Below are 67,793 nucleotides of genomic sequence, written 5' to 3' on the forward strand. Positions count from 1 at the left end.
TGCACTAGAGGAAGATAGTATTTCTAGTATATTTTTATCAAATAAATAATAAAAACAGAACCCACTTCCTTTTCAAATCATAATGCAAAGATATCAATAATAATAATAATAATAATGTAAAAAAATCAGGCATCAAGAGGCTAGAGCAAGCAAGCCATGTGTTTGTTTTAAAAGAGTGAGACAACCCAATGCGGTCGTAAACTCTGTACTCCACAAGCAACAAAGTCAAACCTCCCACAAAATGGAAGGAAGAATGAAGCCTAACTCTTGAAAAGAGAATGGACATTCAGCAATAAACCAAACAATTTGCAGAGTATGATCCCACCAGCAACACCATCGAAGCCTTCCCATCAAAACCCACAATACAAAAAAGGAATAAAAGAAAACGCATTTATACATACCCTTTTGCCCTTGGATATGGGTGTCGCATTAGCATGGCGCTCCAGAGTATTTTCTATTTTCCTTTCATTCGGTAGTAATGATAATATTTGTATAAAATTAAGTGAACTATTGATCAATGTATTCACTTCTTCCTTCAAGTATCTAGAAAGAAATACGCTTCTTTAAAATAATTATTAAAAATACCTAGTTACTTCATTTTACATTTTACATGTTTCTCATGTATCTCTACCTTTTCAAAAATGTATACTCCATATATATATAAATTTACATTCTTTCTATACGTATAGAAAAAAAAAAGTTGATTGTTGATCACTTTTAGGATGGATAATTAAGTGTGTAAAACAACATTTTTTTTTTAATTTTTAAAGAATAGAAAAATATAGTAAAATTTATTCACTATTCATCGATTTATTGCAAATATACTCCTATAAGAGATAAATCTAAATTTTGTTATATTTGTAAATTCTATTACTTCGAATTATATTTGCTAATATTTTCAGTTAAATTGAAATACTTTCAACCATCCAAAACTTTATAAATATGAATTATTTAGGTCTCATTCGATAACAATTTGATTTTTAATTTCTTAGTTTTTAAAAATTAACTAACTAAACTTATAAATAAGTTAAAATTTGAAACTAAAAAATAAGTTCATGTTCTTAAATTTTGACTTAAAAAAACCAAGTGATTTTTTAAGATAAGTAAAATCTTAATAACAAAATTGAAAAATAACCCAAAAAAAAATTCTAAGAATAAAAGCTTCCATTCTTGCTGAAATAATCTAAATTAAGAACACAAAATATCGAAATTTTTCATAAATATAACAAATCGTCTAATATTTACGGCTCATTGTAAAAAGTCCATAAATTAGCTATTTTTTAAATATTTCTTGTTTGTCAGTCCCTCTTTCTTCTCGTGCGATTTCTTTACATGGTCTTTTTCTCTTTTCCTCTTCTTTTCCTTTTCGCTATGATTTCTTTCCATCGTCTTTTTTCTTTTCTTTTCTCGGTTTAGATTTGGGTACGTTTATATGGTTTAGATTTGGATACGTTTATATTTGGGTAATCAAATTTAAACGATCGTATACAAAAAAATATGGATAATCAAATATAAACGATCGTATAAAAAAATATGGGTAGTCAAATTTAAATGATCGTATACAAAAAAAATCGTATATAGAGAATCTTGAAAAAAAAAATCTAAATGATTGTGTAAAATGTAGATAAATCTAAACGACCATGTAACGAATTAAAAAAAAATCATTTAGTCAAATTTAAACGATCGTGTACAAAAAAATAAACGATCGTATACCAAAGTAATCTTGAAAAAATTCGTTTAACCAAATTTAAACGATTATGTATCAAATTTAGAAAAAAAAAATTGTTTATATTTGGCTCGTGTAACCAAAATTAAACTATAGAATTGAAAAAATAAATCATTTAGATTTGGCTAGCCAAATTGAAATGATCGTGTTTACGGCATGATTGACGGGGTATTTTTGTTATTTTTTTTACTGTGGGTATGTGAACTTTTTTTCGTTTTCGAAATTATTCTGTACATGTAAATATTTTACCGCTTTACTGTATTTTTTAAAATATCCAAAGCATTTAACTCCATTAAAAGAATTTAACAAAATCTATTACACAATGTACACAACTTTGTCAAGAATGTAAATATTTTTATCAATTTTACTATTGTTGACCACTTCTAATTTTGTAAATAAATTGCATACTTAAAAAATTGTTGGTTATTTTGTTAATTTTAGAAGACTTATACAATTGACCTAAATTTAACTAATTTACTTTAGATTTATGAAAAAAGGAGTTTCAAATTTTATTGAGCAATTATATTCTCCCATTTCTGTCCCTTCTACTTTTCCACCAAATTTTAATATCATGGTTTGTCCCATCTTTTTGTTGTTTGTGAATTAATTTAGCTTCCAAATCTTTCATCTATAATTTTCTTCTCTCATTCTAATGGATACTTTGACAATATTAATTAATGCAATAACATTAGTGTTTTGTTTTTTATATTTTAAATTAAATGTTTTGGTATCGATTAGCTATTATTTGTCATATTGTTGAATTGTATAAACAAATTACACTATCTATTTATTTCGATGAATTATTTTGAACCAAACTTTTCTTTACACTACCGATTTTGCAATCTTTTTTTTTTTTCACATGTTTTAAATTATCTTTTAAAACTTCAATATATACTTTCAATACAAAATACAAATATCATAAACTTTCAAAATTATGTGAGGATAATAATATAATTACATATTCATAGTCATGTTTAAGAGTCTTTTTTTATTAGCATTATCATCAGGATGTGAAGTAATGTTTTTATCACTATGTTATATTCCAAATTTCCAATTACATGGTACTATAATATTTCTTATAAATGATTGTCCTAATACTTGGTTCTTCTAAACTCATAAACACACTTTTCTTGGTATTGAAGAATATTTGAGATAGATAATTTATGCATTACTCATTCTTTAAGAAATATCCATATTTTTTCCAAAAAAAAAAAAAAAAAAAAAAAAAAAAAGAATTGAAACGTCACTGTTAATTTTTAATAAATACTTCAAAAATTAAAGGGAGGTACATAGGGTTTAATTAAATTTTTTAACAATTAAGCCTAAATTAAACTAATTACATAATTTTTAAATTAAATAAAAAAAACTTTAGATAAATTATGTTAAATAACATGATAGATAAAAAGTATGTAATAGAGTATACAATCAAACTCAACCAACAAGAATATGCGTCTAAAATTAAATATAAAAATAATTAGAAAAGAGTTAGAGAAGAAGACACCATAATTTTATAGCGGTCCAGTCAAACTCGACCTACATCTACTTTTCTAAGCACCTCTCAAAATTTTGGATCGTTTGATGTAAAACAAAATTAAACCGTTGAGATTTAAACTCAATTATTAAACACAAACACAAGTAATAATATAATAAATTGTCGTTTTAAAGATAATTTGTTTAAAGCGCTGCAAAAGTTTACCGTCTTTCTAAAAAACTAGTAGTTAGATAAAAAATAAATAATAATATTTAATTCATTTTCTTTTTAAAAGTTATTAAAAATACAAAAATAAAAACAAAAGTCACATATCTTCTTCATTGCTTCTCTAATTGGTTCAAATTGATTACCTTACCGCCACATCACCATCTCTAGCATTTTTTCTTTAAACTTCTTTTAATAATTTTTTTTCCTTTGGGTGATTTAAGGGCATCAAAATCATTTTTCCAAGCTCCACGTTATGGATTATTCAAAATAATAAAATTTTCAATAAAAAATCATATTTGTTATCATCAAAACATTAATTAATTAATTTGAGATTAAGGATCAAAATGCCTACGATTTACTAAATAAGTTTTATGGTATAATTAGATATGAAATAAGTGTGTTGCGAGCTAGCATATTGTGATAGTGTGGTCTTGATCTAATTTCTACGAATTCTCGATCATATTTCAAAAGTAGTTTTTGTAATTCTTAATCGAGAATAGTAATATTGCTAAACTTTTTGAAACATTTGAAACAAAAGATTTCTTTAAAAAAACAAATACGACAAAATTCATGAGCTTCTTTTTCTTTTTTCTTTTTTCTAATTTAGCTTACATTTCTTTGTTCTTATTGCCCTTTCTCCATCCCCTATTTCCTAAAAAAAGAATTCATGCTTAGTAGGACATAAAAGTGATAGGTAGCTACTTTTTGATACACATAAAATACCTTCCCATCAATTTCTTCACAACAAGTTTTAATTAAAGTAATGAAAAATATTATGAATTTAATGTTAATTTTCTATTACTTATTTGTGAAAGCAATTTTTTCTATATTCAAAATATGCGATAGAGAAGTTTTAACTTCTAATCTCTAACTTTATGCAAATCGAACTGATTCATACGGACGAAAAGAAAGTATAGCATCTATTCTTAAAAAACTAACATTTCTTTAGAAGAAAAAAAAAAGTAAAGTAACATTTTTTAAAGCAAACTTTCATAAAACAACTAATATTACCACAATCTTCATGAAAAATAAAGAACAACAACTTAGAAAGCAAAATTCTTTGTCTACACTTCTCGAGTATAAAGAAGAAGACTGGACACCAAAATAATAAAAGAAAATAATGCAAATAAACGTATGAGTTAAAAAATTACAAGAACGAGATTTGTTGAATTGTCTTTTCTACTTCTAAGAGAATCGATAATGTCTCGTCAAATGCACAAATAATTACGATTGAATCAATGTCAACTTCAAATTAAAAGTAGGATCTTTAATTAGGTATATGTTGGTACATCAATGGTCATTATCTCATAGAGGAACCAATCCAAGTAAAGATGTATAGAAATGAATGAACAAAATTAGGACTACAGGTTGAATTAAATTAATTTTGAATTTGGACAAATGATCATTCTGTCATTTTCCCCTTCTCATATTTCAATGTTTGCTGACAGCTAATTTATCTTTACCCTAAATCCTCTTTTAGAAAAAAGAAATGCATTAATTTTCCAATGGTGACGGAATCAAAATTTGTCTTAAATAAAATTACAATTTTAATCATCACATTCCTATAATACTTTGAAAAATATTAGATTCATTATTTTAGGTAATTTCACTGTTCATCGCAACCTCACAATCGAACAGGAAGAAAGAAGATAAGAACTAAAAAAGATAGAACCGTGCAGATTTTCAGATAAAATTTTATTTTGATTCATCTACATATGTTACGATATTTTATCCTTATATTTTATAGATATTTTAATTCATTTTTATTTAAAAATATTTTTTCATTTATTTAAGTCATTTTGTATTCAACGTATTTAATTTTTTTTGAAAAATTACATTAAAAATAAAAAAAATTAGAAAAAACAGATCATAATACATCTTTTTTCATATTGTAAATATAAATATATCACAAACAATTAAATATATCAGAAGACTATTAAATGACTATTAGAGTTGTAAGAGAGTTATTCGATTTTAAATTTATTATTTTTACAACTTAGAAAATATAATGACATAAATTGTATTATATTTTGCAAACCATTTTGTTATTTTTTTAGAAATTTTTTTTTTTGTAAAAGTAAATTAAAAATTGAACGCGTCTTCCTAAAAAGAAAATAACAATTACAACATAACAAAATAAAGTGTATATATATATATATATATATATATATATATATATATATATATATATATATATATATATATATATATAATAAAAATAATTAATGTAAGGTTAGCTTTGTGATAATTTGACCACATTCTTCACTTGAATTTAAAGGTTAGATCTTCACCTACAATTCTTTCTTGCACTAGAAGAAGTATATTTCAAAACATAGAGATTGACAATTTTTTTTTTTTTTTTTAATTTTGAACTCTAAATTAATTCATAAATAATACCGAACAAAAATTCAATTTCTTATAATTTTTGTTTTGTAACTTTTTGGAGTATTACTAGAATATTATCATTCACCACTCAAATACTTTAATTTTGTGTCCCATTAGATCCCCTTTCCCCCCTATTTAAGTCCTTTCATATCTTATCTCTCTTTTCTATGCTCTCTTCTCTCTCTCTCTCTCTCAAAATTTCTTCCAACTTCAGAGCATGGGAAATCATGGAGAAGTGCAGCTACACTTTGGGAGTAAGTCTTTTCTTTTCTTTTCTTTTCTTTTCTTTTTCTCCTTTATTTTAATTGTATATTTATAAATTATTTTATTGACGGATATAACATATCGATTCATGAACTTGTTATCCATGCTCGGCGACTTGGCATTTTTTTTGCCCACATGAAAATCTAGTTGAAAGAATATTCCTCATAAGTCACTAACATAGACATAGTTAATTGTCCTAATTAACTTCATTTCTATCTTAATGTCTTCTTTTTGTGCTAAAGAAAATACTTTCTTTCATAAATATGTAGATTTCTGTTTGTAAGTTCCAGCTGGTTGTGTTGTCATGAATGTGTTTATCCTATGGTTTTATGTCTCCAATTTTCACTTTGGATCTCTCTCAATAAACAAAAACACAATTCAAATTTCTTTTTTTTTTTTTAATTATGAGGTGGAAATTTTGAATTTTTGACTAAGGGATACAAAGTCACACGTGAATTACAAATAGTAAATTCAATTTGGCCAAACTTTTCTCTTTTTCAATAAGACGAATTAGGAGTTTTTGTACAGACAACCTAATGCTTATAAAATATGATATGCATAACTTTTTACTTATGTCATAACTCACCATCTTAATTTGTAAACTTATAGGGACGACTATGTATACCATCCTAACACGATGTGACCTCCCTATCGTGATTTTTATTTTTAATGTTGGGTTTTCTTTTTTTCTCATCGTTAGTTACTTTTTCATTCAAAAAAAATGAATATGATCTCTTGATAAGGATGGTCATCGTGATGTGGCCTTCTTGGACATCCCTAACGCAATATCTAAAATTTTTGTTGTGGTTCCTTAATTATTTATCTCCCACTTTATTAGATTTTTATTTTTCCTGAAAAAAGTAGATCATAACAGGAATGGTCCTATGACTTTAGGATGATACACATAGTCGTCCCTAACGTGATAAGTTAACAAAATAAGAGAATGAGTAATGACTATAAATCATGCTTTTTTAAAATGCAAGTCATCAATCACATAAACACCCTCGCGAGAGGGTCATTCATACAAAAACCTCGAACAAATTATATATATAGAAGTATGCTTGAAATTTGGGATACTTTTCAATTACGCTCTCTTGTATTATAATCGAAATCGGCATCACAACTAACCTTTCAAATTAGGAGACATTCATAATTTACGATACCGCACTGAAGATTAAAATAGTTGCTATATATATACACTATTTCATCTTAAAAGGGTTTTCTTGCACACCTATGCATCTTCTATTTAACCAAAATCTTTCTTACTTTAATTAACTAAAAAGAACTTGCAAAAGGGTTTCTGTTTAGTTTGAAAGTTGGAGTCTAGAGACAATTAAAACCTACACTTCAATTAGTTCAGAGAAGTCCCTATACTTAATTTATATAATTTAACTCCTTTTAAATATTACATGTATACAAATATACTTAATCAACCAATTGTATGGTACTCTTTTATCATGTTAATTAATATTTCATAATTGTGTTTTGGTTATACATGAGACAGAAGACGAAGAGGAAAGCATGAAAGTTACCCCTAGAAGGCAAATAAGCTCCGTGAACCTAATCCAACAACAACCAAAAAGTAGCACAAAAACGAAAGGAACTTACCAAAGATGGCTAAGAATTGGTGTTTACATTTTCTTGCTCCTTGCTGGCCAATCAGTAGGAGTTATGCTTGGGAGGCTCTATTTTGACAAAGGTGGCAATAGCAAATGGTTGGCAACTTTAGTTTCACTAATAGGCTTTCCCCTTCTCCTTCCACTCTACATGATAAAATCACTCAATACTTCACCTTCTTCTAATATCACCCTCCAATCAAATCCACCCACATCACCTGCAAAACTTGCCTTTGTTTATGTCTCTCTTGGCCTTCTTATTGCTGTTGGTTGCTTTCTTTACTCTGTGGGATTAATGTACCTTCCTGTCTCAACTTACTCCCTTATTTGTGCTTCTCAGTTGGCCTTCAATGCCTTGTTTTCTTACTTCTTCAATGGCCTTGTGTTCACCCCTTTCATTGTTAACTCTCTTGTTCTTCTTACAATCTCATCCTCTCTCCTCATCTTTAATACCAACGATCACGTCTCCGATGGCACCGACCACCACCCTGTTTCTAGAGCTAAGTTTATTACAGGTAACCCTAACTCGATGATGTTCGTGAATGTCTTTCTTTTTGTTTTTCTCATTCTTTTTAGATTTCGAGTGCCATACATAGTGAAAAACTCGAACTACTTCTGATCACTTCGCTAATTAGTTAAGAGTGAAATAATATACATCAACAAGTTTTGCTGTGTTAGATTGATGAATGTCTTGTTGAATCACGAATTACCTAAAAGTATGGTAGATTTAGCTATATCAATACTTTTGTTCAAATATTATAGGTCAAACTATTAATTGACCCAAAAACTAAAGTTGATGAGTGGAAGTAAATTGAAGGCTTGTTTGGAATTATTAGAGAAAAAAATAAGTATTTTTTAAAAATGTATATTTTTACCATTTTGATTTGATTAAAAAATTGTTTAAAATAAATTTTGAAAGTGTTTCAAAAGTCACTTTGAGTGCGGTAAAGACTTTAAAAATTTTTCGAATTAACTTCTATCTATATATATATATATAGTATTGTTTCTTCCTCTTAGTTTGATGGTCTTAATATGGGTGAAAATGTCTCGGCAATTTTAACTTATACTTGATTAACTATAGGATTCATTTGCACGGTGTTGGCCTCGGCTGGGTACGGGTTGATGCTATCTTTGACCCAACTAGCCTTCAAGAAGGTGATAAAAAAGGAGAGTTTCAAGGCAGTAATGGACATGATAATTTACCAATCAATAGTTGCAAGTTCAGTCATATTCATAGGGTTATTTGCAAGTGGGGAATGGAAAACTTTGAAAGGAGAAATGGATGAATTCCATTTGGGCAAAGTTTCATACATAATGATTTTACTTTGGACTGCAATAAGTTGGCAACTTTTCACCATTGGTTGTGTGGGTCTCATCTTCGATGTCTCTTCTCTCTTTTCCAATGCCATTAGTGTCTTGGGTTTGCCTATTGTGCCTGTTTTTGCAGTCATTTTCTTTCATGACAAAATGAATGGAATCAAAATTGTGGCCATGATTTTGGCTGTGTGGGGTTTTGTTTCCTATGGTTATCAAAATTATCTCGATGATTTCAAGGACTCTTCTAAGGTCGAAAATCGAGATAACTCGAACGAGGTTTCAACGGAGATTGTTCATGTTCGACCATGATATATATATGAATCATAACAACGTACATTGCTCCACCTTCTTTAGTTCCCGGTTGAATAGGTAAGGACAATCAAAACAATGCCAACTTCAAGATCAATGATGACTCGTATTCTCCACTTCCATGTAGTTGGACTATAAAAGAAATTAGTTGTAGTGTTGTATTTATCGGGTGTTAGAAATGAAAATTACATTCTAATCCTTTTGGGTCTTTTTTTTCTTTTAAAACTAGAAATGATATTTGGTTTGTGATTGATTTGTTTGTGTTGTAATGAATTTCTATGGGGTAGATCAGGGTAGTCTAACTTATGATCATTATTTATGCTTTTGTTGTAAAATAAATTGAAGATTTATTTTTTTCCCCTCCATTTTATTAATTATTTGTGTCCCCACTTGTATTTAAATTTGAAAATTGTCCCATCAATGTAATGAATTTATAGGAGGGCCTAAGGGGGCGTTTGGGGGAAGGGTTGATTTAGGAAAGGGTTAGTGTTAAGATAAAACTAGTGTTAAGTTAAACCTAGTTTTATCATAACCCTTGTTTGGGGGAAGGGTTTAAAAAGGTAAGTTTATGATAATATGTGTTTGAGGGAAGGGTTAGGTGGGAAGAGTTAATGGGAATTTTATGATAAAATGTGTTTGGGAGAAGGGTCAGATGAGGAGGATTAATGAGGATTTTATGATAAGATGTGTTTGGGGGAAGGTTAGGTGGGTAGTTTAATGGGGATTTTATGATAAAATGTGTTTGGGGGAAGGGTTAGGTGGGTAGGTTTATGTGGATTTTGTGATAAATTTTATTTGGGAAAATTGTTAAATGGGTTGGGTTAATTAATTTTTTATGTGGTATAATATTTTTAAATTAAATTGTAAATATCATAAAAAAATTATTGCATACTTTTTTACGAACCCCTCGAATCCGTTTTATTGATCTCCTATTTTATTTGTTGTATGTGTAATGTTATTAAATTAGTACATATAGTTGCCCAAATTAAAATAAATTTGTGAACATATTGTGAGAAATTTATTACAATTAATTTTTTAGAAAGAGAAAAAAATTATTGAATATTTTTAATCGGCGATAGCGAAGTTATCCAATTTTAAACCTATATAAATAGCCGTTATAACGCTTTTGGAAAATTGTGACTATTTTCCTTAATTTAAAATAAACATTACCAAGGAGGAAAATAAGTTATTCACAATAGGAAATGCATAAATAGTCAACATCATGGACAAAAAATGTAACGAAATAATAAGCAACCTAGGTCAGTAGAAACATAAACTATCTCTCTATGTCTCGTAGGAGGACTCTACAAAATCCCTCCCTCTCATCCTCAGGCATGAGTACGAAACCCCGAAGGTCGTCCATAAGAGACAAAAGATGTATTTGCAATAACGCCCTATCCAAACTCGTAAGTTCTGGCATCTCACGCAATATGCGGAAAAATTTTGTGCGCACGTGGTTGTCATTTGCAAGGTTGCGTGTTGGCCACTCCACAATCTGCCTGAGTTGCTCGTTTGTTTGGTCGAGCGCCAGATGTATCGCTTCAAGCTCGAAGTCTCGCTGACTTCCCCTCTTCCTCTTCGATCCACTTGATCCGGTCCTACCCTCTGAAGCGCGAGAAGGTCGGGATGCACGTACATCGTCCTGCGAGAGGTCAATTCCCTGGCTGTACACGGGCAGGAAGTCCTCGTTTCCATCCCCCATATCAAATCTGTCATATCCACCACTAGGCTCGTTAGACCCCACGTCCGCGAATGTCTCAGCGAACCGACCGGTCGCCCTATCGCAACCGAATACATATGTAAGTTCGTCGTAATACGGGGATGGTTTGTTCATGAGTCCCTTCGCTGCAGGATGCGACTGCGGGCAAAAAAAAAATCACGTATCAGTACTGATAGAAAAATTGTTAACTAAATGTACATTGTGAACGTTGTGTGACGTTTAAATTATATTTCATACCCTAACCCAATTATCAAATAATTCCTTCTCCGCAATGATACATTTCTCTTCATCGTTCCACCCAAAGCCACTGCACGCTGGGCCCCGCATTTCGACAATGGCCTGGAACGTTCGTGTCAGTGTCTTGATCCTACAATCAATTACAGTTGTTGCTCGTACCTGACATCCAGGTAGTTTCTCCGCCATCATGCGTACCAACTGCGCAAGGTATCCTAGGCGGAACGTACCATTATCTGATTTCCATCCTCCATTGACACCAGCTCCATTAAACATTTCACAAGAGTCCCCTCCTCCTCCTTCGTCCAAACATGTCTCGGTGCACGATTTGAGGTTGACATACTGAGAATGAGAAATTAGAAAAAATACATGGAGTACGTAAGTAATTTCACCATTAAACTCCAAAACAAAATAGGCATGATACAAATTCATGGCACGCGTACATTTCATATGCAACAGGCCATATTACTTTTTACAGTACATGTTAGACATGATAGAATTGCAACCTTCCAATCGAAAACTTGTTATGTAAAATTGTCTTAGCTAAGCGTTACGCAACTGCCATTTGGTGAACATCGATTCGGCTAGGTCGTCACGCCACTGAGACCACTCGTTTGTTGTCTCAATGTACTGAATGTCTTCTGAAGCGGTGGTCGTCGCGTACGTGGAGTCCCCCTCGTCCTCGTCGTCAACGTCGTCGTAATATGTTATTTCCCTGTTGATCAAATTGTGAAGCAAGGCACATGCTAGAATGGTGCGACACTGGACTTGCAGGGGATAGTACGACTTTCCACGAAGAATGACCCAACGACCTTTGAGAACACCGAACGCGCGCTCAATAACATTCCTTGCCGAGGAGTGCTTCATGTTGAAGTACTCCTTTGCATTTGTTGGCGCATTTGCAGCACCACGCCACTCTTGCAAATGGTACCGCTGGCCTCTGTACGGGGCGAGAAACCCCTCCGCGTTTGGATATCCCGCATCGCACAGATAATAATATCCTGTTATTAAATGGTTTGTTTATGACCTTCAAATAGGTAAGTAGGAAGTGACGGTGTTTTATTATAAAGAAGTTATACCCTTTGGCACTTGTAGTCCATTTTCTCGTGAAATCGCATCACGTAGGATCCGCGAGTCTGCTGCGGATCCTTCCCAACCGGCGAGGACATAAACGAAATCCCCTTTCGTGTCACAGACCCCAAGAACGTTTGTGGCAATTTCCCCCTTACGCGTTCTGAATGTAGGCCGATCTCCTGCGAGGACGTTGACCTTTATGTACGTCCCATCTAACGCGCCAAGGCAGTTCTGCAAGTTGAAATAAACACGTTCAATTAAGTGTGATGTACGTAAAGGTGAAATATAGTGAGTTTCTATGATGCCCACCTCGAAACACTTCCAACGTTGATCATTGCAGTTACTTGTTACCGAAACAAGTCTCTTTATCAACTCCTCGTACAGTCGAAGAACGGCCAACAATACGATGTTGAAATGTCGAGATACTGTCTCACCGGACCGTACAAATTCCCGTTGGATGACGCGGTTCTTCACGTCATGAGCAAGGACGTGCAAGAACATTGCTACCATTTCCTCAACATCGACAATTTCAGTTGAAGAAAGACCAGCCACATTTCTAAGTAAATGGCATAGAATTGCGAATGTTCGCCTATCAATCCGCGTGCTTTGCCGACACATAAGATCTGACTCGTATATCATGCGAAAGTAAGCAAGCTCCCTAATTCTATGGCGTGTATCGGGCGGTTTATGTGGTAGACGCTTATTGTTGTTCATTAATAGCTCCAACGTTAGTAAAATCTGAATGAAGTAAATAAAGCAAATTCAAGTTAGCAAAAAAGGAAAATCGAATCAGCATCGACATCACTCATCATCGGATATTGAAAATGAATGAACAAAATACAACAACAACAATGTTACCTCCCTACCATGCTCCACCCACACAGATTGGCCAGACAACGGTGTATGTGTAGCATCCATCCCAAATGAAGACAGGGAAACAAATCAGCAAAGGCAACATCAATCGGCAAATCGGCAAGTGGAGCGGCAAGGGCAACACCAAGCGACAAATCCGTGTTACCAAACAAAGGAAAATCGAATGAGCAATGTCAGTACTCATCATCGGCTATTCAAATTGAATAAAGAAAATACAACAACAACAACAGTTACCTCCCTACCATGCTCCACCCGCACCCATTGGCCGGAAAACGGTGTGGGGTGTAGCATCCATCCCAAATCAGGACAGGAAAACGAATCGGCAAGGGCAACACCAAGCGGCATATCGGCAAGTGGAGCGGCAAAGGGTCCCCTTCAATTCGGACCAAACATGGATTACCACGGAGAAGTCCGATCGAAGATGTAAGTGGGGATTCCGGAGGCAAGGAATAGTCCCTGTCGGTCAACGAAACCCCAAAACCATAAAATCAAAAAGATATAAGTGGGGATTCCAGAGGCAAGGAATAGTCCCCGTCGGTCAACGAAACCCCAAAACCGTAAAATCGAAACGTTTTGGAGGCAAGACCTTTCGGCCAAGCCTTCAACAAAGCGTTCGATCTTCGGACAGTGAAACACAGAGACGGTGATGAGAGATGTTGAAAGGGGGTTTTCCGGAAAAGAAGAAGAACGAAGGCGAAGCAAGAACAACGAACAACAAATCGGTGATGGAAGGGAAAAGATGAATGGACATGCAAGATGGATTGAAGAGATTCGTGAAGACGGATTGAAGAGGGGCGTGAACACGGGTTGAAGAACACGGGTTGAGGGAGAGAAATCGACAGAGCACGAAACGACAGAATGGAGGGAGTAGAGATGGTGAAATCGGGTTAATGGAAACCCTAAAACTAGGGTTTCCATAACCCGAGTCCCAAACACGGGTTAGGGTTACTTAACCCTAACCCCACTATCCTAAAACGCCCCCTAATTGTTCAAAAGGGTAATAGTACGTTGAACTTCAATAATTTGTATGTATTATTTTTTTCTCCGTTGAGGGATTCAAAATCTTCATATATTATTTCTTCTTTGTTGTATTAAGATAAGAACAATCCACTCATAGCATTTTATATTTTGGGCTTGAGTTTGAACTACTTTCAATAAATAAAAAGCACCAAAGCATTTTTTAATGATTCATTATCTTCATGTCTTAACAAATGTTAATTGTTTGTAACCACAAATAACTAATTAAGATTTTTTAAATAAACAATTTCCAAACACTACTTAAATTTAAGGAACGAAATAACACAAATTAGAAAATAAATATAATTTATAACATAAGATCAAAACAATATTTACAAAAATGGTAATTTTTTACCGATCATGTGGTAGTTTTTTTAAAAATACCGATTTTTTCCTTGAATTTCCTTCCTCTCATGCTATCAATGAGGACTTGTATCAATGACATCAAGGGTAAAATGTCATTATGTTTTCATGAATTTATCACCAATCGATCACTTTAACTTTGAATTTCTAAATGATGTAAATATTGTTGATAGCATAACCTGAATTCAATAATTTATGTCAACAAGCAACTACATCAATTTCATTTATATTATAAGTGATAAAAGTTATCATATGAATAGTAGGTTATTAGTGATTTAGCTATTATCGATAGCAATACTAATCTGATATATTTTCTTTGTCCATTTATACTAAAAACAAACAATACCACAATATCAATTTATAGTAGCATTACCTTGATAACATGATATATATGTAGTAGCCTATTAGGAATATTACTTATAGATACTATCAATGATATTCTTTTGTTGCTATCACTGATAGATATTACTAGTGATAGCAATAGACAGTATATCATTGATAGTAGCTATCAAAAATATCAATTGATAGCAAAATTAAACCTCATTAATAGACAAAATTGATAAGTTTACCAAGGAGATATCACTTATAAAAAATATCCTTCTAATAATATATCGTCTATAGTTGTTATAAGTGATATCCTTCTAATGCAATCATTGATAGATAATGTTAGTGATATCGTTTTACATTGATAGCAACGTAGAAAAATTTACTTATAGTAGATATCAGAAATATCAATTGATAGTAACATTGTTGATAGAAGATATTAATGATAGCGACTAATACCACATTATTTCTCAAATTGAAAGTTACTCTACCATTCAGTGGCTATCATTGATAAAAGTCATCGTTGATAGCCGTTATCAATTATATCAACTGATAACATATTTCTCAAATTAAAATCTAGCTATAATTGATAGCATCTATCAGTGATAGCAGTGTATAACTGTTATCAATTGATATATCAATGATAGTTTCCAATTTAAGAAAAAAAAACTCACAATGGTGACAAATTATCACCGATAGTAGCTATCAATAATAACAATCGGTAACAGCTACCGGTGATATTCACTAATTGTAGCTATTAGTGATGGCTTTCAACGTGAAAAAATCGAGAAGAAGTGTGTGGAATAATCATTTCTGAAAATGAAAACTACTAGTGTAACATATATCACTAGTAGCAATTATTTAGTGATGCTAATTACAATGATATATACTATCAGTGATAGCTGTTATCCTTGATAGATGCTATCAGGGATGGTTTTTAATTTGAGAAATTTGGCAAGAAACATCCAAAATGATAGTTGGACGTTGATATTTTAGTCTTTTACTATTTTTTGTGTTATATACACAATTATTTTATCATTGTGCAATATATACTATTATTTTAGGCTTTTTTGCCATTTATGCCGCTAACCCTAAATTTAAACCTAAAATTAGGTATTAGACAACTATTTGATTTTTTTAAAAAAAAAATAGTTATGCTTATACTTTCAGTTTGAGATTCAACTACTTTTAATAAATGAAAAATGAGCATGGCCTAATACACAATACTGTAATTGATGACAAGGTTTACAATTTGAACCTACTTATACTCTTATTATATTAAAAAGACTACTTTTTTTTTTTTAACAAAATAGATATATAATTGAGGAACTAGATATTTCACCTTTAGATTGAAAAGTCATACCAATTATTGTTGAACTAAATTCTTTTTACTTAAAAGCCATTTTTAATAAAGAGAAAAGGTGCATGATAATTTCGTAGGATTTACCGAAATGAAATGTGTTATACTTTATTAGAGGCGAAGTAAATAAAAGATGGTTATCATGGGAAAATCAATGTCTATGATTTCATTGGTTGTGAATCTCCACATGGCAAGTTCTTATCTCCCACAAACCAAATCCCATATTATAGCTTTTAAATGGCAAAAAGACATAATGCTTTTTTTTCTCTTTTCTATTATTATTATTATTATTATTATTATTATTATTATTATTATTATTATTATTAGTATATATTTTTTTATCGCAATTATGTCCCACTTGTTATCCAATGCCTTTGATACTCCAAGGCATTCGATATTGAAATATCCGCAATAGGGAAATTTCTTGGTGTTGAAGATTTATTTAAGATATTGGATAAGATATCATAAGCTAAAGATCCTTATCCTAATTATCTTCATTTCTAAACTTAGATTAAAATGAAATATGTGTCAATAAGAATCCAAGTTTGAACATGATTGTTTAGGATAATTATTAAGGAGTTAATTCTTATAAACATTTGAGACTAAAAGTATACATTTTGATCATAAAGACACAAATTGATATATCATTAAAACTTTCATACTAAAAAGGTAATTTTTTCTAATTTTTTTATTAAGTTTAAAAGCATACTCACACCTATACATTGTTGTTATAACTTAAATTTATAAAGATAATATACTCACAAATATGTTTTATCAAAACACAATTCATCAAAAAGTCATGCAAGCTTTTTATGTATATTAGAAAAAAGCTTTCTCACGTAAGACACATTGTTCGTTGGGTTAAGTACCTATTTATATACATAGACATTTATCATATTGATAGGGGTTCGAGCTAGTCCGATACTCTATCATGCAACACCACTTATTAGCTTAGTTGAATTGGAATGAATCATGTGATAAACCTTTTTTGATTGATCACTTGAACCTCTAGAAGAAATAATAAGGCCTATCTTGATCTCGATTATTGAACTTCAGTTAAACAAACTTGTGTTCGATAGGATTGTACTTGATAGAAGTGGAACAACATGGAAATTATATGAGAGTTGGAAACATCCTTGAATGAATCAATTTTCTTGAAATAAGTTAATCAACCGTTGGACTCAATGAGTAAAGTACGTGAAATCTCATCTAGTAAAGTACGTGAATTGATTAGTAATTTAACCTAACATATGAAACAAATAAGAAAGTTTGATCAAGTCACTGTAAAGTCGATTATTTCTCATATTAATTTCATATAAAAATGTACATATGTATCTTCTTACAAGTTTTTTCTTTATTTATTTATTTTTATTTGAAGAATCTTTTAGAAGATGGAGAGTCCTTCCACGTGTCACCACACCATTGGCAAAGAGGATGATCATTATAGATTTTAAGATATCATCAATGAAGCGCCACTTGGCGACATCATGACGGAAATGAAGATAACCAATCTCATGGGAAAAAAAAAGCATATAAAGTCCCCCAAAACGCCACCATTTATCAAATACAAAGAACATTTTCTTTTCTTCATTAAGATTAGCTTATTCTTAATTGCAATGGCAGCCTCAACCATGGCTCTATCCTCGCCCTCTCTCGCCGGAAAAGCGGTGAAACTTACGCCTTCTTCCCCCGAGCTTTTCGGCAACAGCAGAGTCAACATGAGGAAATCTGCCGCCAAGTCGGTTTCTTCTGGAAGCCCGTGGTACGGACCTGACCGTGTTAAGTATTTGGGCCCATTCTCCGGTGAGCCTCCATCCTATCTTACTGGAGAATTCCCCGGTGACTATGGTTGGGATACTGCTGGACTTTCTGCTGATCCTGAGACTTTTGCCAAGAACCGTGAACTTGAAGTCATCCACTCTAGGTAACTAATTAAAAGCAAAGCCTACCATATTCTTTAACGTGACTTTTTATACATGTAAACTCGTCAAGTATTTTGCTTTTGTATTTTCTTAGAAAATTAAGTTTATAAATATTTATCTTTTTTATGTTGTTCTCTTTTTCAAATATAATAAATGTGTCCAAAATTTGGATCTTTTTTTAACTTGAAAATCAAGTTTATATAGAATGATTTCTTCCTTTAAGAGTTTTTAGTTCTGTTATCTCTACTCTCTAAACAATACTGTTTTCTAAGTTTCTTAAACTAAATATTTATATATTCTTTTTTATTTTCAAAAAACTTATTTTTTGCTTTTCTGAATTGGACTTGTAAATACAAAATTTGTAAGAAAATATGCATAAATTTTAAATTCTAAAACTATCAAAACGGAGTCTTTAGTATCTATAAACTCAAATTGAGTTTTGATTTTAACTTAATTCTTAGTTTCAAAGAAATAAATTAGATATTGTTTCATTATATCGTTAACTTGGTGGTTTGGTTCAGGTGGGCTATGCTTGGAGCATTGGGTTGCGTGTTCCCAGAGCTTCTTTCCCGTAATGGTGTGAAGTTCGGAGAAGCAGTATGGTTCAAAGCCGGTTCTCAGATTTTCAGCGAAGGTGGACTCGACTACTTAGGAAACCCAAGTTTGATCCACGCCCAAAGCATTCTAGCCATTTGGGCCTCCCAAGTTGTTCTCATGGGGGCCGTCGAGGGATACCGTATTGCCGGTGGTCCACTAGGGGAGGTGACCGATCCCATCTACCCAGGCGGTAGCTTTGACCCATTGGGACTTGCAGATGACCCGGAAGCCTTTGCAGAGCTCAAAGTGAAGGAGCTGAAGAATGGACGATTGGCTATGTTCTCCATGTTTGGATTCTTCGTTCAAGCTATCGTCACCGGAAAGGGTCCACTAGAGAATCTTGCTGACCATCTTGCTGACCCAGTCAACAACAATGCTTGGGCTTACGCTACCAACTTTGTTCCTGGAAAATGAGTCAAATAATGTATAGCTTCATGCGCTTCAATCACTTCCCCTTTCAACTAATTTGAGTTTGAAATGGAATGACGAAAGAAATCATCCATTGTAACATTTCAATTCAAATTAAATGAGATCAAAATTGTGTTTATATTGAATATCATTTTTCTTATTATGGAAAGCATATGATTCCGCCATATAGTTAACGAGTCTATTTGTCTCTTACTCATTGGAAACATTGCCGCAGCCTCATGGGTGAAAAAATGCAGCCGCCACCGCCACCGCCACCGTGTTTATCTCTTCACTCCCATTTCTTTTCCTCTCTAAAGCAGGTAAATCCCGATTTCAATTCCATTTCCCCTGTTTTTCTCCCTCATTTTCCTTCAATTGATTCACAACACAGGTCGAAAAGCGCCTCAAATTAGATCATTCATCGCAACGAGACGTTCTTCATCCACCACCTCCAGTGCCAGTACAAACCAATGCTTCTTCATCAACTGAAGAAGACTTACTGAGCACTCCCATGTACCTTCATTTCCCCCAAACCAACACAAGCTCCACCTTACAAGAAAGCAGCCAACCGCCACTCGAATTCCTCTCAAATTACTCCCATTCTCCACCATCTCATCCGAAACCAGTATCGAATCCTCCAAATCTCATCGATCGTGGCCAAAATCGAGATTTAGACGACATTCAACGGCTAATTCAACTCCTAGGGTTAGAAGATTCGTGTGACGAAAAGGAATTAGGAGCTAAGATTGGCTGTAATGGCTGTGAGGGATGTGAAAGCGGGTTTTACAGTAAGATCGTTGGCTTAAAAGGCCCCAAATGTAGAAAGGAGGTAGAGAGGCTAAATGGATGGATCGAGTTCTTTAGTAATGGTGGTGGTGAAGAAGACAGATTAGAGCCTCTTAGATTAGCGTATTTGCTGTTGGGAAAAGCTGTTTTTGCTTCTAATGGCGATGATGGATGTTTGGAAGGATTGGAATTCCCTTCAACTGTAGAGGATTTCTTGCTGAATGATCCTCCTGCATTATAGGTAATAATTCCGCTTCAGTTATCTCTTTTGTTTTGTACATACTTATTCTTTATTTCATAAGCATGAGCAGTTGAATTGAAGCTTTAATTTCCTTTCTGGGTCAATAATGGCCACGATTAGTTCTATTCTCAAACGAGTTTCAAGAGCTGTTTGTAGTGATTTCTTTAAAATGGTTGGTTTATCTCTCTCTGGTCACAGGGTTTGTAGTGATATAATCCTGGAGTTGCTCCTCCACTCACCCTTTCATGAGAATGGTCATTTTTTCTGGCTTGTGGGGTGCGTGTTGTTTTGTGAGATCGTTGAGGCGAGCAGAATAATCCAAGTGTTAAAAGGGTTGGAAAGGAATGTTACGTAATATTTGTTCACCTACTGTATTTCATTTTTGCATTTGAAGGATTTTTTAATAACTCTCTTTTAAGTTTGTTAGATATTATTTTAAATTTTTCTTCACTCATCGATTTATGCTTTTGTATTAGTTTGTAATTTAAATGGTATTTTATATTTTATATTAAATATGTCTCTCCCATAAACTTAATCGGTTAGTGATTTAGGATGGTATCACGACAGGTGGTCTAGGAAGGTCTTGTGTTCAAACTCCTCCACTGTTGTTTCTTTTCCTAATGTTAAATTTTACTTGTTAGACCTTTCTTTATATTCCAAACCTACCAGAGGAGTATTGAGCTTTTGGATCGACTGATTTAGAAAGGTTCTATCTTGGAATCCTGGTTCTATCTTGGAATCCTCTTTGAATGCTCAACTGAATCTCTGCTTCCTTCATCATTGATTTACACCTACTTTTACTCTACGTACTACCATTTAATCAGAGCAAGTAACTATAGTTCGTGGAATCGTGCTACGATGATGGAAAATTCTAGAAAGATCAAGTCAGGACCAAATGCAGAAGGTAATCTTCTTTTGGCTTGCTTGTAACAATGATATCATTGTGTTGTGGATTTTGAATTCATTTTCAAAAGAGGTTAGCCACAACCCTCTCTAATTCAATGATTGTCGTCAATCTATTGGCTTTTATAAGTCACCTTTGGAGAAAGGTTCATGAACTCTGGAAGACGGTTTTGCGGATGGAAGAAAGGTGTAGGTTGGATGGAAATATGATTTTGGACGTACTTTTGAGAAAGAATAAACTGATTGTGAAGAAGATGTCGTTGGATATTGGGCATAAAGATTTGCTGGAAAGACATTCTTTGTTTTTGTTTTTTCTTTTTTTTGCAATGATCCATATATGTTGAAACTGCATAGATATTCAAATTGTTCCTACTATGATCATCCAGCTGAATTGAACTGATTGGTAAGCTGAATTTAGATGTATAAATGTTCTTGGTACCCAATTTTCTTAATCCTGTGTCTTTGTAGGCTGCTGTTTACTTTGGTTTGGTTTCTTTCTTCTTTTTTTAATTTTTGGTATAGTTTTTTGTTTGATTCAATTGATAGTAATACAAACACATGCTTAATGAGATGCTCAATGACACACCCTTGCCTGGCAAGAATTGAGAATGAATAAAGATTTTTTATGAAAAGAATAAAAAAAAAAAAGTGACAGCTGTGGGATTTGAACCCACGCCCTTTCGGACCAGAGCCTAAATCTGGCGCCTTAGACCACTCGGCCAAACTGTCTTGTTTTGAAAAATCATTTACATTATCTTTAATTAATTGTTTTCTAATATTTTTGTCTATCTTTGGAATATTTGCAACATTCAAAATATTTACATATATAAATGCAAATATAACAAATTCGGTTAAAGTTTATCAATGATAGAATATCATACACTGTTGAAAATATTGGTCTATAATTTATCAGTAACATAAGTTTATACCGTTAAACTTCATTATATTTATAATTTTGTAAATGTTGTTATATACTTCATTGTTATTTCTAAAATAGCAATCTCTTTATTTTTTAATTTTGTGTTGCCTTTTGGTTATCCATTTTGTTTCAACAATGGTAATGTAAAATGTACTCAATTGTTTTTAGTGTTGAATCATAAAAAGTTATTCCAATGTTTAAAAAAAAATTATTTTAACCCTTAAATTTTTAAATTGTTTTAAATAAACGAAAATTTAAGATTTATTTAAAATAAAGTATGCATTAATTTAAGATTTATTTAAAAGTGTAGAAATGGATAAAGTTTAAGATTAATATAGTTTTTCAAGGTAATGACAAAAATATCCTATAGAATTTGATTTTTTTTGTAACAATGTTGTTTAAATATTTATCAAGAAAGATAGGGACGAGGAGAAAAAATCGACAAAAATAGGACGGCAAAGTCATACCCGCTACACAATCACTTAAAGTTGTATATCGGATTTATATTTTAAACAACTTTACTCCACATTTTCACCCTCACACAATTGTATACTAGAAACACGACTTCTATATCATCAATTCTTTCACCCTAGACCTCTAGTGCATTATGCAAACCGTAAATGTAGCATTTCTAGAAATAATTTAACCATTTGATCTAATAATAGAGACAAATTGCTTAGCCTAAGAAGTCGTTTAGATTGATTTTTGAAGTGTTTAATGTTTAAAATAATTTATTTTTAAGATAAAGTGAGATGTTTGACGTTTGTTTAAAATAACTTTAAAAAAATGAGATTATGAAATAAACCATTTTAGAGAATACCAAATTTTAGAAAAAATGTTTATTTGGTGTTTTAATCAAGAATCCCTCCTAAATATCTATTTTTCTTCCTCTATTATTTCTATTCCTTTTTCCTATATATTTTTTACTCCTTCTTTCTTTTTGTTTCTTTAATTTTTAAATACTTTGAAATGTGTTTTTATATATATATATTTAAATATATGGGTTTGCAAATGTTCCACTCTCAGCCAAATCTATTCCGCTTTAACATTTGTGAAAGAAGTCATAGAACATCAACAAATAACATGATAGTTTTGTTCGTGAAATGAAAATGAATTATGAACATGATCGAATTGCTAACCTTTCTGTCTAGTTGATATTATATTTTTTTCAAAAAAATTAGTGATCTTATTTATATTTTATCGTTGGAAATCAATTATATCTTTCTTATAGTTATGTATTTACATTTTAAGATATTTTTGCTTCTAAAATTGAAATGTCCAAAAAAAAAGAATACAAAAAATCGAAAAAATGTTTAGTTTAAACTTCAATAATTTCAAGTAACAAAGAAGTTAATAATTTCAAGATAACGTGCAATTAATTTCAAAATATATTTTTTTAAAAAAATATTCAAAACAAAACGTGCATTTATTTATGAAATTAGTTCATAATGTTTGATAGTCTTTTATGGTAATTCGACCTCAGTATAAAACATCATTAGTATAGGATAAACCAAACACAGTTTTCGCATATAAACTTTTATAAAGAGATCGAACCAAATATATAAATGTTTAGATTTTAAACTAATTTTATAAAAAATGTTTTTTAAAAAATATATTTTAAAAAAACATTTTTTTTCTCAAGTTAAAACTTGAGAAATAATTAATTGATGAATGAGACTATGGGTTGAAACTTAAGAGTTCAAAATTTTAAACAAAAATAAAAGTTATTGATATTCTAGTACCCTTAAGAGATAATAATTAAGTATATAGCAACTTTTTTAAAAAGTGGTAAATATACTGAAATTTTTAGATGGACGACTCCTCTGCCGATAGACTCTACTAACGAGATAGTTTATCGTTAATAGATAGCTACCAATGATATGATCTATTATCAATAGACTTCAAAAACTTGAACGTACATATACAAATTCTTTGCAAATACTTCAAAGTTTGATTCTTATATTTACAAATGTCCCAAAATTTATTACTTAGAAGATGAAACTAGTGAAAGAGAAAATTAAACAGGTAACAGCTACCATTTGAACAGGATAATAGAGGGAAAGAAAGGAACAATTTTTAGAAACACAGTTTAAAACTTTTAAGTTTCCAACAGCTGAGAAGTGGAGTTTTGGCTTCCATGGAAAGTTGTGATTAAAGATGTGTGCTGACGAATTTGTGAGTTTCTTCCTCCAAGATGTTCAAAAACGGAAACATTGTGTTGGCATTTGATCCATAATAACACCTGAAAATTTTACTCGATCGCTTAATGCAGTCCGCAGCATTGTGGTCACCCACAGATATCAGAATAGAAGAAAGCTTCAAGAGTTCATTGCCAATGGCTATATGATTTCCACCATACAACTTCTCAAGAATCTGCAAAAGCAGGAATGTAAAGCTCAGATTTTATGTGCTCCAAACAAAATTGAAGAAAGTTGCCTCAAATCCAAAACAGAAAAGGAGAAAGAAACGTTCAAAAAGAACATGGACAAGCGATTCAGATGAAAATGATGTATTTCCAAACGAAACATATGCAGGAGGTTCGGATTGATTTAGTTTCATTTTGTAGCATGTGAATTCAGTTTTGATTCAGTTCCTAGGGTAACCCCTGGTAGCGGCTCGTCACTGTTATGTAGCACAACACTGCACACCTCATAAATTTACTTCAATCTCAAAATTGTTTATAATAAAGAAAAATTCTAATGAGAAAAAATTAATTGATGGATGAAATAATCCAATGAGTACAAAAGGGATAACATCGAAAATTACAAATGAGGCTTGAACAATAGGGGGAGATAACAACAGAAAAAGATGAAGCAAATTAAAGAGAGAAAAAAGATGAAAAGATGTACAACCGAAAGAGATAGCAGAGGATCCCCCATCATGTGCAATAAGGAAATACAATGATGCAGCATGCCTCGACATGTTTCACAAGCGTGGAAAGATGGCCCAATATGTTATTTTTAAGATTATAAATGGAATCGCGCATCTTTAGGATGATTATCACAGAAAAGTGGAGCATGTTGGAACAAGTTTACTTGCTATAAATACAATTATAAAACACCATAGAGAAAGTATACCCGAATTGATGCTTTACAATGTTCTGCTGCAAGCTCTAGTTTTCCAAGCAAACAGAAGGCCTGCGACAGGTTGTCTTCAGCCTACACGAATTAAATTACATACCATCATTTGTATCCAACTTAACCGGAACTAGCATCACTCGGGTAAGATTGTGACAAGCATTGTCCACACTACAATCATTTTGACATTGGTATCTCTAATTCTCTATCATTCGAGCAGTAGATAAAAGGAAAATGATACCACGTAGTATTTGATATTGAAACAAGAACTCACTTCCGCTATACGCCTATTATATTCATGTAATGTCGACTTCAGTGAGATTAGAGCTCCCAAAGCATCTGAGACTGTAGTCTCTGACACCCTATTTAAATTTATCTCCTGCTGCAATCTGTGTAGTTTTTCAGCCAGCTATCAAACCCGGGGAGAAAATAAATTCATGATAGCTTATTAGATCTAGACATGTTCTGTAAAGATCATAATCCGAAACAGCAAAACTCCAGGCAAGAAAAAAGAAAGAATTCTCTTGTTATGAGCAATTATAGAACAAATTGTGACCAACACTAACGGACTTGGGCAATACTGCATCAGGATATTACCTTGTAAAGTGAATCCCAGCCTTATCCACTGTCAAACGAGATGATTTTATATCACAATAAGATCCACATTTTAAGCAATGGCTAGGACCAGCATGAAGGAAGCTGTCAGTCTATGGAAATCCAATATCACCATTTAGTCCGTTGCTCAAATCATTATTAAACTTGGCAAAAGCATAAAATTTTTATCCATCTCAAACCAGTGTGAAAGATATTGTATGAAAGCAATAATTTAGTGTTCGAGAAAATGAATAAACTTAGCTTCTCTTTGGGTTTCTTTAGATAAAGAGTTCGAGGGTTATTGTTGTTTGAATAGTATTAGTGGTAGTAGTTGGAGTTTTTTCTTCTCATGGGTTAGAGCGAGTGACTTGTAATTTGTAACTTGGTTTATAGTATGATTCTCTTTCTTTTTCTTTTCTTTTTATTTAAATAGGAAACAGAGTATAGTCAACAAAAGAGCAAGAAAAACAGCGTAAGGTCCGGGGTTGAGGAAACCCTCTCCCACAAAACTAATCAAGAAGAGCCCTCTAATTGTTAATAATCATAAGAAGGCTATAATTACAAAAGAATTTGGTGTAATTGGTGCACCACCAAGAGGCGCTATTCTGCACAAAAGCCGAAAAGGAATAAAAAAAATTGAACTTATCTTCAATGGTCCTACTATTCCTCTCATTCCAAAGACACCACAAGAGCACATGGGTAGTACTTGGTAGCACATCGCCAAAGGATTTTGCCTTTCTCGCCTATCCAACCACCCACCATCAAGATCTTCCATCATCCAATCATCAATCTTCATGGGGAGACCACCAACCATCCCAAACTTGCAAAAAAGAATACTCTACCCTTTTGAAGCAAAATCACGATGAAGAAACAGGTGATCCAAACTCTCAATATCCTTAAGACAAAGGCAGCACATGGATGGAGAGAGGAACCACTGTGGAGACTTCCTTTGAAGCTTCTTATGCATATTAAGGTGTAACGCAGCACAGAGATATATTAGTAGAATATTAGTATGGTAATGGTTATTAGAAGGGGCATATTAGTAATTAATTAGTAAGATGGTTAGGATTTCAGTTATAAATAGAGGGAATGGGTTAAGAGAAAGGTGTGAAGTACTTTGTGGGATTTTCTTGAGGGAATTTGGAGAGTCTAGCTCTCTCGAAAGGCTAGGAGTAGCATTGTTACTTGTTCTTGTGGTATTGTATACTTTCCATATTTGACTCTCCTTGTGCGTTCTTTGTGTTATTGTATGTTTTGGTGTTCTTGAGTATTTTCTTGTTATGTGGGATCCTAAAATAAGGCTTCTAAAAGCAAGGGACCATAGAAAAATTTTCACTTTCTTGGGAATCTTAACCCTCCAAGTAGGTAGTACCATTGCTCTTACGGCTGCTGAATTCTCAGGTGGTGAACAGGAATAGAGATCGCTTACGGTGGAAAGCAAATATTCTACCAAGTCTACATTTCCTAAATTTGACAGAGGGGGTCACAAAAACTAATTTCTCTTTGGTGTTTTTATTTTATTTTTATAGGACACAAAAACCATTTCATTGGTAAGGTGGAGACAAGGGACAAAAATCCTATCAACAAAGTAATGACAACAGATATATCCAACGAGTAATGAGAGTAGATAAGTTATAATTTCAAAATGGGGAGTTAATTTGTTCCAAGATAATGGTATAGTTCTCGTGAGAGAGTTGATTTTTGCTTCATTTTATTTGGTTGAAGTTTTCTAACTTTTCAACTTCTCAAAGGGAATTTCCAATTCAGTTTCAAAGATATTAGAATACCTGCATGATAGGCTCCAGAATAATTTGGTCGTCGACAGTAAGAAAGTCCTTAGTTTTCGTGTTTTCACAGTTGAAGATGGATCTATCCAAGACTACACCACGACAATTTGGATTTATACAACAAAATGCATTGATCACAAGGTCGGATATATGCACAATTGAGCAACCACTACACTGACAATTAAAAGAGTACTCATCCTTTAGCAACTTAAGACGGTCTTTACAGTCCAACTGACCAACCTGTCAGGGCAGAGGAAGTACATTTGGTTAGGAAGAGCATCTAGCTTTCTATTGTGACTGATCAGAAAATAAGGCATGACATTTATGTTTTAGAAGGAAAAGTTAAAAGAACACTGAGTGCAAATGCTGTAATCAAAAAATGTAAACCCGAGCTTGGAGAGTAGGCAAACCTGTGGACCATACGACAACTCTAGGGGGCACCCCACTGCCGCAAACGAAGTTGCCCGAATAAAGAGGGTGCGTGAATTAAAATATGCATGGATGTTTGGTTTGCACGAATGGTTAAACAAGCTTCCAGTTGTATAAATAGCTTGACCTACTCTGACCTATCAGAAACCACAATGAGGAAGTACCAAATATAAAGATTTGCTATTTAGATCAAATGAAAAAATAAAAGCATAGAGAAATAGATGCAGATGAGCTTACTTGTTCCATATTACAAGTAAAAGGAATCACACTAGATAATCTTTCACCCTTATCTGGTGATCCTGGTGCATCAAAGGATTTCATACGAACAATAGATATAGAGTTTGTCCTAATTTGGGATATAAGTATGGCAATCTGCATTGATAGAGCAAATAATCCATCTCACAATCATGTGCCACATAAACTACACTGATGGAACTATTGACAATTTTAACATGGTATAGTTTGTCCTAAGTACTTAATTGATAAAAATATTTGAATCAGATTTTGGCTTTTATGACTGAAAAGATAAGGCCAACCATCAAAATGCAAGGGTCTGGAAATGTAGAATAATTAAACATCATCAAAAGGAAAGGGCGCTATTGTACAAGCATGCATTCAAGTAAATTGGGCCTTTTTCATTCTTTTTAGAACAAATGATGGAGTGAAAGTGAGTCAACAAACCTGCGAGGTGGTGTTCCCATTTATTTCAACTTGAGAAGGGAAGAATTGCTGAAGACAACTTAATAATATAATGGAATAGATGATACACTCCAGCTTGCTGTCAGTGTGCATTTCCGGAAAATGGTGTGAAAGGTTCTACAGCAACACAATGAAATAAGCTTTGGAGTAGTTGCCCTTTTAAAGGAAAAAACCCAATACAATTAGAAGGGATATATAGTCATCAGAAGTACCAACATATCCACAAGGTTAGAGGCATCTGCAAAGACACCTCTCTGCGCTATAAATTTTGCCACTATTCGCCCAGCCAAAACTATTTCAGATGGCAATATTGCAGGCCAGTGCACACCATCACATTCATGTTTATGTTCATGAACATTTTCAGTCCTTAACTCGGAAAAACTGCACAGAGTTATTTCTTGAATATACGTTCTGAGGTCATCAGATAGATTTTTAAAAATATCTTGAATATCTGAAACATTTCGTAACATAGGCCCCCCAGCTTGTATCTGGCAATGTTGTGAGCAGTACAGAGGAATTGAGCATGATGGACAAGGTACTTTATCCACTGGTAGTTCATTCAAGCAGTAATGGCAATGAGTTTCTCTACAATGCTTCAATATTACCTGCCAGTCAAAGTTGAAGTAAACGTTATATAACTTGAAATGGGAAAATGTGACAATAGAATGAGAATTGTTAAAATTTTAATACTTTGAGAGATTTAATTGGTTCATATTTCCAATTTATTTAGGAAAAATATGTCCAGACAGAAGTGGCAAATTAAATGACTTTAAAGCAGGAAAGAGTTGAAGATTATGTTGACTGCAATACCATTTGGGCTTTGTCAGACAGTACAAGAGTGGTGAGTCATTAGTCCAATGAGACAAGAACCAAACAAAATCTACTAAAATAAAGAGGAACTGACTAGATTGTTGTCAACCAGCTCCTGGTTGCAAAGCCTTTAAGAGAGCCCCTGAACAGAGAGAAAAAAGACACAGAAAACTCTAACCTGGCTACCAATTAACGGAGTAGGAGAAAGTATAAGACAGGTATAGGTGGACTTGTCCAATTCAAAACCAGATCCTTTTTGGCTATTTCCACTATATGACTTGTTTGCTTTGCCACTTAACAAAACTAAACACTAGATTTGGTTTTTCAATTTTGTGAAAAAGATGTTCAAATTGAATCTATGAACACTCCTAGTTTTAGCATTATAATGAATTTACCATCTATTTTCAAAGAGAAACAATGAAACTTGTAAGAGAAGTTATAAAAGATAAACTTAAAGATGGGTTTTTGCTATTAATCTTCTGGCAACATTTTACTTAGTTGGAACCTCTCCCTTCAGTAGAGTTTTTATGGGCTTTTTTACACCCTTGTGTTCTTTCATATATTCTTAAAAGTACTTGTTTCAATATATATAAAACTAAAACATCTAGAAAATATACAGGATAACTTCCTCGTGAAAATATAGTTTCTTAACAGTAAGGCCTAATGGGTTCGGGAAGGGGGAGGGGGGGGACTCTAGGCAGTCAAAGCATGTAAGTTGTAGACCTAGCGGTAGCCGACAGTGTAGGTGTCAAGTCGAGAGAAATTGTTGGATTAAGAAAAAGGAAGAAGAAGAAAAGGTGAAAAAATAGAATGGGCGATAAAATGCACTCCCCATGATTTAGAAGAGAAATATGTACTCACCACGGCATAAGGTTCTTCAACATGAATCAAGGATGATGGAGGTATCTCAGTGGGTGAAACCATTCCTCTTCCTTTATTCGATGTGGTGACATGTAATTTTACTTGGATCAGATCATCTGTAATACATATCATGCTACTTTTTAGCAAGTGACTGATAGTACCTATGTTCAACACACACAGGAAGCAGAAACCAAAATTTTGTTGAGCGGTCCATATAAGCAGATCATCTAAACTAGCTTGGAGGTTGTTTTAGAAGAGTATTTTAAAGACTATTTTGGCACCTTCCCGAAATCTTCAAGGCACCCCTTTATGCTGTTCAGCAAAGATCAGTCTCGGGATTCCTACTGTGGACTTTACTAATAGTGCAGATACCACCCAGGAAAACCTACTAGAAAGCCACAAACATTTTTAGGGAATTTGAACTACTACATAGCTCTTATCATCTCTTTGAAAGAATACTCAAATGACTGTCAAAATATTAAGAACAGACTTGAAGAGAAGAAACTTGATCCCTCTCCTACCAAACCCTTCTATCAATTGAAGATAAAAGAGGAAATCCTCTCAACCCAGAGAATAACACATGCAATTGTTTCACCTCCAAGTCCTAGAAAGTGTAATTTCAGTTTGATGATAGAATACCATGGTAACCGAGGTGATTACCTCCGTAAGGAGTTTTTGATACCCTAACCATAGCACTTGGAGCTGGAGTTCTCAAGGTTTTGGAGCTCGCTATGCAGAAAATGAGGATTGTGGACTCTTGTGATATCTATAGGTCATATATTCACAAGATCAAAAACATAGCCAGCTCCAGAAATACACAAAACCAAGCAATTGCACAAGAAAAGAAATGTTGATGGGACAAGAAAATAGGAATTGACCATAAAGAGGATGGTATCTTGTCCTATAAATAAATCAAAAAGTAAACACCAGGAAAAAATGTATTGCAGAAAAAATTACAGCACATAAATTTAAATCCATGAGGCCGCTGTCGTTTTTCCAAAACTTAAACATAAGAAGGAAATTCATTTTTCATGTCCACCTTTAAATATCTAATCGTATCACATCACTTAAAAGTTGAAGCTCAATAATTTAGTGCAAAGAAAAAATCTTGAGCTTTTATTCGATAAAATTAGCAGAAGGAATTAAACAGTAGATATAACTATCATTTACATAGCATACCATAATCATCCAATTTGTTCTTGCTATGTTCATTTACTGTATTTGACCTACTATGCTGATGTTGGATGACCTTCAGCTCATCATCTATCTGCTTTTTTCCATTGAATGATACCTCCACATGCTTAGAAATTTGAAAGTCACGGATAGCATCATCAAAAATTTCCATACTAACATTTGCTTTACCTCTTCTGTACCATGCCTTCAGAAGAAGGAAATAAAAACATTACATGGCAATAATAAGACAAGGGGAAGATCCAACAACTGGATTACAAGGAATTCTTTGTCCACGTAAAAATATCAAATGAAATCAGTTTCACCTTCGCATAGTTTGATGAAATTTGAAGTGCTCTATTGCAATCTCGTAACGACTCCAGCTGCAGATCCATTTTCTGAAGAGAGCATAAAGCAGATGGATTAGTGGCAATGGAGGAACCTACATCATTCAGCTCATACATATATTAGCAATGATTAATTACGTACTCTCTTTTATAAGTAACTTCAATCCTAGGACTCCGATACCACAATACCCACAAAGTGCACAAATATGGTCTTTGTTAGGAATTGTGGGGTACAAAACTCCAAAAAGGCCCAAATTCTTTTTATGTAACCCTTTAGCAACTAATTCTATTGGTTAAAAGTTTAAGGCCTTTTTAAAGAAGGAAGAATGAGAATGTGTGAAGAATCTTATTGGATTAATTTGGAGGCCATTTTTCTTGAAGAGAGAAATAGATAATGGCAGTGGAATTTATTACTTCAAGGGGTTAATGGGCTCTGGACCATTTTTTCTTGACACATTATATATATATATATTCACACAAGGAAGAAAATATTGATGTGTTGTAAGTTCCATTGCCGCTGAAGGAAAATTAATCTGAGAGCTTCACTAGTATTTTTTTTCTCTTCACCAAGGCATAGCTTGTGTGACAGTGGGATTACTGAAAAATTATAGTGTGTTTTTTCCTCTTGGGTTGGGAGTTTCTCTTATTTTATTCCAAGGTACCAAGTTGTGGTATCTAGATTCAAATAACTTTTGTTGGGCTATTTGAGGAAATAGATTAGTAAGCATGTGTTCTGGTTCTTTTCAATCTCCATCATAGTAGAACATGTTGTTGCAGAAGATTGGACGTAGTAACAAGTTTGAAACGAACCACTACAATGTCGTTCTCCTTTTTCCCTTTGCTTTATTAATTATAATTTAATGATTGATTGCTTATTTGGCTCTAACCAGTGAAGTGAGAGTTTGAGATATGATTTAGTTTGTTCCGCATTTATTTATATCTCGTGTAAATTCCCAGCAGTCTTGTCTTTAGGGATACCCATGTATTTTCAAAAGCATGTGATAGATGTCAAAAGTACTGGTGACATTTCTCAATGCCATGAGATGCCTTTAGAACACATAATAGAGAAGATAACTCCATATGTAGCGAGAAAGATTCTCCTCCAAAGGTTTTGGAAAGAAGGCTCGGGCTAACACTTAAGAAGAAGACTCCATACCAAGACTTGAAAATTAAGTAAGGTAGAGTAACTAGATATTCATATCCAATCATGGTATACTACATGAGAGACAAGTCTATAGATGGGAGAATATGACAACTCTAGAAAGTACCAAAAACTAACAGGATATTTGAAGATTCAAACTTTTCTTAGAGAATGATATTTAACCAAACCCCAAAACAAAAAAAATCAATACCAACCAAAGAAATTGACTTAACAATATTTTTTTTATAAAAACTACTTTCATTAAGTAAAGATGAAAGAATACAAGGGCTAACCAAACATCCTCTATAAACGTCCCACTAGAAGAAGGGACTCCAACTAAGAGAGATGTTCCCTGGCAAATAAGTACACAAAAGTTCGACACCAAAGCCCAAAGGGAGACATGAAATTTCATCAAGGACCACACCTCACTAGAGTCTCTTTCCTTACCTCTAAGAACTCTATCACTCCTCTCCCCCAAAATATCACATACAATAGAACACACTCTAGCAAGCCAGAAAAAAATGACCACTCTCTCTAAAAGGTGGATGCAGAAGGAACTTCTCGACCGTGGTTCAAATGTCTCTCTGACCAGCAATGCTGACATCGAACTCCTAAAAAGAAGAATACCACACTGTCCTCATATACTGGCAGTCCCAAAAAAGATTATTTATATCCTTGTTTGCTTTTCAATAAAGAATGCAACAAAAAGGTCCCACAAGATGAGTTCTTCTCCAAACCAACCTATTGCAAGTATTCACGTGACCAAGTAATACTTGCCAAATAAAAAACCTAACTTTCTCAATGATTTAAATCCTCCAAATAACATCAAATACAGAAAGCCCAAGAGGGGAAGGATCTAGAAGAAGGTTACCCCACCCCACCCCCCCACCCCCCCGGCCGCTTTGGACTCCAAATGCAAACATCCCCTCTTTCCTCCCTAAAGAAGTACCCCTCTACTAAAGAAAGCAAAGATGCAACTTCCATTGTTTCCCTATTGGACAAGTTACAACGGAAACCAAAGGAAAAGCAAATGGAGTTCTCTGACCAAACTAAAAAATCATAAATGGAACAATTTTTAAGGGAAGAAAGATGATACAAATGAGTGAAAATTGTAGAAAGTACCCTCCCCCACCCACTAATCCTCCCAAAAATATGTATCCCTCCCAGTTCCTCGTATATGGCTTTCTCTCAGAACAATTGGAACATTGTTAAGGGAGATTTAGAAGGGGGTTTTTAAAGATTTTTTCGAAAGAGGTATTCTTAATCGGTCCATGGTGGAGAAGTATGTCTTATACCTAAGAAGGAAAACGCCATTTCCTTCATCCAGACCAAGGTCTTGTTCCTATCACTGCTAAACACAGCCTTTCTAATTTCCTCCAGGGTGGAGCTACAAGCTCCTTGTCCTCTCTAGGAGAGATAGGGCTCCAAGCAATACCTTCAACAAAAGATCTCTTGAGTTATTGGACTATAAAGCTTTGAGAAAACCGAAGAATGTCCTCCTCTATCTCTCTATCATCACTTGTTCTCACCCCACTCAAGTAACAAAGAACCAATATGATTCTCATTCTTTCTACTACTAGCTACTCTATGGAAGAAACTAGTATTGCAGTCCCCTTCCTTGGCCCATTTAACTTTGGCCTTTTGACTCAAGCCAATTTGGATTACACTCACAGTTGAAACGAATACCCTTTTACAGTTTACTAAAAGGGTATAGATTGTCTAGCAAAATATGCATTTCATTCATCCAATTAATTACAAGCGTTAGAATCTCCATTTAACTTTGGCCTTTTGACTCCAGCCAATTTGAATTACACCCACAGTTGAAACCAGTACCCTTTTACAGTTTACTAAAAGGGTATAGATTATCTAGCAAAATATGCATTTTATTCATCCAATTAATTACAAGCATTAGAGTCTCCATGAGGGAGCATGCACACACAGGTGAGTAAGTGTGAACGAGAGAGTGTGTGTGTACAGACAAACTACAGGAAACAGCAACCACATTACCAATTAATTTTTCATTAAAAAAACAATGTAGTAATGTGATAGTTTTACATTAAATGTGAATCTAGGGTGAGCATGGAAGAAAGAAAGCAACTACCAAAACGCCTATTCATCACTCGTGAAATAAAAATTGTAGCACTATTATAGTTTACATTAAATATGAATCGGCTGAAGGAATGAACTCACATGCAAAACTGATGCTCGATTCACATATAAGGTTGCAACCAAATTCTTATCCATGTCAACAGCATTCATTGGAGCCACTAGCAGAGCCTGTGGACATCATAAGAAAAGGCAGAAAACATGGAATCCCAGTCAAAAATGATCGAAAACTAACGATGTGTATGATTGTAATGTAAAGCAATCCTGGAAGATAGAACCAGTTTCCAATCCTTCATTGTAAGTTAGAGTTGTAAGTCAATCCAGAAATTGCCCGACTGCCATCATACTATGATCTTAGTATGAATAGTTTTTTGCAATTGTCAATATAAATATAATGGACTAATATGATGCAATTCGAAGGACTTTTCTTTCTTTCATTATTCCATAAAAAAAAAAAAAATTACTTGTGATTTCTATTTATGAATCGTTCCTTCTAATCACCATTCCCCATATAATTCTAATAGAAATTCTTTTATTTAAAAGTGAATTGCATTTTTTTATTTATTTAATTCAAATAATATAAATAAATTTGCAAATTGGAATATATAGTTCTATTACCTACATTATAGAATATCAAATAAAAATAGTAATCAGTAGTGATTAGAAGAAACGTCTAAAAGAAACAAAAATAATAAATATTTCCACACTTTGTCATCAACCTTGGTTGGAAATGTTACTTATAAAATAACACTGACCCACTACTTTGACACAAGAAGAACCACTTATGCTCCTTTTTCACAAACTGGAAAATTCTTTCCATTGCAGCACGGCAGCAATTCGAGATAATCATCAAGTAAAATGAAATTTGATACCTTGGAATAATAAACCAAAGCATTAGCATAATCCCCGTTCAAGAAGCATTGATTTCCCTGGCGCTTCAACTCCAGAGCAGCGTCCTTCTTCTTACCACAGAGAGCATTTTCAGGATCCATTGTCAAATCCCCGATGACCTGAGGCATTAGAGGCAAAACCCAAAATCATAAATTGCACATAGTCCTCCCAAGTTACATTTTTAAGTGTAACCCAGATGCTAATTTTACCGACTCTTCCAGAGAGAAATGGAAGAGAAATACGAGGCCATTTACAACCAAGCTTACTTGGAAAAAGAGCTGCGATTGCTGAAAAAGGCGTAATAAGAAAGAAGACGATGAGGGAAGATCATCGGCGGTGGTTGAACCCACCATCTGCTTCAAGTTCTCCGGCACCAGTGACTTTAGCTTCTCCATAATGTTCAGAAATGAGTGCAACAAAGCTTGTAGCTAAATTCAAAGCTTCAAAAGTTTGAAAAACTATCACCGGGTCGAGCTTTTGTCTCGGCTTTTACCGCCGATCGATCATATTCACGCAATTTTAAGTCTTATTCCTCCTTCGAAATGAAAATAATTTGGGTGCAATACATGGCCATCTAATCACTACCTCTTAAAAATATCAATTTTTAACTTTTTACTGTCACTTCCATAAGATATCTATTTACTTGTTACTGACACTTCACTAAGGTATCTATTTTTCAATTTTTTTATTTTAGTTAAGATACATGTATTTTTTATATTGATTTAAAATTATATTTTGCTCATAAACCTTTGAATTTGGTTCTGTACAAGTCTATAAACTTTTTTAAAAAGCACTTCTATTGGTCCCTTTCGTTAGGATTTTGTCTAACTCTATGACAAAATAATTATGTTACTTGTTACGAACAATAAGTCAACTTTAATATCGTTGCATAATAGATCTTTTTTATAGTTCTTAACTAATCAATACTTTTAATTTCTAGAAGTGGGGGTCCAAAATTTTTTTATAACAAAAGGAATTCGGCGGGATGATATATGAATGTTAAATGGTTCCAATGAAATACAAACCAAAGAATTTGTTGTCGAAGTCCATTTCTAATTACGATGTACTGTTGCAGAATTGTCACAAATGAAAGTTATTGACTTCATTTGTTCTTGGAAAGTAGCTACAATTCATGGTGGTAATTCTCTCTTTCATCCATGGAACAAATGTTGAAAGTATTGATGACTATGGCATAACAATCCGGTTTATATCAAGATTCAAAGAAAATTACAGTTGTACTGTATCGGTGTCATTTTTCACATATATCACGAAACTTGGAATTTTTTAGTATTATATTTGAAGACGAACAATTTACAAATGAAATTAAAAAATAAACAAAAATAAAATCCCATAAACTTTACAACCCAAAAAAGTTTAATGTTTTAGAACTTGAGTTGAGTAAGACAATGCAACTTTATAGACATATAATTCATTGACATAGACATGTAATTCGTTGAATTTAAGAATTTTAACGTTATAGAGCAAAAATGTTAGAACTCTAGATGCAACCTTCTATAATTCATGTGATATGCAATCTTCTATAAATCATTGACAAGACATATAATTCATTTAAGAAGTAAGTGAGTTCAAGGAGATATGCTGATATATCTATCGAGTAATAGAACAACCCTTCTTTAGGGGAATGAAGAGTAGCAGATTAGAGGAATGAAGTTCCAGAAGTGGATGCAAGGGATCATAATGTTTATGCAAAGGTATAGTCTATACGAGTCGATTGCATTTGCATTTGTTAAGCGCTAATCACGGAGTGGGCTTTTCATCCTTTCTAAACTAGTTAATTCCCTTCCTTCAGAGCATCTTCATTCCCTTGTTGCAAGATTTGTACTCTTTCCACTCAATATGCCGTTGGAACTTTAATAAAAGATCAAACTAGTTTTGAGTGAACGTAATAAATGATCAAACTAGTTTTGACTATTCATTTGACTGATTTGACTTGTTTTCTTCCTTCTAGCACAATATCTCAAAACCGTTTCGTGGGTCTTTGTATATTCCTTCCTATATTTTGGATGGAAAACACTAAAAATAAGAGAAATGAATTTAATTGAGTGGAACGGTTGTTGAGTTTGAGCCAATCAGTCAATCGTGACACGTTTCAATGCTCTTAATTCTTCCTATTATTGCAATGGGCTTATTCTTCCCATTGTCTTAGAGTATGGGATTAATACTCTTCCAGCAAAGCTGTAATCTTGTCCAATTCCACACAATTCCTTTGATTGGTAGCTTCGCAGGAGCCCAAAACTACGTTTTATAGTAATAATCTCGTCCAATACTTATGCCCAAACTAAGGTATATGTAAAAGCTAGAATCGCTTGTCCATCCAAACAGTAGCTAGAGACAAATAGCTAGAATCATTTGTCAAACTAAGTAGCTAGAGACAAATAGCTAAGACGTAGCTAGAATCGCTTGAATTTCTGAATACCGAGCAGCAGCAGTGTTGGAGTTTGGAAAAAGCGGCTTTGACCCTATCTACCCATCTTAGTTCTTTGGGTAAGAAGGCATCTTGTAAACTAGAGACTAGACCAACCATTTACTTTATATTCATTGTATAAACCAACATTTACAATATTTTCGTTGATAGACTCCCTATAAACTCCTCCTATCATTCATTAATTTTAACAAATTCTACTACATATTTTAAAACCACTACATTTACAATTATACCTAAACTTGGTTTAGCCGGTTACTGCAAATAATTCCTTGAACTAAAAGTTGGAGGGGTGCGCCGGGCCCAAGCAGTAGTGCAACGCATGGGCGACACTTGAGAGCCCCAATAGCAAGCTATTGTGTTGGGCTCTCCCCCTAAAAAGATTAATTTAATATCATGTGGACCGATGGCCCACGTATCAGATATTAAACTGATAAGAACAGATACTACACTTGATCTTAGCCAAAAGGCCGAGAAAGGTATGCTTTTAAATGCCATATTCATGCCTATTTTATACCCACTGTCTTCCTACTGCATCTTAGCTTAAACGATGTGGGACAAGAAAAACGCCCCTTGCGAACTCTATTCATTTTCTCAAGCCCCATATTCATTGATATATTTGCTTTTAAAAAAAAAAAAAACGATTATAAAATACTACCCATCAATCAGAAGACGAGTTTACAAAAACTAGTCATTTTTCAACTTTAATTTGTAATTATTTTATTTTAAAAAATGATTTGAGTTTTTCTCATTGATAGATTTTATTTATAACTCACAAAAATTAAGTCTTTATAATAAAAGTTGATATTTATTTTCGATGGGATTATGATGAGGAAAAGAATTTAACAACTTTGAAAGTATTTAGACTAAATTGTTAACTTATTAAATTTCATTAACAACAAAATTGTAGGAACCTGAATGCTTTGGCTATTTGATTTGGTTTTCTACATTAAAAGAAGCATGCTCTTGTTTAATATTTGTTTGCCATGATGATATTTTAAAATTAGGGTAAAATATAATTTGATTTTTAGGTTATTGATTTAATATTTATTTTGGTTTTTAGGTTTCTTAAGGTTACATTTTCTATTAAAATTTGAGTTCTGAAATACAAATCGTTGAACACTCACTTTTAACTCTTTTGTGTTAATATCTATTAAATGTTTTTTAAAGGATATCTATTAATTAATTTGAAGGAATTGTAGTGTGGATGTTTCAAAATGAAACTTAATTCATTATGGTTTATCTTAAAATTTTAAAATTTAATTAATAAACATTTGCCACTAACACTGAACGTTGAGTAGGTTTAGTAAATCATGGCTAAATCTAAACAAAATTTAAATTTCAATGGTAAAATTGTACATTTTGAAACATAGAATATCAAATAAAAACTAAACGCAAAATTTAGAAACCAAAAAGGTATTTTCCTCCTTAAATTTAAATGCCATTAAACTACCATATTGAAAAAAATTTATGTAATGTTTTTTAATGCCCTAACCGACCAAGAACCCTAGCTTTTTTCCATATTGAACGTGAAAACTATACTTTCTTGTTTGTATGGAGCATGAGTATTTTGTCTACCACAAATACAATAGTTGAATGTAGAAAATTCTAGAATACATGTACAGTTTTCTCGAAAATTGAAAATTTAAAATGAAAAATGTCTAATTGAATGGTTGAACAAAAAGAAATAAACAAGGATGGTAGAAAAACCAAATCGAAAATACTTCCGACTTAATAACTCAACTCTTCACCTCCGAACACAGTCTTTCTAACTCAACAAACATACTTAACTTCATACTTCATAACTTAATTTAGTGCACCAAATGACACTTCTTTGAAAGAAGAACGAAACCAATCAATCAGCGGTTAGTTCGAGATACCGACTTATTCTATTAACATTTGATTGAAGCAATATGCAAGAGAAGTATATACACATGTTTACAAAATCATAGAACAGCACGGTACCCAACACAACCTTACGGATTTCTCGATACCGCTCATCAAACACATTTTGCAACAGTTTCGATCATTACTGCAATACAATCAACAATTCTGGCACGCTTCTAAAATTTGGCAGACTAAACTTGCATCATAAAAGCATTTATATGGGACTACCCCTTGATGGTACCTACAAACAAAGACATCAACAACCGTCATGGTCCCTTGGTAACGGTCCCTTGCATGTGCATTAAAAAAACGAAAAATGAAGGGTGGAAAGAACAGGCTCCCTAACATTATATGTCGTCAATGTCATCGTCTAAAAGAAATTCAGCAGAGAAAAGTGCAAGAAGATAAAAGAAAGTAAAAGGTAAACCCGACTTTTGTTACTGGGAATTTGGGGCCCCATTCCTACAAAACGAGAAAACCCAGGTGGAGGGCTTTCAAAAACACATATAGTATGTAGGGATGTTAGAGTTGATTTAGCATTCATTGTCTATACACTTTGAAGATGATGGAATCTTTAATTTTAGTGTACAAACAGACAACTGTACGTACCTGCTATATTACGGATTTCTGAAAGTTCTCAACTACTCAGATTTTTCCATTTTCAGGAATGGGCCCCCCAAATAAATGGTAACAAAAGGAATTCAGCAGGATGATATAAGAAAGTTAAATAGTTCTAATGAAATACAAACCGGAGAATTTGTTGTCAAAGTCCATTCCTGAGGACGATGTACGGTTGCAGAATCGTCACAAACAAAGGTTATTGTTCTCGTTTGTTCTTGGGAACTAGCTGCAATCCATGGTGGTAATTCTCTCATAATCCAGAGAACAAATGCTGAAGGAATTGTTGATCCTGGCATAACAATCTGCTTCATATCAAAATTCAAAGAAAATTGTATAAACCCGAAAAATCAGGTTCCTCCATCCCCTTCAAGTAGAGTGAGATGCCAGAGGCTTGTCCAGGTTGGCCAAGGGAGGGATGAAGGCGCGGAGCCTCCAATCTGATGACTAAAAACAAGTTCCAAATCGACTGGAACCAACCGTAAAAAGGTGGAGTCTTGCAAGGATGTAAGACTATTTTTGAGATATAAGATGTTTGAAGAGAGCAAAGAAAATGAATCTGAGGCAGGAATTTAAGTAGGTAGGTGACCTGATCAATTTCCCAAAACAAATGGTTCAATATATGAAAGGGAAATTTTAAGAGGCTAACAACAACTTAGACAGATCCAAAACTCAAGCGACAAGCACGATAAACTAACTTTAAAAGCTGATACCTATAAAATAATATGTAATCTGCAAAATAGAAGTATATGCACCATAAATGTGATATTGCCGTTGCCATTGAATCGATACCTGCAACCATAATGAGTAAAATTCATAATTTTATCAACTGATATAACATGTTTGTCACTCTTTCTTTGGCCTTTTTCTGAAGAAAACAAGAATTCATTAGTTAAGCCGGGGGTATACCGGGATATTTGTTAAAATAGCTACAAGTGCACTTGAAGTGAAACATACAACCGACACAGCAGCCAAACCTGCAACCTGGAACGCAAGAGAATGATTCCAAAGCAATAAGATGAATGCAGGTGATTAAATGCAACGCACAGGACCGCAATCCGTTAAAGAATGAGCAACTAAGAGGTTCTAAGTACTCTGAAGCCAAAACTGCTAAAACATCAACATCAACCAAGAAAGAGAAAGTGGTACCTTCGATATTTCAGATGATGCCCTCTCAGATCTGACCCTTCTCATTTTCAAGAACAACAGCAATCCTGAACGGAAAAAAGAAAGAGAGAGAGAGAGAGAAAAGATGTTCATAACATCAGCATAAACCCATCAAAGATAAAGTCCTACTACTTGGAATTATGTAGGTTTTTCAATACTTGATCAATCAAACTCTCCCAGAGAGCTGAAATTATATTTCGGATACTGATGCCCCTGCATTCCATGTTGGCCAACGTTTTTGTATGAACTTCGTTTAATTTCCATTATGAAAGAGGTTCTTTTTAGAGATGAAATTATCAGACATATTATGGAAGAGATCCTTGGTTATTATGCAATAAGGATAGCCCTAGGACGGAGAATTTCAATCAAACTAGAATTAATAATTATGAGTGAAGACATTAAAACAACCGAAAGCTAGTATGAAGAATAGTTGCTAACCATAGACAGCTAACGCGCCTCCTAATAAGAGTGTCACTACAGCAAAAAAATCTACATATACTACCTGCACAATGGTAAAATTGATCCCCACATTATTTCATAGCATATTAATAATAGTATTTAAAAAATTTTAAAAAGGAAAAAACTGGAAACTGATATTGAGCTAGACCATCATGACATGTTTTTTGGCCATAGCGAAGTCTCGACGGGCAGTAGATTTTTACCTAGATGTTGTGGTTTGAATCGGAAAAAGGTTTGTTGAATACAAATCGGTTTTAAGATTCTTCATACCTGAACAGCTACCAAGGAATCAATGGATATGTTTCCCATCTCAAACCACAGTATCACAGCAAATGCCAATGTTAAAACAAAGATAATTGTGACCACCTGTACATAAACAGCCACTGATCAGATTTGTCATTTGAGTACTCCAATTTCTTAGTTAGCAATTGGCATCTGCTCAAGTGACAAGAGAGGATATAAGACAATCAGAGTGGATGAGCTAGTTTAACACTGAACAAGAATACTCGAGAGCAATAAAGAAGATAAACAAACACAAAAGACAAAACTATATTACATTATCTTTCTTTTTTATATTCGTGAGTATCCAGGCCATCTTATGCATTTCTCGACTAATCTCACAGGACAACTCGTCTGTCCCTACAATATTTGGATGTCAAGAAATCTCATAGAAAAATTAATTCTTGGGTTGGTGACCACCATGGATTGAATTATATTACCTAATCAATAAAGAAACTATGATATCCTAGCCTTTCGACAAGGCTACACTCTACCAAAATTGCCATAGTGAAAAATCCTACAAAAATGATCTATACTTCTTGCTCCCAACTCACTCCCTCTATTTATAACTAAAAGCCCTAACAAACTTATTAGCTATTTACTAATATGCTCCTACTAATAACCACACTAATAATCTTAATATTTGCCTAACTAGGAGACTTACAGGATGCTAAAAAGAACATTATGTCATGTACCAGTATTACTAAATTTTGACGGCTTCCAACATGTGGCAGTCGTACGGGAAGCCACCATCTCCTGCTCCAATCTGTATTTGATGTACTTGGTTTACTAGAGATCTTCTCCAATAAGCCTTCCTCGAAACTCCTCTCTTCATCCTCGTCATCTTCATCCTCTGGCTGATGGCAAAGGTCAACCCTACAAAAGTTTTTGACAGATCCATAAGCAACATCTTTCAAATAATTCTAACGAAATGGAATAGAAAATTAAAAATAAAAAGAGGTACATTCAATTCTAACTTATCTACTTAATGCAATAGTTTGGCCGAGAGAATAAAGAAACGTCTCCATCATCTCACTAACATATCACTGAGGAATGTTTATTGATATCGATTCCACAATCTTTCAAGAATGAACATTAATATCATGTTACCTATGCTTCTATCAATATGTAAATAAAAGAAATAACTCAACAAATTTTTTTATGAAGATGATTTCATTTTTATATAAAGTAAAAGAGGGGTTGTGGCCCAAGACCAATGGAGTTACATAAGATTTCTCCAGTTGGTTAGAAGGGAGGAAAAATCATAAGAATGGAAAAGGGTATTGTGTTTACATCAGCTCATGGCATGATAAATAATAAGTTTAAAAGAACAGTCATAGGAGCTTTTCTTCTCTGAGAATAGACATTTGTTTCTTTCCTTCCAAATGTTCCAAAGAAAAGCTCGGATCAGATCAATCCACATGATCTTTTGTTTAATGAATGGGTGACCTGTGAGTGTGAATGTCAGGGTGCCGATGGATTCAAGGAAAGGTGACATTCCATACAAAAATATGTATGATTTCCTCCAAAATCTTTCGGCAAAGTGACATTGGAGGAAGATGTGGTCAGCAAGTCTGATCCATTTTTTGCAGATGTGACAACAATGTGGAGATAGCCATGTAGGGGATGCGTTTCTGCATTCTGTCACCAGTCAATAGCATTGTCTCTGACTTCCGAAATAAAAAATTTAATCTTTTTTGGGTAAAAGTCCTTCCATATTGCTTTGTATAGAGGGTGATCCCTGAAAACCACTCTAGTTCCCATAACATTTATGTAAACATCAACATGTACTTGCTTGCTAAAAGTGTAAGAGCAGTATAAGGGATCGAGAACACTTGTTTTAATTTTGCCTTTTCAATTACGAGTGCTGCTTTAAGCAGCTGCAAGTTCTTGATCCATTCAGGTGTTTCCACAAAGATTGGAAAAACAATATTACTCAGGTCTTGCGTGAGCATCAATTCAAACAATGGTCGAAACTCCTTTGAATGTAGCAAAAGCTATTTTTTGAGCCACATAGGTGAAACGAAATGGAAAATGTTTTGAAGAAAAGTGTAAGAATATCATATGATGACGAGATCTATGCTTGTGGATTTCTTTTTCTTAAATCACTGATTGACCCAAAAGCTTGATGAGTGAAGGTAAATTTAATTATAAATTATCTAAAATTGTTTAAAAGAACTACATATAAATCGCTATAGATAAACTAATATTAATGAGACTCCATGCAAAAGAAAGAAATAAAAGGAGAGAACTTTTCTTCAATGTATAAAAAACGAACTCATAAAAAGTTCAGGATGCTAATGATAAAAGAAAATTACACTTACCAGAATGACAAAAGAAGAAGAAACAAAGCGAGAACTAGAATTTTGGGGAAGGCTGCAGAAGAAAAAAAAGTTCCATATTTAAATAGTATTGTTCATGTCTTAAAATCAAGACTTACTGAATATTTGTCAATGGGAGATTACCCATAAAAACGAAACCACAAGAACCTGACCAACATAGCCACCCATTGCAAGCGGCAAAAAGAGCCAAGATAAAATAAGCGAAATAACCTGCCATGAAAAAACTTACTTAAGGAACCATGTTTGAGTCTAGTAAATAAATAATAAATACAGCTAAATTTAGAGACTGGGTAACAACAATAGAATGTAGAGGCAGAAAAGAGAGAAATTTTGAATATGATTATGAAAATGACAACGCCTTACCCAAGTTAGAAGAACCAATCAATAGATGAAACACCTGCAGTTTGCAAGTAGTATGAGACAAAAATCCACATACAACTAATAAATTTATACTTCAATATCAATAAGGTATATGTTTTTGCATATAATGTTAAAAAAAACAGAAGTCACAACTGCGCACATCATTAAACAACATCTTGGAGAATGTTGCGTTGGCATGCATTACGACCATTTTTTCTAATCCTTAGAGAAGTTGCCTTTGCCACTTTCCTCTTTGATCCCACCATGATCCATAGCTAGAAGAAGCACAATCAATGATAGCTTCAGACTCAATGTCATAACCCGAGTACAGACTTTAGTGTGTTCTATAGCATGAACCAGAAGAAATCCGGTAGAACACAAGTGAAGAAGGAAGTTGAAGAGTCATACGTCTCTCATCCCTATTTCACATTTGCACTATTCTACTTTATACAGATCCCAATATAAGCCGGTCTCCATGCAGACAAGAAGGATATACCCTTATAAAGTGCAACCCACTTGCTTCTAGTTCAATAAGAAATTCATTCAGGTTACCGAGGCAGTGGATCCTCAATGAGCTTGTGCTCCCCTAAGGGAAACTCTAGGAGAAAACAAGCATTTTAAGTTAAAAAAACTTTCAACATGGGAGTTTAAATCTAAGACTTTGGAGCTTGGAGATCAAACATCCAATGAAGTTTCCCAACAAGCAATTCTCAAACACATGGCAAGAGATTAAATTTATTTTCTAAGATGGGGTGTTAGTGATAACGCTATGTCACGAATCACACTGTAGCCCTCATATATTGGAAAGATAACTAGAAACAGAAACTACGGAATTGGCTGCCCAAATGAATAACAAAGAGCCATGATCCCTAAACTACCAGTAAAGTCAACAAATGTAACTGAAACTAAGATAAAAGTGGAAGCATCTATAAAAAATGATTTCATATTTCAACTATAGAGATGCATTGCAATACTCACTTTTTGACGAGTCCAACCACGTGAATCTCTTGATTGAATCCTCGCTAACTGGAATAGAAAATGTTTATAAATAGCCATTATTTTTCTTACACAAAAATAATCCATTTCGCAAACAGAACTAGGAAATAATAATAAAAATAATTAACATTACAGGAGAGTGTGGTGTGTTGATATTGAACTTGTAATACAACTAAGACTTGGAAATTCCCCAAGAATGCTTAAAGCAATACTATTGAATATTAAATAAGTGGTGAGCACAAAAGCAAAGCCATCTATTAACAGATGCTGCCAACTAATCAAGTTTAGCTAACAAATTAAAAAGAAAAAAAAAAGGAGGCTAGTAAAAGCAACAGTAATGAAGTGGGTAAAGTACAAATCTCAGTGAATGGAAGTCCAAAGACCAATTTGAAACCCCATTTTAGTCATCTACAGAAAATCAAACAGTTAACGAACTCAATAACCAACCGATCAACAAGATGCATCAATCATTAAGTGACCAGTAACAAAAACCCCAATTGTCCAAAATCTTCAAACAATCAGAAAATGGCAACCTCAACTTATATAAACCCACATTCCTATGCAAAGAAAACAACAATCTCAATCTGAAATTACAGCAATAGAATAATACATTGCAAACCCGCATTCCATAGTTTCTAAAAATGGAGAATAGAAAAGCAAAATCAATGGAAAATGGTGGTTTAGAAAACCTGATAAAAGGCAAGAACTGCAATAATGGCATCAAGAAGAGCAAGACCCACATGTACACCAAACAAAAAGGGTGGAAAACAAGAGTCTTCAATTAGTTCAAAAGTCATTTCCTCTCGCTATCTCTCTGTTCTTCAACCCCTTTTCTCTAATCTATAAAAGATGAGAAAAGGAGAGAGCGCGTGAAAGCAACGGCTTTGAAAAGGTCTTGGGAGATATATGTTTTTACAAATTGCTAAAAAACGTTGTTTGAAAAGTTAGTTTCGGCATTTCGAAAATCACTATTGAAACGTATCTGTTTCTATTCATTCTTAACATCAATGAAAAAAGTGATTTTTGGAATAGCTGTTTGGGAAAGGAATTTGTGGGCAGACAAGGTATTGTGTGTTGTCGAATATTTTAGAATCGAAGCTAAGAAAAATTCCTTAAATCCCTTTGAATTTTGTCCCATTGTCACTCCCCTCAACAGAGGAAGGAAGACTTTTCCCACTAAATTTGTAACTATTTTATTTTTCGTTGTCCACATAAATGTTAAGGTAATAGTTTTTTTTCTTTTGATTTGTGAATAGATGTCTCTAATAATTAGGTTTAAATAGTATTTTTTGTACATATATATTATCGTGTTAGGCTCATTTTAGTTGATGTAATTTTAAAATGTTTATTAAAATTATATACTTTTAATTCTAGTTTATTTTGATTCAGTATGCTTTCAATTTTTACAGTCTATGTATTGTATTAAAAGAATATTTCAAATTAATTCTCAATCACCTCCTCCATGACTCATGGTCTTCAATCATGCCTTAATTGTATATTTGATTTCATCACATACTTGCTATATTTATCCTCATGTAATGTGTATAAATATCAATATTCTTGATACAATAGCTTAGTCACTTTACCTCGAACTCTTAAAATGTGACAATTTTGATATCTTAAAATTTCCATAAGTATGAAAACAAATGAATCAAAATGGTCATTTTTTTTTAAATAAATATTTAAAAATACATGAACTAAAATTAACCAGAATTAACCGTATACGGACTAAAATGAATACATAAAGAATATAGAGACTAATATGAATTAAAACTAAAAATAGAGAGACATAAATAGTATTTAAATTACTAAAAAAATTATAAATATTGCTTTTGTGACTCATTCATTCAAAATAATAATGAAAGTATTAGTATATTCTTAAAGTTTCGACAAACATAATGTAAGGATGCATGATTTAATCACGATCAAGATTTAAACCTACTTGTGTTGCATATTAATTGCGAACAAAATGGATCACTATAAAAATATTTTTTTAATGAAATTTAGACAATTTCCTTTAATAATATTTGTTGGATGAGATTTGTAGATAAATTTAATTAGTTGAACTTGAACTTTGTATTTGTTTTAGTTTAAGAATAACGGGTATAAAATCCAATATTTGGTTTTTTGATTATTTCTTTCAAAAAGTAAAGTTTGTCTTGAGAGCTTACAGTTTACTCTCAAACACTGAATCATCTTAAGGGCTTTGTAACTTATTCTTGATATTGATTAGTCTTGCAACTTACTCTTGAATGTTGATTTATCTTAAAGGTCTTGCAACTTATTGTCGTTGTTGATCAATCTTTAGGGCTTTCCAACTTGTTCTCAAGAGTTTGGAGAGTATAATGATCTTTTGGAAGACTTCTAAACTTTAGTCTTTAGATCTTAGAAGATTAAAAACTAATATTTTGGAAACTTAGGTCTTCAGATATTTAGAATAATTACACTTTAATAAATAAAAGCTTCCAAAGTTAAGAGCTTGTGAACTTCAATCTTTATGACTTTTAAAGCTTCCAAACTTACGTGTTTAGTTCTCCAACCCTAATAAACAAATAAGACCTTAGGTTTTAATAAAAGGATAATGAGTAACAATTTTAGAAGTAATAATTAAATTTTATAGCAACATTTTAAAAGAAATACAAATATAACAAAATCTGTAAAAGTCTATCAATAATAGAAGTCCATCACTGATAAACCATGTTGCAAATATTGATATATCACTCTATCATCAATAGATTTTGCTATATTTGCACTTTTTTAAAAAATATTATTGTACATTTAATTATTTTAAATCTAATTGTTATATTTGCAAATATGTCTCCATTATATTTACAAGGGTTTGGGTCGTCGACCTTAAAATTGAGTTTGGACTTAGAGTTTAGTATCTTTCATGATGTCACAAACGTAGCAAAAGATAATAATTCATTCGTAAGAAAAAGGGTTGTCATTTAGAAATACCCCATTTTGGTATGTTCAAACTTTTGAGTTCTCAAGCTTCTCCAAATGTCGTCATCATTTTCGATGCCATTTATTATGAATGATTATGATCATTTATTTCACTGCAATTTCATTTCATCATTTCTATTTATATTTCCACGAGGTTTAGATTAAAGATAGATGAAATTCCTATTTTCATTTGTGTCTGTGTCGAAGAAGCAGTTTTCTTGATTCATTTCGTTTTCCTTTTCGTCAATCAAGGTTTGGAAGGTTTTCGAGAATTATACAAAAAAGAAACAAACCTTTGATCATTGATTCGGATTAAATTAGAGAAAGTATAGTTGCACGATTGATCTTAAATAATGCAAAATTTTACTGTTTTCTTTTAAATTTTGTACATTTTTTTTAAAAAAATTAGTTTAACCTCATTAATAAAATTTGATAGAAATTGTTGTTTCCTTTCTTTAGTAATAAAGGAAAATGAATTATAACCAAACTTGGAACTTTTGCAAGCAAGGGAAGATTTTCTATTTTCTTTTTTTTTTTTTCATCTTTACAATCTTGCTTAAAATGCTTTGAGGAAAAGCAAATATTTAAGTATGATGAGGTTGTAGTTTTGCATGTTCCATGTTATTTGGAAAATTTTCATTTTACAAAAAAGGCTTAAATTTTAAAAAATTTCAAATGCTCTTGTTTGAATGCCAAATATGATTGTTAGTGAATGCTTGATTGCTTGTATAAAAGAATAAATGCATGGATGCATTTTCTTAGTTAGTCTTCTTTGTTGCTTACCTACGACGTGCCTACGATTGTATAAGTAAATTTTGAAAATGATAGAAAAAATTTTACAAGTTGAAGACAGTAATAACTTTCTTGTCCACATAAACCATAGGTTAGGAGTCTCTTGTCTAGTCATAAAAAATCTAGAACTCTTATGTAAAGGGTACACATACAATCTAGAAGTCTTGTCACGTGAACTAAGTCAATAATCCTAGACAATGATAGCCCACTAGTTCTAGCCACGCCTAGTTATCGTTTGCATATCAAAGAAAGAAAAGAGTGGCTTGCTTCTTATATGTAAATCATTGAAAAAAGGGAGGTTAAGTAAAATGCATGGGGAACTCTTCACTTTTGGCCTAAGTAAAACCAAACTTGCTTAGTTTTTAGAGTTCAGCCGGTTAGTTCAACAAGAATGCATCGAGTTTCCTACGTATTAGAGCTTGTGTGGGAAACTCTTCACTTTCGGCCTAATCAAACTAGAGTTGCCTAGTCCTTAGAGTTTGGTCGGTTAGGTTAATGCGTTGGGTTCTCAAAAGACTTAAGTCTAGTTTTGCTTAGGCAAAAACTGAAGAGTTTCCCACGCATTCCACTTAACCTCACTTTTTTTAAATGCTTTGCATATAAGGGACAAGCTACTTTTTTTTCTTTGGTATGTAAATGGTAACTAAGCTTTCCTAGAATCGGTGTGCTATCCTTGTTTAGGGTTCTTGACTTAGTTCTAGTGTGATCGTTACCTTTGACGTGACAACAAGCGTAATTGAACGCCTACCCTTTACATAAAACTTCTAGTTTCTTTGTGGCTAGGTAAGTAACAAAGAAGACTAGCTAAGAAAAAACATCTATGCATTTGTTATTTGATAAAAACAATCAAGCATTCATTAGCAATCATATTTGACACGCAAACAATCATATACAAGTGGTTATGACCAAAAACTGGGTATTAATATAATAAAGAGACAGGAGCACATATTATTAAGTATGTACAGTATTCACAGTATTCAAAAAATGGATAGCACGTGTTATATTCGTTCCTTTAACTATCAAAGTATGCATTTTCAACATATTTAAAATATTTAAATAACAAACATATTCATAAATTGGAGCTCCATGCTCAAGGGTTAGGCAAACATGCTTTTCTAAGCTAGAAAGCTAATTACACATTATATTTATTCTAAAAATAGAGCATTTGAAAATTTTTAAAGATTTGGCTTTTTGGCAAAATGAAAATATCCTAAAAGACAATGGAACATGCAAGACTTCAACCCCACCCCGACTTAAAAGTTTGTTTTGTCCTCAAAGTATTTTAAGCTAGATTCTAAGGATGGAAAAAAGAGAAGGGGAATAGAAAACCTCTCATTGCTTGCAAAGGTTCAAGTTTGGTTATACTTAATTTTCCTTTGTACCTACAAAAAGGAAACAAGAATTTCTATCAAATTTTATTAAAGAGGCTAAATTAAAAGTTAAAAAAAATATGCAAAATTTAAAAGAAAGTAGTAAAATTTTGCATTGTTTAAGGTTGGTCGTGAATCATACTTTCCCTAATTTAATCCGAATTAATGATCAAGGGTTTTCTTTTTCTCTTTAGGTGATTTTTGAAGACCTTCCAAGCTTTGTTTGACTATCGATGGAGCAAGTTGATGCTAGGAGTGGGTGATTATCATTAAGAGAAAAGCAAGAAATCTTAGATGAAAAAGTTTTATTCATTGCTTGCGTTTGCCTTAAAATAATGTTAATAACATGCCTAAAGTTTGAAGCCTCAATGCAAAAATCAAAGTCAAATAAATTATTTTGTTTTAAGCTTACATTTTCATCTTCTAAATTATGCTATTGCTCATTATCAACTTTGAATCATGCACACTATAGGAAGAAGAATGACCAAAAGTTTATACAATGTAGTCATTAACACAATCATCAAATAGGTTTTTGAAAGAATCAACATTATTATTCAAACTTTCTAACCTTAAATTGTTCACATGTAAAGTTTCAACACTAGAGAGTTTGTTGAAAATTATATTTTTAATTCACTAGCATGGGTGGAAGCATTATGAGAGAGATTTTCGTGATCAAAATATTTCAGAGAAGTCTTTTTAATGTTTTCACCCATCAAACAATCATTTTTAAAAAAGGAGTCATTTTCAACTATCATGCCAACATGTTTCTAAGAGAAATTATTTTTAACATATAATTCAATATGCATGCTTTGTTTCAAAGAATTTTCTTTTTTAGCAAACAAAAAAGAATCTAGAACATGCTCAATCTTTTTGTCAATGTTCAAAGAATTATGATTAGGTGCACATAAATGTTTTAGAGCTAGTTTTAGATTCATTTTAAAATCAACTTGAATGAATTTATCAAGGTACATAAAAGACTATAAAGTTTGTTCCCATCTTCTCCTAAAACTATAGTTAAGTTTAAATAATGATTCATCTAAAACACAGTTTTCTTCAAAAGAAATATTTTCTTCATTAACGTATGCATAATCACATTCACAAAAAGAATGCTTACAAGAACCGTGTTCATTATACAAAAGATTATCAAAAGACTCAAATTCAACAACATGGTTCTCAAAATGGTTTCCAAACAAGCTTTCACATGCTGTTGGAATATATTTGAAAGAACCAAGGTAGTTGAGAGAAAAGTTTTCCATAGAATATTTCATAGATTCACTATGTTAAATGATATCCTATCTCCACCAAATTCTAACTACCCTTACCGACATCAATTATGGCCTTTGCGGTTTTCATGAATGACTTATCTCACAAGATATTAGGTATTTTAGGTGTGCATGTCTTATGGGTATCTAGGATGTAAAAATTAGTGGAAAAATAAGCTTTCTTACCTTGACATTCTCAACTACGTCTAAGAGGCTAACATAGGACCTATCCACTAACTGGATGCTTACATTGGTCTTTTGCAAATTATTTAACTCTAGCTCTCTAAAACCATGCATAGACATAACATTTATGGAGGCCCATAGGTCTAACATCAAACATGACATTGTTAATTTGTTTGTTACCTCCAAGCTTTTCTCTGGCATATCTTTATTGATTAATTCAGAATCGTTTTGACTTACAATGATGTTTTCTTTCTCGTAATGTTTTCTTTTATTCGTACAAAACTCCTTGAGGAACTTGACATACTTTGGAATTTGTTGCATCACACTAAGTAAAGGAAGGTTTCTGTCCACCTTCTTGAACATTTAAAGTTCTTCATCTTTGACTTTTTCTATCCTTGGTAGATTTAACCTAGATGAAAGAGGAGCATTAGCAACATTGTCCAAAGGTTTTTAGGAAGTACATTTTGAAGAAGAAGAAGTTGAATGTGAATCTACCTTATCCTTTTTAACAAGAAAGGAGTTGCTAGAATTATGCAAAGTAGTGTTTGAACTAGAAGTGGCTACAACTTTACCATTACGAAGAATATGGGCACTTACATTTTCAATATTGGGTTGTGAAGGAAGCTTAGCTTAGATTCAAGTTTACTTACCATTGAAGCAAGTTGAGATATTTAGCTAGTTAAACTAGAAATTCCAGCCCTTGTTTCTAGTTGGAAAGCTAAGGTATATTTTTGGAAATCTTGCATTGTTTGTTGAAAAATCAAATTGTTGTTTCCCATTTTGGTTAAAATGTCCTCTAAGTTCATGTTAGTCGAGGAAGATGGATTTGATGGATATGTTTGTCTAAGTTCTTGAGATCCCCACTTAAGGTTTGGGCGATCCTTCCATCAACGATTGTAAGAGTTGGAACTTGGTGGTTCATATCTTCTAAACTCATTAGCTAAGTTGACATCTTTTACTTGTGGACATTGATCATTAAAGTTTTTTGTTTTCCTGACATCTTTTACTTGTGGACATTGATCATTGAAGTTTTTGATTTTCCTGCATACCCCACAAATCATCAATTGATGATTATCTCCTCTAACAATGCTTGTAGCTCATTTAATTTTTAAGCTCACTTATCTCACTAGAGGAATAAATTGAGCTCTCTGTCCTACTTCCAAAGGTTTGAGTATTTTCCGCGATTCTAGCAATTAATGCCCTACCCTCAATTGGAGTTTTATCCCCAAGTGCACCTATCGCCGCCATAAGAATCAGGCTACAAAGGATTGGGAGGTATTGGTCAGCTGGAAAGGTCTACCCCCTCATGAAGCCACTTAGGAAGATTGTGAATACCTAAAGCACCGATTCCCTAAGTTCCACCTTGAGGACAAGGTGGATTTGGAGGAGGAGAGCGATGCTAGGTCCTCGATTTTATTCCCCTATAATAGAAGGAATAAGAAAAACAATGTGGGAAATGAGGAGGCTACACGTGGGAGTGAGGAGGAAAGCAAGGAAGTTGGATACCATCTTGGTGGGACCACGAGTTAGTAGTGAGAATTAAAAAGGTGGGAGGGATAAGTGTACGTCAATTTTGTTGTGGAGAAAGGTTGGGCTGATTTCCTCCTCGCGAGGTAGGAAGGCAGATGGTTTCAGGTTCCTTTGTTCTTTTTGTTTGTTCTTGAGATTTCGATATTGTCTCTTTGTTCACTGGATTTTAGTTCTTGTTATTTTTATGTTTTATCTTGAGTGTGAATGATCGTTTGGATCATTGTTTTTAAGTTCGGGCTTTAAGTTTTCTTTATATTTCATTGAAAGGCTTAATAGAAAGATTAGGTACTTGTTAGTACCTTAATGTTTTTCCTTTCTCTTAAATAGGTGTATTTTGTCTCTAAGCTTTCAAAATGCTATCTTCTTAGTTCCTATAATCTTAATAAAAGGTTCAAAAGATCCTTATTTTATATAATTATATGAAATTTTCAATTACAAAAATCTATTCAAAAACCAAATTTAGATAAAGATAAATTATTTCAAATGACAAAACTTCTTGAAATATTTATAAATACAATAAAATATCATAGTCTATTATGGTTTATTATAGATAGAAATTTAACACATTTCTCTAATCTATCTATAGTAGACCATGATAGACTATGATATTTTGCTATCTATAATATGTCACAATAAACTGTGAAATTTTACAATATTTTATAAATATTTTGGTTAATCAGATAAATGTGTTAAATTTAAAAATGCATATAATTATTTTAATTTAAAATAATAAAAAATTACTATAAAGATCATTTAAACCTATTTTATAAACTCACGAACTAAAAAAATACAATTCAAGAACCAAAACAACCCATTCTATAAAACTTGAAAACCGGTGAATTCAAACACGGATATTTTTTTTAATTCCTAAGACAAAAAGAAAAGACAAATTTTCTAAAATAAATTATTATCAAATAGCACAAAATTTACAACCAAAATAAATGTAAAATAAAAGAAATGTATATATATATATATATATATATATATACAAAACAATTAAGCACAAGCCATCAGCTAGCCCGATCCAACCATTGATCTGCCATTGAGAACAAAAGCAATAATCAATCATCATTTACAAACACATAACTCTACAAATCCGACGGTAAAGTCCAGCACGTCTCCATGGAGTGTCACACACTGGATCGTAATAAAAGCCCCTTAATTGGAAAAGCATAAAATGGGAATCTAAGGTGAGATTTGGTCGACAGTTATTTTATTTCCCTCTTCGAAAAATCTTATCCATAAAAAAAAAATGGATTGTACCAACCAAATCTGCCAAAGTTCCATAAACATAACTACTAAATAAATACTACTTTAAAAAAATTATATAAAAAAAAAAAAAAAAAAAAAAACTACTGAATCAAATAATATATTTAATTTCTTCCGTTTATTACTATACTTTCAAAACTTTTATTCTCATTTTCGAGGGTTGGGTTTGGCACCAACTAGAGTTTGGTAGGATGGGTTCTCACTTTATGTTTGAGTACCACCTATAATAGTATTACGTACAATTATTTATAACATAAAATTTAAAACATAGCAAATATTTTTTCAAAATCTTTAATTTTTTTCTACAATATTCACTATTTTTTTATTTGTTATAATATTTAATATTTTTTTATTAAAATAAAAGTAGTTTACACTTCAAACGTAAATAATTATAATCTAGACTAAAGTAGTATGCACCATAAACACTAACTATTATAACTTGTCGACTATAAATACCAACGAACTACAATAAACAATTTAGTACCTCAAACACTCCCTAAATGTTTTAGTTGATAGATGTTGTATGTTTTAGTTTACATACTCTCAAAAGTTCATCTTAGTTTACCTATTCTGGAAAGGTGACTATTTTGGTTCATTTATTTTACTTTGTTTATATTATTAAGAAAAAGAAAAAGAAATTCTAACATGATATTCTTCTCAACAATTATTTTAAACACAGTTACAATTTCTTTCTTTCCTTTTTCTTTTTTGTATAACAAATATACGTGGAAATTAGAACATCATGGAAAAGAAGTACATACCGCTCGTGTTAGTAACATATATACATAACTTTGTATTAAACTTTTCATTGTCTAGAGAACTCTTGTCAAAGTTATGAACTAACATATCATTTTTTTAAGAGTAGATTAACCAAAACATTCTTTTCTTAAACTATAATATAAGCACTGCGTAAAGATTGAAAATAGTAATTAAACCTAAACAAATTAAAAAGAAGGGATTGAAATGGGCATAAAAAAAATCCTTGCAAAACTAATAAAGTGTAAATGGAAAGAGTGGACATAGCTCAACAATAAATTGAAATATATGCACTCATTTTATTTATTTATTTATTTTTTTTTTTTGTTCTTTCATGCTAGAAAGATGTATTTATAATATAATAAACTTGTTTTCAAATGTTGAGTTTAAGTCTCATTGTTAATTACCGAAGTAAATTTTTCCAATGGTATGTATACACGCAAAAATTGATTCTCACACCCCACACTTGTGTAAAAAAGGTCACATTTTCATACCTCAAACATTCACATAAAAAATGATTAAAATAGGTCGAAAATAAAATTCTTTCGAATAAGGTTGAGAGGTTTGAACAACAAAATCTTTTCGTTCAAGCACGCAAATATATTAATTGATTTAATTTCGTGACGTGGTTTTGACATTCATATTTTAGACTAATTAAGACTTAAAACATATGAAAACATTAATTAATAATTGATCATATTTTTGTTAAATGAAAATATATTCAATCATATTTCTTACAAGAGAAACTGCAAAGAGATGAACCTCCTTGAACATAATGGGAATCTCAAATTTTCCAACAACAAGCCAAATTTAGAAAGAGATTTAAAAGCTTTCCATGTTAGTGAACAAATTGAACTAAATAATGTGTATAAAACAGACACCAAAATTCCGATATTAGAAACATTCAACAACAAATCACATATCTCCTCAGGAATCAATCAATCTATGATCGGCTAAATTTTTCAGTAGAAAATCGATTAAACTACGTTATCAATGGGAAGGCGAAAGATCGAGATGAAAATGGTGAAGGATAGAGGTTCTAGACAAGTTACCTTTTCGAAGCGTCGAAACGGTCTGTTCAAGAAAGCGACCGATCTCGCTACTCTGTGCGGTTTAGAGATCGCGATTGTCGTTTTCTCTCCCGGCGGTAAGGCATTCTCATTCGGCAATCCAAATGTGGAGGAGGTCGTAGATCGATACCTAAGTTGTGAATGGAAGGTGAATCGGAATACGGCGGTGAGGGAGAGGGGAATGTTGGAGAAGGAGAATGAAGAACTTTTAGATCTGGTTAAACAGTTGCAAATGGAGAAGAAGAAGGGAGAGGTTATGGAGAAAGAGATGAAATCGAGAGGGGAATTGATGAAAATTGAGGATCTGGATTTGAATGAGCTTTTGAAATTGAAGGAATCGTTGGAAAAACTAAGAAAGAATGTGAAGATTGAAGAGAGCGAGTTGGAGGCTTCGTTTTCATTGCTGCTGCTTGCTAATGAAAAACCTGTTCGTGGAGATGGATGAATCTAATTCCTAAAATTGAATTTGAGAAATGATTTTAGTATTAAAACTAAAAAAATAAAGAAATGGAACTCTATAAAAATTTAAATGATTATGATCGATAATGGACATGACATGATATTCTTTACTTCGAAGTTGAATGTTCGATCTTTCCTTTCTCGTTCTCTTAAAAGTGTATTAATTCTTAAATATATTTAGAAATTTCAATTTATAATTGACTTTAAATTAATTTTGTTGGCATAATGATTTTAAATCTGAAAATGATTTCAAATCTTATTTCTATTTATTAACTTTTTAAGAGGGAAATGCTCGAATTTGACATGATTTCATAAAATATTTAAATGGTCTCATCATTATTTTTTAAGTTTTAATTAACATATTAAAAGCTTATATTAATAAATTATTAACTTTCTTTCGAGTAAAATAATTAACTTAAAATCATTCATTAGATTTTAAATCACAAGACTTGGAATCACTTCTTCAATTTTCAATTTTCTTGATACAAACGGGTAAATGTCAGTTGTACAAATAAATAATTAAATTTAATCCATAGACTATTTTTAAAACATACATTACTATAATCAAACTAAAAGAATATGTAGATTTCAAATACAAACTATTAAAACCTACATTTATAGCTTACAAACTTAATAACCACTAACTACAATATCCAACTAATCACTCAAATGCTCACTCGGGTTTTAATTTAAACAATTGTAAGTTTGGTCCAAAATATAACTAATTGCGTAAATTAACACACTTACAAAACAAAAGCTTAGGGGCTGTTTGGGGTTAGGGTTATTACTGTGGGCTTGGGTTAGTCCAACCCTAACCCCCGTTTGGCCCACGGTTTATGGAAACCCTAGTTTTAGGGTTTTCATAAACCGGGTTTAATGCCATCTTCAAAATGAAACCCTATCCGCCGCATTTCGTTTTCAATCCGCGTTGCCCCTCCAATGAACCCGTGTTGCCTCCTCGTTGAACCCGTGTTTCCGCCGTGTTTACCCCAACGTTCGTTAATCTTCTTCCTTTGTTTACCCCAAGGTTCGTCAATCTTCTTCCTTCACTTCCGCCGAACAAACATTATTATGTGTATTTCTTTCGATTCAGGCCTCCTTCTTTTCTGGTTGAATTCGGTGTTTTTCTTCTACTTGTCTCATTCGCGAGTTTCATCGGCGCGTGTTGTCGCGTGAGATGGCTTCTCTGGATTTACCTTTTTCGTTATGTTCATTCTCATCCTTCTTCTCTTCGTCTTCACCATCTCTGCGTTCACCGTCACCAACAAAGCCGCCGGAAAAGTTCTCTCAAACAAAGGATATAAAGAGTACAGACTCGGTGATTACTCCAACTGGCTACAGAATCGCGTCAGGAACAAAGATTGGAACAGAATAAAAAACTGTCGACGACAAGGTGTGTGTCGAATTCAACTAGAAAATCGCTTCTGAAACCATTGCGCAATTCTACCAAGAACACTTATCTTCAATTCAGGTACGATTTAATTCCAATTTAAATTTTAAATAAACCACCCCATAAATAATTTCATAAGTAACGAGAGTTTGTGTGTGAATTTTTCTGTAGTTTGGGTGTTGCAAACCGGCAGATGAGTGTAATTTCACGTACAAGGCACCGACTCAGTGGGAAAAACCGGCGAATGTTTCAAGTTTTTCGAATCCGGATTGTGGTTCGTGGGATAATAGACCTGAAAAGTTGTGCTTTTGATTGAGAATCCTGCAAAGGTGGAGTGTTGGATAATTTGAAAAGGAACCGGAAGGTACTGGTTTAGCAGAGAAGGCGATGGTGGTTCTGAGTAGCCTGGCTAGGATTCAAGAGGGAAAGAATGCGATTGTGGAAGAGGGTGGAATTGTTGCGCTTGTAGAAGCAATTGAAGATGGGTCGGTGAAAGGGAAAGAATTTGCAATGTTGACACTCTTGCAATTGTGTGTTGAGAGGTGAGAAATTGAGGGTTGCTCGTGAGTGAAGGTGGAATTCCCCATTTAGTTGCACTTTCTCAGACTGGAAGCGTTCAAGCAAAGCATAAGGTGATTACCAGAAACTGATTAGTCCTTAATTATTACACGATTTGGTTAGCTGATTCTATGAAATGAACACCTTGATGAAAAATTGTTAATTTTTGCAGGCAGAAACACTTCTAGGTATATAAGATAACCAAGACAAGTTGCATCATCATCAAGTCCTTAACAATTGGCCTGATATGGTTTTTTTAGGAGGTAATTGTATTATTAAGTAGTGGTATCGTGTATAGGAAGTGGTTTTTTTGATGGTTTGTACAACATGGTTGAGAATGTTGGAAGAATGAAGTTTATAGAATGAAGTTAGTGCAGTTAGTAAAGCCAAAAAGCTGACGGTTAGAGAAAAAGTTGTATGATTTTTAACTAGGTTATGAGATATCCTTTTTAATGACATTCCAATTTACTAAATAGTGTAATATCACTTGGTTTGATTTTCTGGGTTTGGGGATTTGATGAAATTCTGATTGGTGGTTGTGTGTCTTGAACTTAAATTCTGTGGAACTCATCACCTTTCTTGTAGCTCTATGTGAAGTACATTGAAGTTCTGTAATTTACATAATTTATTTTTCATATTTTGGTTCATTTTGGTTGATTCTATTCTGCTTATTATCGATTGTTTAAAGTTTGAATGGTAGTTGATCTTGAAATAGGGAATTGCTGCTGCAAATCTTAATTAATTAAGAGAAAAAAATTGAATTGGTACGCCTAATTGAAGTCCGTTTATTCTTATTTTTGACCAGCCTGAAGTATATTTTTCTTTTTAGTTAATTAATAATGTTTTCATTATATATTTACAAAAAGAAAAAAAGATTTAGGGAGGACTAATAATCAAAATGAATACACATAAGAAAATCAATGAAAATGGTCAATATTTGACGAATTATAATGTAATTAGGATTATTAAAAATCAAAGAAGTATTAAAACATATGTGAAAATTGAATAGAACAAAAATGAGTAAATGATATCATAAAAAAAATGAAAATGATGCAAAATTGAGTTTAATTAAAATTGCATTAACAAAATTGGTGTAATATTGGACTCAAAACGGTTGATTCAAACATGAATTTTGAATTGCAATGCATTCCAATCTCGTTACAATGTCCAAACATCCTCTAAATTTTTGTCCAGAAAAAAAAAAAAAGAAATATTGCCAAGAAAGATATAATCATTATATGGAAGTCTAAGAAACTTTCCTCCAATGTTTGAATGAAGATGTTACCTATCTCGAAAAGATATATATTATTATCTTATCTAAAAAAGAAAAGAAATATACATCATTAGTTTCCATATAATCATGTACAATTTGTTAACAAATTATTTACAATAAGAGGGGTTTGACGCTTTCGTAAAAAAATATATAATAATAATTTTTTCTCATATTTACAATGTCATTTAAAAAAAATTATACTACATAAAACAAAATAATAATAATAATAATAATAATAATAATAATAATAACCCAACTCACATAACACTTTCCCCAAATAAATTTTATCATAAAATCTCCATAAAACTAACCAACTAACCCTTCCCCCAAACACATATTATCATAAAATCCTCATTAACCCTTCTTACCTAACCCTTCCCCCAAACACATCTTATCATAAAATCCTCATTAACTCTTCCCACCTAACCCTTCCCCCAAACATATATTATCATAAAACTACATTTCTAAACCTTTCCCCCAAACAAGGGTTATGATAACACTAGTTTTATCATAACACTAGTTTTATCATAACACTAACCCTTCCTTAAATCAACCCTTCCCCCAAACGCACCCTTGTTTAAGTTAATATAATTATTAGTTATTAATTCAGAGTTTAAATTGATACAACACTTATAAAGTTTAAATGATGAATTGGTATTTTTCTATTAAGAAAATATCAATCATATTATAATTCAAATATGTTATGACCGATATATTATTGAGTTAGTGGTTAAAGTTCACGTATTTCCTCAAACATTGTTTTTAAAAAAATTATTTTCAAATATAGTTTGAACCAAAATATTTATAAATAGCAAAATATCACAATCTATCTATGATAGATCGCTATAGATCAAGATAAACTACTATTTGTGTCTATCAAGTTTCTATCATAGATAGACACAAGTAGTGGTCTACCTATTACGTATAAATTGTGATATTTTGTTGGTAAATATATTTTTAGAAGTTTTGTTATTTAAAATATTTTTTTAAAAAATTACATGAAAGAAATATTATTGTACTAAATAAACCCAACGTGAATGATAGCTGAGTATTTACCAAAACATCATATGATAAATATATTAGAAAAGAGGATTTGTTAATACAAATTGATGGTGAATGAATTTGAACTCGAGATCTTTTGTTTCAGGTACATACAAGGGTAGATCGGCTATGGTATGATCGAAAAGAAAGAATGAAAGGGAATTGGATAGTACTATGTATTTTGTGATAAAATTATAATTAATAGGGTTTGAAATTGCTTCTAAAAATAAAATTTAAAAATAGTTGAAAAATGCAAAAGGCGTCCATGCATTTTTGAAGTTTTTATTTATCGTCATTCCTAAATAAAAGATTTAATTTATTGTCTAAATTTAGTAAGGTTTTGTCCACTGTTTTTATCACAATTTCAAAATATATATATATATATATATATATATATATATATATTGTTTTGGTCGGAATTTTATGGTCAATTTTTTTTTCTATTTTAGTTTATGTCTACGTTTGGTCCATTTTCCTTTAAAATGTTTTCATATGTGATTTTCCTTTTTAAAAAAATAGTTCTCTTTCTCTTTTTCAATCACAAACTCAATTAGGCTAAATTATAAAAATACAGGGCGACAATAAAAATAACAAAATATAAGGTTTATTTTTTATAAATGATAATTTTATTTCTAAATTATCAAAGTAGCAAAACAATTAATTTTCACATAATAAATGGGACGTTAAATGCCCCTACCCAATTGACAATATAGATTTCTAAATACAATAGTAAGAAAAACCACAAGTACCTTATAATTAATACATATTATGCACTCCCTTCAATCTTCTAATTCCCAAAAAAAAAAAAAGAAATCATCTTCTGTAAAACATCACATCTTTTGCATGCAACCATTCCATTTTTTCAAGAGAATCCTAATTTGTCCTTCCCTTTTCCTTCTTAAAATACAATCGCTTTCTCTTTCGTTTTTTAAACGCTTTCCACCGATGCTCCAGATACGCGCGACTTGCCTTTTTTAATTGGTTAGCACCACCGATTGCTTTTCATTGGAACCTCTCTTTCCACCGATCTTCAACCTTCTGATCATTTGTACCATTGTGTTTGTTCTTCAACCTTTCGTTGGATTTCTGCAGTTAAAATTTCGAAAACAATATCCTTTACTACGTTCTTCGTTCAAATTTACGTTTCTACGGCCGTTCCGGTTGATTGCCAATATGGTCTTCCGGTGAATCTTTTAATTTTGTTTCCCTTAATTTCGCATTTTTTTCCTAGATAATTAATATTTGCATTGTATTTGGCATGATTTTAGGGAGGGTTGAGATTTGAATCTAAACTTAACTATTTGTATTATATTTGTCATAATTTTAGGGAATGTTTGGTATTTACAGCTTTGAAATTTGAATCTTTTAAATGATTTTTCGTTACTTTTTTAATTTTTTTTTAATAATTAATTATTGCATTATTTTTGCCATTATTTAGGATGTATTCACTTTCGAATGTATTCCAAAATTTCAAAAATGAAGATTTAAATATCTATTTCGTTAATTTTTTATTTTTTTATGATAATAAATAATTACTGCATTATATAGTTTTGAATCTATAATTATTGCATTAAAAAATTAAATATTTGAGGTTATTTTTCATTAATTTGAATGTTAAAATCAAAATAATTAGGGGATATTGAAACAAATTGAATATGTTTAGGGATCTCTCAAACAATATAATAATTTTTTTGATTTAGTTAATAATTATCATAATTGGGTGTGTTTACAAATATACTCTATTTGTACCTAGACAGTTTTCATCCGTGGAAGGGTAATTTCGGCCCAAAAAAATGGAAAAATATTTAAGGCAATTAGTTTTGCTATTAAAAAAATAATAACAGTTTGTTATTTTTCTATTTTCTATTCTTATATTTGTCATTTCCACGGATTCCCCTAAAAATAATGCTTAAGAAATTTACCCTTTACCTAAATAATGTCCATAAAATTTCAAAAGATTAAAAAATATTTTAAATTTTCAAAACGAGTTTAAAAAAAATACTCTATTGTTAGTTTTAGGTGAAAATTGTTAAAATTTTGTTTAAAAAATACCACTAAACTTTCAAAAGTTTCAAAAATAATCTTAAATAAATGGTTAAAAAAAAAGAATATAACTTTTAGGAGGTGTTTGGAGCAAGAGTTATATAAATTTTATAATAGTTACATATTTGTTACCGTAAATATTATTTAAAATTCTTCAAGGGATCTTTTAAAAAATATAACAAAACGGCAAAATATTTACATTGTATAGAACAATTCCGAAAACGTAAAAAGCCCACAGGCCCACCGTGGAAAATATAAAAAATGTATCGCCAACAACACACGCCTAATATATTTGATACACAATTGTTTAGATTTGGCTATTGTTTGGTACACAATCGTTTAATTTGGTTACGTTTAATTTTGGTTACACGATCGTTTAGATTTGGCTCAAAATTTGGTACACGATCGTTTAGATTTAGCTAAACTATTTTTTTTTTAATTCTTTTAGTACACAATCGTTTAAATTTGTCTACACGATGATTTTTTTACACGATCGTTTACTTTTTTTACACGATTGTTTACATTTGGCTACTCCAATCTAAATGATTTTTTTCAATATTTTTTATACACGATCTTGTAGATTTTGCTGTTTTTTATACACGATCATTTAACCAAATCTAAACGACGTAAAAAAAAGAAGAGGAAAAGAATATTCTTTATACACGATCTTTTAGATTTTGCTATTTTTTGTACATGGTCGTTTAGATTTGGTTACCCAAATAATGGAAAAAAATTGCAATAGAAAAAAAAAAGAGGAAGACATGGAAAGAAATGAAAAAAAAATGAAAGAAATCGCAGCAAGGAAAAGAAGAAAGATGGAATGGCAAATTAGGAATATTTAAAAATAGCTAACTTTATGTGCTTTGATACACGAGCCATAAATAGTTTGGTGTTTTGTTACATTTATGAAAATTCTCCATTCTTCAATTGCTTGCAATAACATTATTTCAAAATCCTCTGTTCACTATCATATTTACTATTTTACCCCTCATCATTTTTTATTATTTCCTACAAGTGCTTATTATTTATTTCTCAAACTAAAATTGTTCACCCGTTGAATTCCTATTATTATTACTCAAACAAAAATAATCTACATTTAAACACAAACTATTGTAATTCAATTAAAATAACCTACTACTATAATAACTGGTTCATTGTTCCAAACACTTGTTTTAAAAGTTTAAAAATAAAAAATTTGAATGGTCATATCCAAATGTAAAGTATTAGAATCTAATTGATTTTATAAAGGTAAGTGATAATTTCCCCATCTTGTTTGTATTAATCTGTCAGCTGGTTGGAAAAGAAGAATTATTAATCAAAGATGCTAAATTTAATTTAGTTAAAAGACTTAGAATAGAATCAACACAAGGAATAGTAGGGGAATATGGTTAATGAAATGTTTGATTGAAAAGTACTTTTTTAGTTTCAGAAGTTCATACAAATAATAATTATTGTCTTTAAACTTTATATCATATTTTAAAGTCATTTGGTTTTTATATTTTAAATTTTCCAACAATTCAATTGATCTCTAAATCTTAGTATATAGGATAATAACTAGTCCATATATATACACCTTAAACCATATAACAAATTTTAGCCTTACATTTATTTTTCCAATGAAATTTAAGATGATTTCCAAATAGCTAACTATCGTATAAAATTACAAACACCAAATCGATATATAAATATTAAATTAGGGTGGAATAGTCAAAAGTGATAAAATTGACAAAATATTTACGTTTCATAACAAACCCATGTATGATGAATTTTTGTTATTTAGTGATTATTTATGATGAAGTGAAAGTAATTTGTTTATTTGTTTTATTATTTAAAAAAACCATGTTGACACTTATCCTAGAAGTATAGGATTTAAGTTTGATGCTGAGAAATTTCGACATAAATTTATTTTTTTTCGAAAAATTAAATTAGTGACTAAATTGTTGCAAGATTATTGTAAAGTATAGGGACCAAATTTGGAATTTAACCAAATTTATAATATATTATGTAGTAAATATTTAAATTTTCAAAAAATCGAACTGAGTTTATAACGTGACATAATATATTTCTAAATGTTTTATCATTTTTATTTAATGCAATTTAAAATTTAAAATTAAAATTTCCGATATAATGAAAACATTAAAAAAATTATTTTTAAAATTTACAACGTGTTTGGATCATTGAATCCAAAAACTGTTTTAAAAATAGAATTCTGGTTGTAGCCGTCAAATACATATTCACTAAACTAATCTAAAAACATAAAACATAATCTAAATTGCCGACCTAACAGACCCTTAGAAACTTGATTTCTCTCTACTTTCTCAAATCGATATAGAAACATAATTGCAAATAAATAAACCAACAACATAATGGGGTAATATTTATGGGTGAAATCTAGAATCAAGGATAAAACATTTAAAGGAGAGCAAAAGAAAATGAAAGAGTTGTGTTAAAGAAAAAAACTAGGTCTGGTTGGTCTCAACCCTTGTGTCGAGGTTGAGATCTATATGCGAGCATACAAGCCAAAAGTACCCGTCATAAGCTAGACCCGAAAAGGGATGAAACCCTAGGTCGTTATTTTTTTTTCCTTCCAAACCCATTGATTTGATTAATTTTTCTCGAAAGTTTTATACCAAATGCCCCTGAAATCCAACCCTTTAATATAATTCTAAACACCTCGTATATATATTTTATAAATATCAAACCTCATATTTCCATCTTTATTCATTTTTTACATCTATCATTTAACTTCATCTTTTCTTCTTAGTCTACTTTTTTTACAATTGTCGAGAAATTCGCTATCATGTGTACCTCTACACCCGAAACAAAAACTCAGTAACTCCGCTCAATGAATGGAATACTCCTAAAAGTACTAAAATGGTCTTTTTAACCAAATACTATTTTACATTGGGAAATTGAAAGAAACATAGATGGACATAACGTAAAGCTAAAAAAGATATGGTTATGGTTCTTCTCACATGGCGATAGTTTTAAGTGCAGAATATATTCTTTTCCCCTAAAATTCCCTTTGCTGTCTTTTCCTATATATTCAAATTCTACAGGTCAACAAAAGAATCCAATTTCAAGGATTCATAGTTATTAACTTAAAAGCAACCTATCCCCTCTCTATGAAAATAATAATGTTCTCTACACTTTTCTTCTTCTTCTTTTTTTCCCCTTTTTCTTATTGAAAATAAAAAAAAAAACCCTTTATAAAAAAGAATTCAATTGTTTTATGATGAAATTATAAACTCAAATATTAAGTTTAACTACGAGTCTTTTGATGTTGAGCATATAGTTTAACGGTGTAATACTTTTTCTTAAAGTGTAGAAG

General features: G+C 32.2%; 5 protein-coding genes, 2 long non-coding RNA genes and 2 other non-coding genes across 19 annotated transcripts; 4 read left to right on the top strand and 5 right to left on the bottom strand.

Annotated features, from left to right (window-relative positions):
* The first annotated feature begins 5,899 nt into the window (after positions 1–5,899).
* On the top strand, positions 5,900–9,681 carry LOC103487612 (probable purine permease 10). Its single transcript, XM_008445984.3, has 3 exons — positions 5,900–6,064; positions 7,579–8,205; positions 8,772–9,681. The coding sequence occupies exons 1-3, from the start codon at positions 6,028–6,030 to the stop codon at positions 9,314–9,316; spliced, it is 1,209 nt and encodes a 402-aa protein (XP_008444206.2). The 5' UTR covers positions 5,900–6,027; the 3' UTR covers positions 9,317–9,681.
* A 7,906-nt stretch (positions 9,682–17,587) lies between these two features.
* Positions 17,588–19,354, top strand: LOC103487605 (chlorophyll a-b binding protein of LHCII type 1-like). Its single transcript, XM_008445971.3, has 2 exons — positions 17,588–18,205; positions 18,725–19,354. Exons 1-2 carry the CDS (start codon positions 17,769–17,771, stop codon positions 19,212–19,214), a joined length of 927 nt encoding a protein of 308 aa, XP_008444193.2. The 5' UTR covers positions 17,588–17,768; the 3' UTR covers positions 19,215–19,354.
* A 24-nt stretch (positions 19,355–19,378) lies between these two features.
* On the top strand, positions 19,379–21,590 carry LOC103487596 (uncharacterized). 2 transcript variants are annotated; one of them, XM_008445959.3, is made up of 3 exons: positions 19,379–19,528; positions 19,600–20,235; positions 20,434–21,590. In XM_008445959.3, exons 1-2 carry the CDS (start codon positions 19,448–19,450, stop codon positions 20,233–20,235), a joined length of 717 nt encoding a protein of 238 aa, XP_008444181.2. In that variant the 5' UTR covers positions 19,379–19,447; the 3' UTR covers positions 20,434–21,590. The 2 variants fall into 2 exon arrangements, with proteins under 2 accessions (XP_008444181.2, XP_050936486.1); XM_051080529.1 differs by having other exon boundaries at positions 19,600–21,590.
* Positions 21,591–21,787: 197 nt separating this feature from the next.
* Positions 21,788–21,867, bottom strand: TRNAL-UAG (transfer RNA leucine (anticodon UAG)). Its single transcript has one exon. It is a non-coding gene; the product is annotated as a tRNA-Leu (tRNA).
* A 2,058-nt stretch (positions 21,868–23,925) lies between these two features.
* LOC103487580 (uncharacterized) lies at positions 23,926–36,530 on the bottom strand. Of its 4 annotated transcripts, XM_008445928.3 has the most exons (15): positions 36,236–36,530; positions 35,951–36,088; positions 35,163–35,249; positions 31,811–31,882; positions 31,494–31,692; positions 30,315–30,430; positions 28,856–29,248; positions 28,626–28,760; positions 28,182–28,316; positions 27,926–28,081; positions 27,516–27,755; positions 25,732–25,841; positions 25,409–25,523; positions 25,135–25,215; positions 23,926–24,430 (listed from the first exon to the last, which is right to left on the bottom strand). In XM_008445928.3, exons 1-15 carry the CDS (start codon positions 36,362–36,364, stop codon positions 24,209–24,211), a joined length of 2,328 nt encoding a protein of 775 aa, XP_008444150.2. In that variant the 5' UTR covers positions 36,365–36,530; the 3' UTR covers positions 23,926–24,208. The 4 variants fall into 4 exon arrangements, 3 of the variants coding, with proteins under 3 accessions (XP_008444150.2, XP_016899665.2, XP_008444158.2); XM_017044176.2 differs by lacking the exon at positions 27,516–27,755; XR_007816201.1 differs by lacking the exon at positions 23,926–24,430 and having other exon boundaries at positions 25,409–25,543; positions 36,236–36,516.
* Positions 36,531–38,699: 2,169 nt separating this feature from the next.
* On the bottom strand, positions 38,700–38,895 carry LOC127145029 (U2 spliceosomal RNA). Its single transcript, XR_007816809.1, has one exon. It is a non-coding gene; the product is annotated as a U2 spliceosomal RNA (small nuclear RNA).
* A 1,218-nt stretch (positions 38,896–40,113) lies between these two features.
* On the bottom strand, positions 40,114–47,593 carry LOC103487559 (tobamovirus multiplication protein 1-like). 7 transcript variants are annotated; one of them, XM_017045174.2, is made up of 13 exons: positions 47,210–47,589; positions 46,503–46,550; positions 45,528–45,561; positions 45,288–45,374; positions 45,147–45,198; positions 43,518–43,698; positions 42,814–42,909; positions 42,523–42,586; positions 42,067–42,131; positions 41,827–41,901; positions 41,673–41,709; positions 41,049–41,209; positions 40,114–40,540 (listed from the first exon to the last, which is right to left on the bottom strand). In XM_017045174.2, the coding sequence occupies exons 1-13, from the start codon at positions 47,315–47,317 to the stop codon at positions 40,514–40,516; spliced, it is 1,035 nt and encodes a 344-aa protein (XP_016900663.2). In that variant the 5' UTR covers positions 47,318–47,589; the 3' UTR covers positions 40,114–40,513. The 7 variants fall into 7 exon arrangements, with proteins under 7 accessions (XP_016900663.2, XP_008444123.2, XP_050936488.1 ...); XM_008445901.3 differs by having other exon boundaries at positions 41,631–41,709; positions 47,210–47,588; XM_051080531.1 differs by lacking the exon at positions 47,210–47,589 and adding an exon at positions 47,131–47,192 and having other exon boundaries at positions 41,631–41,709.
* Positions 47,594–55,487: 7,894 nt separating this feature from the next.
* LOC127144486 (uncharacterized) lies at positions 55,488–58,280 on the bottom strand. The gene is made up of 2 exons (XR_007816202.1): positions 57,681–58,280; positions 55,488–55,639 (listed from the first exon to the last, which is right to left on the bottom strand). It is a non-coding gene; the product is annotated as an uncharacterized LOC127144486 (long non-coding RNA).
* A 787-nt stretch (positions 58,281–59,067) lies between these two features.
* LOC127144487 (uncharacterized) lies at positions 59,068–60,740 on the top strand. The gene is made up of 3 exons (XR_007816203.1): positions 59,068–59,628; positions 59,719–60,179; positions 60,278–60,740. It is a non-coding gene; the product is annotated as an uncharacterized LOC127144487 (long non-coding RNA).
* The last annotated feature ends 7,053 nt before the right edge of the window (positions 60,741–67,793 follow it).

The sequence above is a fragment of the Cucumis melo genome, chromosome 12 (genome assembly GCF_025177605.1).
Source record: "Cucumis melo cultivar AY chromosome 12, USDA_Cmelo_AY_1.0, whole genome shotgun sequence".
NCBI classification, from domain to species: domain Eukaryota; kingdom Viridiplantae; phylum Streptophyta; class Magnoliopsida; order Cucurbitales; family Cucurbitaceae; genus Cucumis; species Cucumis melo.

Bases quoted from the DNA above. Each gene is read 5' to 3' on its own strand.
- LOC103487612 (XM_008445984.3), top strand. From the start codon at position 6,028: ATGGGAAATCATGGAGAAGTGCAGCTACACTTTGGGA. The intron at 6,065-7,578 runs GTAAGTCTTTTC...TACATGAGACAG, and splicing joins AGTGCAGCTACACTTTGGGA to AAGACGAAGAGGAAAGCATG. The intron at 8,206-8,771 runs GTAACCCTAACT...GATTAACTATAG, and splicing joins TAGAGCTAAGTTTATTACAG to GATTCATTTGCACGGTGTTG.
- LOC103487605 (XM_008445971.3), top strand. From the start codon at position 17,769: ATGACGGAAATGAAGATAACCAATCTCATGGGAAAAAAAAAGCATATA. The intron at 18,206-18,724 runs GTAACTAATTAA...GGTTTGGTTCAG, and splicing joins CTTGAAGTCATCCACTCTAG to GTGGGCTATGCTTGGAGCAT.
- LOC103487596 (XM_051080529.1), top strand. From the start codon at position 19,448: ATGGGTGAAAAAATGCAGCCGCCACCGCCACCGCCACCGTGTTTATCT. The intron at 19,529-19,599 runs GTAAATCCCGAT...TTCACAACACAG, and splicing joins TCTTTTCCTCTCTAAAGCAG to GTCGAAAAGCGCCTCAAATT.
- LOC103487580 (XM_008445928.3), bottom strand. From the start codon at position 36,364: ATGGAGAAGCTAAAGTCACTGGTGCCGGAGAACTTGAAGCAGATGGTG. The intron at 28,761-28,855 runs GTACTTCTGATG...GTGTTGCTGTAG, and splicing joins CTAACCTTGTGGATATGTTG to AACCTTTCACACCATTTTCC. The intron at 24,431-25,134 runs GTATACTTTCTC...CTGCTTTTGCAG, and splicing joins ATTGTAAAGCATCAATTCGG to ATTCTTGAGAAGTTGTATGG.
- LOC103487559 (XM_008445901.3), bottom strand. From the start codon at position 47,317: ATGACTTTTGAACTAATTGAAGACTCTTGTTTTCCACCCTTTTTGTTT. The intron at 45,375-45,527 runs GTAAGGCGTTGT...TTTTCATGGCAG, and splicing joins GATTGGTTCTTCTAACTTGG to GTTATTTCGCTTATTTTATC. The intron at 42,587-42,813 runs GTATGAAGAATC...ACCATTGTGCAG, and splicing joins ATTCCTTGGTAGCTGTTCAG to GTAGTATATGTAGATTTTTT.